Source organism: Coenobita brevimanus, chromosome 73, assembly GCF_032717465.1.
Source record: "Coenobita brevimanus isolate Jiangsu-jjx chromosome 73, ASM3271746v2, whole genome shotgun sequence".
Taxonomy (NCBI): Eukaryota; Metazoa; Arthropoda; class Malacostraca; order Decapoda; family Coenobitidae; genus Coenobita; species Coenobita brevimanus.
The window spans coordinates 6,732,411-6,804,499 of record NC_137026.1 but is presented as its reverse complement, the minus strand read 5'-3'; positions in this window follow the sequence as shown (position 1 = coordinate 6,804,499).

The window sequence follows — 72,089 nt, the reverse complement described above, 5'->3', positions numbered from 1 at the left end:
TTACACACTCCCAAACTCATCCACCAAGCCTTGCAGCTCCCCTTCGTCTTTACTTAACAACACAGTATTATCTGCAAACAACAGTACAGGGAGTTTCCAAACACTGCCCTCTCTCACCAGGGCCACTCCAACATCCACTGCCCACTCTCTCTCTCTCTCTCTCTCTCTCTCTCTCTCTCTCTCTCTCTCTCTATATATATATATATATATATATATATATATATATATATATATATGAGTGTGTGTGTGTGTGTATTACCCAAACATCATGGCATCGGGACAGTGATCAGAAGCTTCAAAAAAAAAGTCTTTCGCTGAAATTATCTTTTATCTTACTTACTTTGAAGTCTTGGTTTTTGATGGTGGCGAATGGAAGGCTGGCTGGAGGTGGGATGACAGTTGACAGACTTGAGAGAGAAGAGTAACTGGGAACCTTCTGCACAATATAAAATACAGAATCCACGAAGTTCAGGAACTGAAAATTTAAGAGTACTGTATGTAAGTATAATTGCCAACAAACGTTGTTTTTCATAACCAATAATGGGAATCATACCTTCTCTGTGTGTAAAAAACAGACACATTGAATTGTAAACAATGAGTTTGCTGTATCCAATCATTCATTTTGCAAAAGCCTAACTAGTTAGCTCAAATCCGACTTTATTACACAATATAAACAGACATGGTGAAAAAGGAATGAACTCTTGCAGGAGTATGCAGATTACATTTCATTATGGTCCATGGAACACAATTCTGGAAAGATGCAGGTATGCGATCGACTATTCCGGAAAATTTCTAGGTCCTTAGCACACTCCCGATTGTCTTTGAAGATTAGTTTTTTTTTTTTTTTTTTTTTTTTTTTTTTATGTCTGTCGGTGACGGTCCGTGCAACTGCTGTTCTGGCTCGACGCAGGCACGTGGTATTACTTTTTTTTCTTCTTCTACACCACACTTTCACTCAGCTCTGATGTCTGCAGACTTCCTTTCTCCACACCATTCACGAATCACATTGTTCCTGATCCTATCCACACTCCCCACTAAACACACATTCCTCAACAATCCTATTTCCATTGCTCTTTAATCTTGAATTTTCATTTTCATGCCACATCATAGTCTGACATCCATATATATAGGTAGACTCTGAAATTCCTTCATGCAAGCCTTTTGAAGCAGTCACACACTGACCTCTGCTTCTTATCATAGGCCTTCATAGCACAAGCCACTTTCTTTCCCTGTGCCACTCTTCTTTCAAATATCCGGTAACTTAATGTCCGGTGACCATCTGTCTGCACACCGACAAGGAGATGGGATGGACAGGTATGAGGGAGGTCGTGCGAGCTGGACAGAGGTCAGACCAATGACTGTTGACAGGGTGATACGTCTGGATTCTCTCATGCCTCATGGTATCCTTCTTCGTGGTCAGTGACTGAACAACACAACGTCCTCTTACATGTAGCCGTACAAGACATTTGTTCAGGAAAGGGATTTTCTGATTTCCATACCTAAAGTGCCTCTTTATATAGTCTTGAGGTCTACAGTTTTTAATTAATGCATTGTTCGGAAAATATTAGGTCACTTTTGATTACTACACCTTGATGGGAATGAGAAAAATAGCGAACAATAATAAGACTATAAGTAACACGCTAATGTTGTGCACAGTACTGTGTAGATAATACATATATAAATTAATACAGTGCAATATAAGAGATCTGAATACATTTGACAGCTAACTGTATATCTTCGAGAGAAAAGAACAACAGAATCAAACTAATGAAAAACTAAAACAAGAACAACTGCTACTCTGGTTTATGTAACTCTTGCACACAAAGGATGAACTCGATAACTGGTCAAAATCAAGGTGGATGCACTATTTACTGAACAGACGATTTGACAATCTGACCCTTTCACTCTGTGCCCAGGAAGCAACTTCCCCCTCTGTATGCTGTATACAACTTACCTATGATAGCAGCTGGTTCACCCTTTAATATAAAACACAGATGCTGACCTGTGTGCTCGCATGGTTATGTAGATCTCCATTTGTAAACCTACCTAGTGATCTAGGGATGCAGCATGTCTATGACGTCTTCCTGTGATATGAAGTGAATTCCACGTTGTTCTGGTTCCTTAATACAGACTAACAGTCTATCCTACGTCAGTGACCCACATCTGGTGCGCCACGGCACGCTACTGTGCTTCGGTAACGTAGCTGATGGGCTGCGGTACATTACCAACAAACGATAATACTTGTATAAAGGCTGACTCAAGTTAAGTAATATTCAATCCATGATCCATTAGTCATCCTAGTCTGTAGGCCAATGCTCCATGTAGTAGATAAATTAACATTCTATCCGTCATTCATCAGTCATCCAGGTCTGTAGGCTACTTCCCTCAAGGGCTTGAGATTAGGCTATGTAGCCCAGACGTTTAAAGCAAAAGGCACAGGTCACATGTCTTATCTAGCACAAATGTCTCTTCTCTCCGTGAAAACAGGCAGAAAAGCTGCTTTGAGAGGTTAGCAGATGTCTCAGCGTGTATGAGGAGGGGAGGGTGGGCAATGGGAGCCTGTGGGGGAATAAAATGAGAGGAAGATTGTGCGGGTGGTGAATTAAGTCGTAACTTGATAACATTCTTACGCATCTAGAAATTTCAATAATAGTAATCGTAAAGAAGTCCAGATAAAATAAACAACTAAAAAGTAGCAGTTGTATAAAACGCGAAATTATTGCTAACAGAAACAATTTCTAATAATTATTAATGGTGGTCCAGTGCTAATAAATAAAATGCACAACTTATGTACTGTATTGGCTGCCTTTATTCCAGTGAAAACATGCCTAGTGATAGAAATAAAACATTCATAATTCTCTTTTAAACAGATGTGATATGACTATGAAATGTGGTATTGTGTGGTTTCATATAATGCTTGCAATATAAGATGCATGATATAAGCTGTAGATGTGTAAAATACTAAGGTTTGGCAGTGAAAGATGCCGTAGAAGGTGTGGCAGTGAAAGACGCAGTAAAATAGGGTGTGGTTGTGTAATCTGTTATATGGTAACGTATGGTAGTGTAATATGTGGTAGTATAATGACAGCAAACAGTGCTATAGTGTAAGCTGTGTGAACTGTGATAATATCAGGTATGGTAATGAAAGGTGTGTTAGTGTAAGGTATTGTAGTGTAAAGTGTTGTAGTCTAAGATGCGGTAGTGTAAGTTGTGGTATTGTAATGTATGAGTGTGTAAGTTGTGGTATTGTATGATTGTGTATGTTGTGGTATTGTAATGTATGACTGTGTAAGTTGTGGTATTGTAGTGTATGATTGTGTGTGTTGTGGTACTGTAGTGTATGACTGTGTAAGTCGTGGTATGTAATGTATGATTGTGTATGTTGTGGTATTGTAATGTATAACTGTGTAAGTTGTGGTATGTAATGTATGATTATGTAAGTTGTGGTATGCAATGTAATGTATGATTGTGTATGTTGTGGTATTGTATGATTGTGTATGTTCTGGTATAGTAATGTATGACTGTGTAAGTTGTGGTATGATTATGTAAGGTATGGTAGAGTAATATGTCAGCATATGGTATTGTAATGTAATATGTGGTAGTATTGGGTGGGGCAGTGTAATGTATAGTACTGTAAGGTTTGCTAGTGTTAAGTGTGGTAGTATACACTGTGGTAGGCTCGCTTGCTGCCCTGTGCATGTATAAACAAACAGTATTAACTGCTGATTTGTACCTCCTGTTTTAATAATAATAATAATAATAATAATAATAATAATAATAATAACAACAATAATAATAATAATAACAATTAGAACGCTCTAAGAGAGCGCATACCTCCGCCAATGCCATTTCCATTGATAGGATAAGGATCCGGATCCGTATCCGCCCCCAAATTTAATAAACCATTGGTATTTCTTGGTCCATGGCCCACGTTTCCGCAAAATTTCATTGAAATGCATTAAGAACTTTTGGAGATATTGTGCTGGACACTCTAGACCTGAATCTTCCCCAGAATTCATATGTTTCTTCTTTGGCTCATGGCCCACCACTCCACAAAATTTCATCAAAATCCGTTCATAGCTTTTTGAATAATTCTGCTCACAGATCCGTGGATATCGGATCCGAATCCGGATCCGCCCCCAAATTCATTTTTTTCCTTAACCCATGGCCCACCTTTCTACAAAATTTCACCAAAATCTGTTCATAAATTTATGAGTAATCGAGTTAACAGACAGACAGGGAGACAGACAAACAAACCAACGCGTGGTAAACATGACCTCCTTGGCAGAGGTAATAATAACTAGAGGGGCACTCAGTGGAGCGCATCTCTCCGACAAGGGTAAAGTAATTTCTAAACCACTCTTCATAATGGGTTAGGTTTTCCTACCACTGATTAGGGTTTCACAAAAGGTGTTTTCCGGATCCAGAATCTATAATACGATCCGGATCGGTCCCAAAAGTTACTCAATTGTTCCCTTGGGCATGAGCTATCAACCCACCAAATTTGGTCCAAATGTCTCTTTTAGTTTTGAGTAATCCTGCTAACAGTTAAACTAACAAATAAACAAATAAGGGAAAAAACATACTCTCCTTGTTGGAAAGGGTAATATTAATGATAACTAGAAAGCGCTCAGAGACCGCATACCTCCGCAAGTGCCATTGCCATTAAAAAGGATCCAGATCCGCGATTACAGGATCCGATTCCGGATCCGCCCCATAATATAATCAATTCTTTCTTTGTCATTGGCCCACCGATCCACAAAATTAAATTGAAATTCATTGAGAACTTTTCGAGATATTGAGCGGGTTATTCCGGATCCGGATCAGCCCCCAATTTTAATAATTTCTTCCTTGTTTCATGGATCACGCTTCCACAAAGTTTCATCAAAATCCGTTCAAAATTTTTTTTTAATAATCCCAGATCTGGATCCACCCTCAAATTTAATCAATTCTTTCTTGGTCGATGGCCCACCTTTCCATACAATTTCACTGAAATTCATTGGAAACTTTTGGAGATACTGTGAGGACACTCCTGATCCGGATCCACATCTGCCCCAAAATTGAGTATTTTTTTTTTTTTCCTCGGCCTATGACCCACCCTTACACAAAATTTCATCAAAATCCGTTCAAAACTTTTTGGGTAATTCTGCTAACAGACAGGGGGACAAACAGACAGACAAACCAAAGCAGGGTAAAACATAACCTCCTTGAAGTAATAATAATAATAATAATTAGAAAGCTCTCTGTGAATGCATACCTCCTCCACTGACATTGCCATTAAAAGCGATCTGGATCCGTGGATATAGGATCCAGATCCTGATCCGGATCCGCACGCAAATATAAAATATTCTTTTTTGGTCCAGGCCCACCTTTCCACAAAATTTCGTTGAAATTTATTTTGAAAGTTTGGAGATATTGTGCGGGATACTCCAGATCCGGATCCGCCCCAAAATTTAATAATTTCTTCCTTGGCCCGTGGCCCACCCTTCCACAACATTTCATAAAAACCCGTTCATAACTTTTTGAATCATCCCGGATTTGGATCCGTGGATGTGTAATCCAGATCAGGATCTGTATCCTCCACAAAACTTCATAAATTCTTTCTTGGTCCATGGGGCACATTTCCACAAAATTTCATACAGCTTCATGGAGATCTTTTGGAGATATTGTGCGGGATACTCCGGATCCGGAGCTGGATCTAGCCGAAAATTTAATAGTTTATTCCTTGGTCCATGGCCCACCTTTCCACAGAATTTCATCAAAATCCTTTGATAAAATTTTTAGTAACCCTGTTAACAGACAAACAGACAAATAATCAAACAGACAAACCAGTGCAGGGTAAAACATAACTTACTAAGAGGAGGAAATAAATAATATTAATAACAATACTAATACTAATATTACTACTACTACTACTACTATTACTAATTATTATTATTATTATTATTATTATTATTATTATTATATATTATTATTCTTATTATTTTTATAACAACTAAAGCAATGATACTACTACTACTACTACTACTACTACTACTAATTATTATTATTATTATTATTATTATTATTATTATTATTATAACAACTAGAGCAGCACTCAGACAGCGCATACCTCTGCCAATGCTGGATACGGATCTGCCCCCAAAGTAAATCAATACTTTCTTGGCCCATGGCCCATCCTTCTACAGAATTTCATTAAAATTCACTGAGAACTTTTGGAGATACTGTGCAGTAGGATCCGGATCCATATCCACCTCAAAATTTAAAGAATTCTTTTTTGGCCTTTGGCCCACCATTGCACAAAATATCATTGAAATTCACTGAGGACTTGAAGATTCTGGGTGGTAGGATCCGGATTCTCCCCCAGATTTAATCAATTCTTCTTGGCCCATGGCCTATCCTTCTGCAAAATTTTATTGAATTTCATTGAAAACTTTTGGACATATGGTGTGAACAAACAAATAATTTCTGATCACAACCAAAATCTAATCAGTTGTCCATTGGCCCATACCCTACCACCATGAAAATTTTCATGAAAGTCTATTTTTAACTTTTTGAGTAATCCTTCTAACAGACAGATAGACAAACATACAAACAAATAAACAAACAAACGCTGAGTAAAACATATACCTCCTGGCGGAGGTAAATAATGGTAAAGTAATTGGGCAAAAGATACTCTGTTGATGAACCTAAATAGGTCTATCCGTTTGACAATAATGAAGGTGTATGTCATTATTGTTTCATTTCATAGGATGGTCCACATAGCCTACCTGTAAAATAACAATTATATTCCTGCAACTAGTGAATTATAATATGAAATTTACTGTACGAGAAGACAAATTTGTCGGCATAAACATAAACTGGCTTTACACATTACAAACATAGCTGTTATTGAAGATTATAAGAAATATATTAAATGAGGCACAGACAATTATCACTGTCCATACCTTCATCATTAGCCACTAACTAGTACACGTATAAAGCTGGCTCATACCACAGACACTCTCATGCAAGAGTTAACCATCACTCCCACTTTCATGTATGCAACAGGTCAACTCTGGAACCGTCTTCCTCTGTATTTCCAACTCCCTATGATCTCCAGTCTTTTAAACGCAGTTTGTCCAGGCATCTCGAAATGAATCGATCTTGAATTTGGCTTTCTGTTATCTTTCTTTTTTTCTTTTCTTTTCTTCTTGGAGAGGAACAAATTGCAGGCTCCTGGGCTTTGGTCCCTCCCTTCTTGCATTTAAAAAAAAAATCAGAATAAACATCATTTCTTTTGGGTGAGACAGGAGCCATTATTATATGTTACTGGGATTGTGGTTCATGTCACCTAATAAGTGGTTCAGCCTCCCGCTGAGTTTATGACGTCGTGGAGACGTCTAAAAATAATGGTAAGCAGATTCAGACACACATCCCTTAGTCAACGGATACCAAACCTTACCCTCTAACACCTTACACTGCTACACATCATACATCCACATTTTACACTATGGTCCACACATTACACCGCTGTACTTTACGCTGCCACGCTTACCATTCCTTACACTGTCAAACCTGACAGAACCATGCGTTATACTGCCACAACTTAAGACATCACACCTTACTTCACTGCATCTTTCACTACTATTTCACTACTACAACCTACACTACCACATCTTGTGCTAACACACCTTCCATCCAACAGTTTCCACTACTAAACCTAACTGGGTTTCACATGTCACTACAGCTCTGATTTTACACCTCACTCCGCAAAACTTACACGAAGGCACATAGTGCCACATCTCATAAAGTCAGAACTCATCCCCTATTTAACAAACATGGTGGCACATATGCTCGTCTCTTGTGCCACCTCCTTGGGGGTATCCCATCCCCTTATTTTCCTCCTGAACCAATTCTCACATTGACCAACTTCAACTCGAGGACATATTTTTCCCAATGGACCTATTTTCAGTATTGGCTTAATTTCATAACTTAGACCTGTTTTTGGCATGGACCTATTCTTCCCTTTAGACCTATTTTCCCCTATAAACCCTTTTTTGTCTATGGACCTATATTCTGCCATACCTATTTTTCCCAAGGAGCCTATTCGCCTTCCATAGACCGATTATTCTTCATCGACCAATTACTCCCATGGACGTATTTCAAACAGAATAGGTCGTACCACCATTCAAACAAGGCGGTATTCCCAAGACGGATGGAAAGTTGGTGGCAGGGAGAGCTGGAGAACCTGTTTCCTCATCCCTCGGAACTAGCTTCAGACAATCCTCGTTTGCTGAAACTTCAGTGTTTCAGTGACACAGAGAGTAGGCCAGCATAGTGTTTTACACATATACCTCTAACTGTGAACATCAAACTACGTGGAAATTGCACACCACAGCTCCCATTCCAAAATTTGCAAAAATAGCATCTGAACACCCAGACAAAGGAGTAGCTGGGGGGGAGGGGCATAAAAGCTCCCTCCAACTACCCACCTCCCAGTGACGAACAAGTAACATGCATGGAATAATTGTCTGACTAACTTTCAGTTCATTTCTACAACATTTACCGTATATCCTCTAATTTTCTCTCCATTGAACACCATATTTTTTTAAACCCTACATTCTTTTCCTTACTGGGGCCCAACTCTCTGAGGGGACTGATAGCAAAACCTTTCACTGTATCCTCCTTTAATTTCAAAGCCAATGGTGGCTGTTGTGTGTATGTACACAAAAACATACCTTGCTCTTGTGTTCCTGAACTAGAATACCCTGAATTCTCAACACTATGGCTTCAACTATCCTGTCATTTTCTGACGAAATGTATTTGTGCTGTATAATCTTCTCCTAATTCTACTATGAAAAATTCTTTGACTATCTTACTTCTAAGACTGAACACGTTCTATCAGTTTCTCTTTTCTCTGAAATATCAATTCTATGAGATTTCAATGATCACAATCACATTTGACTCTCCTCTCAAATCTGGTGAACAGTCCTGCATGTTTTCTATCTTTAATGACCTAGAGCAGCTAGTGCAACACTCTACCCGTATCTCTGACTGCCTTGGAGAGAGTTCTAACATACTTGACCTCTTTCTTACAACTAATCCTCCTGCTTACTCTGTAAGTTTTTCTCTACACTGGGCTCCTTCCATCACAATATCGCCTAAACCTGACCTATCGTCCCAGCAAGGTTTGTGGATCATCCAAAGAAGCACCAGCTGTGGCACTTTGGAGCTGTTGATGGCAGGCCTTTCAGACTCATGATCATCGTCCTTTCGGGACTTTAGCCAAAGTTTTGTCATTGCACTTGACATCTGAAAGCCCTTTGAGTCTGGCATAAATATTGAATTTCCAAGCTGCACTTTATTTTGTCCATCCTTCAATCTATGCCCACATCTCTAGCTTCGTTTGTGGTCGTTCTATAGTTGCTGTTGCTGGCGGCCGCCATTTATCTCCTAGAGCTATAAACAGTGGTGTTCTTCAGGGTACTGACCTATCACCAACTCTCTTCCTTCTGTTCATTTATGGCCTTCTAAGGTATACATCTAACCTTATCCACTCTTGCACTGATGACCACCCTTCAACTTACCATTCATTTTCCACAGCTTCCATCTGAGCAGTTATTTCAACAATATGGGGATGAGGCTATGGCATACCTTACTTCTGGCTTGGCTCATATCTCTGATTGGGATAAAAGAATTCTTGTTTGTAATGAATCAAAAACTAATTTCTTATAACTTTTAACCCATGAAGATTTCTGAAGGAGTATCCCTTAATTATCTACAATATCCAGCTCAATATTGCATCATCTTTGAACATTTCCCTCCGGAATTATCTTGGAAACATTATATTACCTCGCTTGCAAAATCTGCCTCTACGAGATCAGGTGTGCAAAGCCGACACCGTTCTTCTTTACCCCCACACAGTTGCTGAATTTATTTATTTATTTATTTAGCTTCTGTGTAGAACTGTAAAACTCTCATGTGTGAGAAGGCTCTCCACATACAGCTTTTCCCAACAATGTGGCATCAAGGGCTTTTTGTATCATTAACTCTCCTCCTCTAAAGGCTTCCCTTCAATCTCTGTCTTTTGCTGCACCACTGCATCGTTATCTTTTTTCTATTTCTACTTCAACAACTCCTCTGAATTCTCTGCTTGCATCCCTTCATTAGGATGGTAGGCACGTAACACCCCTTTGGCAGCAAAGTCTTGTCACTTTTTCGTCCAACTCTCTACAAGGGTTAACCGATACTTCCACTCCTTCTGTATGCAACAGGTGAACTCTGGATCTGTCTGTCTGTCTGCACTTCGTACTGCCTATGCCCTCGACTCTTTTAAACGCAGTGTCCAGGCATCTTGAAATGAACAGAATGGATCTTGAATCTGGCTGTAAGTCTCTTTTTTTCTTGGAGGGAACAATCTTCCATGATTCTAGCATATGGTTCCTTCTTCCTTGCATAAACAAGGATGTAATTTCCTTTGTGACCCTATTTGTCCTCATGCTATTTTCATCCAATGGGAAATCACCGAATACCGATAGGGACCTATTTTTTCTTATCAACCTTGTTTCCTCCAATGACCTATTTTGACCCAGTGCAATAAACGTACATTTCCACTTGGGTCAATGTCCTCAAGAGGGTCATGCTGCTGCTGGAGGGGATTGATGGGCGAGTGAGTGGGTGGACACGTGGGATGAGTGGGATAGGTGGGCACGGTGGTTGGAGAGGGTTGAGGATGAATTGGGAGTGGACAGACTGGGTGGATGGAGTGGATGGGTGAGTAGGCAGGGTGGTTAGGGAGACTAGGTAGGTGGCTTTCATGGTGAGAGGGAAGGTGGGAATGGGCAGGGTAGGTTGAGCAGAATGGATTGGTGGGTAGGTGAGGTGGATAAGAACGTGCATGGCAAGGTAAGTTGGTGGGTGGCTGGGGAAAAATAAGTTCTGGGGGAATAGTTTCATGGGCTGAGAAGCTTCAAGGATGGAATACATTCATGTAGGTAAACAGGTCCACAAGAAGAGGAGGCTAAAAAATAGAAAAGAGAGTGAGAAAAGAGTGGATTAGAAGTTTTGAAGAACTCTAAGTGTAAAGCTGAGAGAACATAAGGAATTGTTATGGAAGCAGGTAAGTAAAATTGAAGAATAAGGAAAACACTAGAGGAGAGGATGGTACTAGTGAGAGAATGTTAGTGGACAGGGAAGAAAAAAAATGAACAGAGTGAGAGAACGCTTTAACGAACTAATGGATGTAGAGAACGGAAGTAGGCTGGGGAATGGCTGTGAGAAGAGACGCGAACAGGGAAGAAGAGATCAGTAGGATGAAAGTATTTGAAGCAATGAAGACATTTAAAAAAAAATGGAAAGAGCCCTTAGAATAGATGGAATGTGTGGCGAAATGGTGAAATACGGAGAGAAAAAGGAACAGAATGGATACTGAAGACGTGCAGATTGGAAGAGGAGGAAGGAAGGGTTCTGGAGGACTGAATACAAATGTTTCTATATGCAGAAGAAATGGAGTAAGTGGTGTGCGGCGGTCACCTAAGCATTTGTCTTCTTAGTGTAATAGGAAAAATCATGATCGAATAATTATTGCGATTGATGGAAATGTACTTTTTTTTTTTTTTAAAGCAACGCAAGTGGTTGCCTATATCAGATTTTTATTCTTGTATGTTCAGTGGAAATGTAACAGGAGAATGAAAGTTGTGTCCTGCTTTCATTAACCTGAAGAAACATATTACAGAATAGACAGACAAGATAAGTGGAAATTATTTAAAGTATATGGAGTAGAGGGGAAGCTGATGAAGGCAGTAAAGAGTATGCATGAGGCCGCTAAGGCTGCAGCACATGTAGATAGCGAATTTAACGAGTTTTTCGATCTTTTTGTGCGAGGAAGAAGGAACCAAAGGCTGAGACTGCAAAACGTTCCTTCCAAGAAAAAACAAAAACAATACAAAAGAGACCCAAATTCAAGATCCAATCATTTCAAGATGCCTGGACACACTGCGTTTGAAATACTGGAGATCATAGGAAGTAGGAAATACAGACAGAGGGAGACAGTTCCAGAGCTGACCTGTTGCATAAATGAAGGACTGAGAGTAACAGTTAACTCTTGCATTAGAGAGTTGGACGGAAAAGGGATGAGAGTGTGTTGCTAGGCTGGTGCTATGCGCCCGTCGTAGAGGTGGAGAGATGCAAGCAGACAGTTCAGAGGAGCGGTGACTATTGAAGTAGCGATAGAAAAGAGATAAAGAGGCAACAGTGTGGCGAAAAGACAGAGGTTGAAGGGAGTCAGTAAGAGGAGGAGAGTTGATGAGACAAACAGCCTTTGACTCCACCCTATTGAGAAGAGCTGTATGTGGGGAGCCTCCCCACACATGAGAGTTGTACTCCAAACAGGGGCGAATAAAACCCATGTATAAAGTCAACAACTGTACAGGGGTAAAGAAGGTACAGAGTCGGCTTAGCACACCAAATCTCTTGGAAGCAGATTTCACAAGAGATGCATTATGATCTTTTCAAGATAAGTTCCGTGTGAATCAAACCCAAAGCATTTTCAAAGATGATGCAGGATTGAGCTGGGTATTATTATACATTAGTGGGTACTCCTGTGGAAGATTCTGATGGGTTGATAGATGTAACAACTGAGTCTTTGGTACATTAAAAACAAGATTATTTTCACCCCAATCAGCGATATGAGCCAAGTCAGACATTAGGTATGCCATAGTCTCATCCCTTGTTTGTTGAAGTAACTGCTGAGATGGATGCTGCAGAAACCAAATGGAAAGGTGAAGGGTGGAATCATCAGCATACGAGTGGATAGGGTTAGATGTACAGCTTAGAAGATCACTGATGAATAAAAGGAAGTGATAGGAAAGAGCCCTGAGGAACACCACTATCGATCGATCTAGGAGAAGAACGATGGCCGTCTACAAAAGCAGCTATAGAACGGCCAGAAAGGAAGCTAGAGATGAAGGCACAGATAGAAGGATAGAAACCGTAAGAGGGCAGTTTGGAAATTAAAGATTTATGCCAGGCTCGATCGAAAGCCTTTGAGATGTCAAGTGCAATGGCAAAGCTTTCCCCAAGGTCCCGAAAGGAGGATGACCAGGAGTCTGAAAGGTAGGTGAGAAGATGGCCAGTGGAGCGTCTCTGACGGAACCCATACTAACGATCAGAAAAAAGTTTGTGATAGGAAAGATGCTTTAAAATGTTGCTGTTATGAATAGACTCAAAAACTTTTGAGACACAGGATGTTTAAGCAGTTGGACGATAGTTAGAGGGCTGGGAATGGTCACCCTTCTTTGGGACCGGCTGAATGAGAGCAAACTTCCAGCAAAGAAGGAAAGGTACAAGTTGAAAGACAAAGGCGAAAGAGTTTACCTAAGCAGGGTTTAAGCACAGAAGCACAGTTCCTGAGGACAACAGGAGGGACTCCATCAGGCCCATATGCCTTGTTAGTACTGAGGCCAGTGATGGCAGAAAATACATCAGCTGAAGAAATATTAATGTCAGCCATGAGGAGATCAAAGGGAGGAAGTGATGGAGGAACAGCACAGGAATCATCTTAGGTGGAATTGGAGGAGAAAGTCTAAGCGAAGAGATCTGCTTTCTCAGTAGAAGAAATAGCTACAGAACCATCAGAGCAGAAAAGAGGAGGGAAGGATGATGAGGCAGAGTTGTTAGAAAAGTTTTTGGCAAGGTGCCAGAAGCAGCAGGAAGATTTCGAGTTGGAGAGTTGAGAGCATTTAGTACGGATGAAATTATTTTTAGCAGAGCCAAGAACAGACTTAGCACGATTCTGGGCAGAAAAGTTTTCGTTTTCGTTTTTGAAGGCTCCAACATGCTTGCATGCATCGGCCTTGGTCACCTAATGGCGGCTTTCCATGCTGAATGATCTATTGCAGCTTCCCTGTTCAGTCCCTTAACCCTTAATGACCTCGCCCCACGTCTTTCTCGGTCTACCCCTCACAACCCCACTCCCAGTATTAACACTTCTCACCTTCTGCACCCAATTATCATCCCCCATCCTCTCCACATGCCCAAACCATCTCAATCTACCTCTCCTCATCACAACACCAATACACTTCAGTCCCATCCTACCTCTCAACTCTTCCATCGTAAACCCAGCCCCCCCAGGCTTTGGACGCAGGGACGCACCGCACATCCACCTAATCATTGTCATTTCAGTAAGTCTGAGCCTGCAAATATCCTCCTCCTTTACTGCCCAGGTTTCACTACCATACAGCATTACACTCCTAACACATGCTCCATACAAAGACCCCTTAGCACGTAGGGAGAGTCCTCTCAATGTCAGGAGAGGCATCAGCTCCCTGAACTTTTCCAACCACTTCTCACCCTAGCCACAGAGCTTGCTCCAGCCCCACCTCCAGCACACAACATGTCTCCCAAATGATAAAACTCTTCCACACACTCAAGAGATTCACCAGCTAGTTCAATCACTTCACGCCTGACTATCCACCTGCTCTTCCCGACACGCCACACACATAAAATCAGCATCATCTCGCAGTCTACCTCTGATACCACTACATCTCTTGTGCACCCATTTATCACAAACACTACACAAGATGGAATTACTTCCCACGACCTTGTGGCAAACTGCACATGGCCACTCTCCCTTGTCTTTGACAGTACCACCACCAACCCTAGATACCATCACTTTTGTTTTATCTGGATTTACCCTTAAGCCCTTATGCCCCATACCATCTCTCCACTTTCCAAATCTTTCCTCCACCTCCCTTTCGTTCTCTGCAATCAACACCAATCATCAGCATATAACATCCCCCACGGCAGTTCGTTTCTGAAGTCCCGTGAAAGGGCTTCAAGTACCATGATAAACAACAAGAGGCTCATAACTGACCCCCGATGCACACCAACATTCACGGAAAACTCATCACTCAAATTTCCATTCACTCTTACCTGGGTGTGAGCACCCACATACACGGCCATAACCACCCTAACCAGCCACTCCTCCAAGCCAAGCTTTCTCATTGCCCACTTCACCACCTCTCTAGGGACTCTGTCAAAGGCCTTTTCCAAATCAACAGAAACAAAATACAGATCCCTTTTCTTCCCAATATATTTTTCCTGAAGCTGTCGAACAATGAATATGGCATCAGTGGTCCCCCTGCCTGGCATAAAAATGAAACATAAAAAAGATGTGATTCAGGGGTCGGTTGGCCCTGGTACCTTTTATAGGCCCTCTCCTTGTTGCGGGCAGCATTAGAACAAGCGTGATTAAACCAAGGCTTTCTTGCATTAGTCAAAGGATTTGAGAAAGCAATATATGCTTCCATGCCCGAGAGAATAACCTCCGTAATGCATACTTAGATGGCTCCCGGCCATGGAAGCAATAATCATTCCAGGGAAAATCAAAGAAGTACAGCCTGAGGGCCTCCCAATCTGCAGCTCCAAAGTGCCATGTTTGACATTTCTTTGGATGGTCCACAGGCCGCACTGGAGCGATAGGACAGGTTAAAGTAATAAGGTTATGATCGGAGTAGCCCAACGGAGAGAAAAGATTAACAGTGTAAGCAGAAGGATTAGTTGTAAGGAAGAGGTCAAGTATGTTGGAGCTCTCTTCAAGGCAGTCAGGGATATGGGTAGGGTGCTGTACAAGCTGCTCTAGGTCATTAAGGATAGAAAAGATGTAGGCTTGTTCACCAGGTGGATCAGCGAAGGGAGAGGAGAGCCAAAGGTGGTGGTGAACATTGATATCTCCTAGAATGAAGATTTCAGAGAAAGAAGACATGGATAGAATGTGTTCCATTGCAGAAGTAAGACAGTCAAAGAATTTTCAACAGTCAGTAGAATTAGGAGATAAGTAAACAGCGCAGATATATTTAGTCAGAGAATGACAGGAGATCCAAAGCTAGAGTGTAGAGAATTCAGAAGAATCAAGTTCAGGAACACGAAAGCAAGATAGGTCGTTGCATACACATACACACCAGCCACCTTCAGCTTTGAAATGAGTATAGAGAAAATAGGAGGATACAGAAAAGGGTTTGCTGTCAGTTGCCTGAGCCAGCTGACTCTCAGTAAGGAAAAGAAGGTGAGGTTTAGAGGAGAAGAAGTGGTATTCGACAGACAGAAAGCTAGAGGAAAAGCCGCAAATGTTGCAGAAATGAAGAAGAAGTGAGTCACACAGCAGATCCAGGCAGCTCAAAGAGTCGTCACCGGGAGAGGGGTGGATGGTGGAGGAATTTATGGTTCCCCTTCCACCCGGGGACTCCGAGGCATTGTATGGGTGCACCATTTTCCTTTTTTCTTTTAAATTTTGAAAAGGAAGTGTAGTGTGTACTGTGCATGTAGATTGATGTTGACAGTTTGAGAAACTTGTACTGGAGAGCATGCTGGCCTACTCTTCGTGTTGCTGAAACACTGAAAAAGTTCAGCAAAGGAGAATGGTCAGGAACTTGTCCCAAGGGCTGATGAAACGGGAGTTCCAGCTCTCCCTGTCATGAGCTTTCCATTCATCTTGGGAGTACTACCCTGCTCGACTGGTGCTACAGTCTACACCTCAAGGTGTGCAGATTTTTTCTGTGAATGTCTTATTCATGTCTTCCTCCTCCTCACTTTGCTCCAAGTCATATTTATCCAGCACTTCCTCCACATTTCCCTTGTATTCTCCTTTTTTTATTATCTTCCTGCAAGTGTCTACTCTCACTACAGCATCTGTTTCGTCCCGTCTTTCTCTTTGTTCACCCAAAGTTTTTTTTTTTTTTTTTTTTTTTTCACGTTAACTTAGACATGAGTATGTAATGATCAGATAATCCACTCCCCCAACCTCAGTGCACTCTCATCTCCATCTTGTATATTCTCATTCACACATAATAGCTCACTGACTTCCGTTCATCGAACTCGTCACCCATCCTCCTTATCAGTCGCCATGTATACCTTTGGATCATTTTATGTTTAAAGAAGGTAAAGTTATTTCTAAGCATTTCCCCAAACCATTGACCACGAGAGGACGACCATTCCCATCCACTTCAGTGGGTACAACCCACTCACCGACCACCTCATCAAAGCTGACATTCCCCACTTTTCCATTCATCTTTCCAATCCAAAGCTATCTCTGACCCTTTCCAAACTTTTCCAAGCTTGCTTCCACGTCTGTGCAAAGCTCATCTTTCACTCTGGTTGCTTGGTCCTCCATTGAGATATACACACAACCAATCTTCCCACTTTTAGCCATACAGTCTGAGATCCATTTGATCCATACTCCCATATATTCTCCTTGCATCCCCAGTATATAGCAATATTTACACCCTCTTTTTCCCTCTCATTCACATATACTCCTGCATACAATCATTTCTCGCTAAGCAGTAGGATTGTGCTAAGTGAAAACCTATTGCATATTGATTTATTGCATCGTGAGGTCGTTGTAATATAGGTTCAATAGGGTTAATGAGGGTGACCTCGATCACGGAACCTAAAATGCTCCCAAAAAACTCAGCCACCCACCTGAAGCTTGTCCTAGGCAGGTCTGAGTTGTTCCCATAGGTCCCCCTCCGCAAATTGGGGAACAGCTGGAGGGCTTGGACTATCACTTCAGGTTCTTCAGAGGAGGTGAAGAGAGATGGGGAGAGCAATGTGGTAATGCAAACGGAGAATGATGCGGTGAGACCAATGGAGAGTGATGCAGTGAGGCCATTGGAAAGTGATGCAGTGATGCCAAAGAAGAGTGGATCAGTGAGGTTGAGGGAGTGTGGTGACATGGCGTACGGGTGTGTCAGGGGGTGATGAAGACGAGACACATGATGGAGGCAGATGATGCAGAACATTGCATTAGCACACAACCTGTTGATGGTATTGGTTCTTCCTCGGAGCTCTGGCAGGGAAGATGATAATGGTTCATACCTGCCAGGAGGTCCCTGTGTACACCCTCCCTGCAGGTGTTGCTCAGTGCCATGCACTGATGTGTTAATTCTCGCCAGGTTTGGGCCCTTATTCTTGATGAATGCAATGCCCTTGTCCATTATCGCAAGCAACTCCTTCAATGTAACGAACACAAAAGTGCCTATCCTCACCACCATTCTCGCGTCTTTCCTGTGCTTCTGCCGTTCATATCCTGAGCTCAGAGAATTCCTCTGTGGACAACTGCTTGGTGTGGGTGTCCAGGATGTCTTGCACATCCTCTTGCTCAACTCTCTCAAAGCCACCCGCGTGCGAGAGGTTGATGGTATCTTGACGGATGTTTTCAACTGCCGGGAACCCCGTAAAGGAGTACACACACTTCAACCACACCTTGTGTCACACTGTGTTCAGTGTGCTTCTCTGCACCTCCTTCCATGCCACCCTAATACTGTCAATGGCATGTTTGACATTACATTTCTTCCAAGGGCACTGCATCACATTGCTCTCTCAAGAGTCACATGCCCTCACCATCTGCTCCATGGTGCGATGGATGAAATAAGTTTGAGGTCGCAATGACACCTTGGTCCATAGGTTGCTGCAGTGATGTTGTGTTTGGGGACAGGTGCACCACTTTGATTTTAGCAACCCAGTCCTCCATGCACTCGGGGTGGCTTGGGGTGTTGTTCACTAACAGAAGGAAATGGGTTGCAAGGTTGTTCCTGCTGGCATAGTCACACAGTCGGGGGACAGGTACGATCTGCAGAGTGTGGTGGTCAGCCAGGTCCTGGGATACTTCTCCACATAACCCCAAGATTCTCCTTTAGAAACCCTGCTAGCACTCAGAGGTTCTCCTAGCGCTACACAAGAAGTGGCTTAAGCTTCAAGTCTCCCTCTGCATTGACACCAAGGAGGAGGGTGAGACAGTCCTTTGCGGCCTTGAACCCAGGCTCACGTCATTCATCCTGGCTGAAAAAAAAAAAAAAAAAAAAACTGGCATTGAACTCCTTCTTGTCTTCCAAACCTTCCTTTTCCATAAGATATTGCACAGGACGAGAGGCTTGGTGCAGATGAAGGAGCTATGAAGAGGCTGCTTTGCTTGGTTCAGGGTATTAACATACAGAGCCAGGATATGCTCCACTTCCCCAACGATAGTTCCCTTGCTCTAATTAGACGTTTTGCAGTCAGGGATGGCATGTTCTGTGACGCCATAATTATAGCCTCAGATTTCTTTATGATTGTTGAAACCACTGACTTGGGCACTTTTAGGGCATCAGTGATTTTGTTTAGTCCCTGCCCCTCCTTATGTTGCTTAATAATGTCTAATTTCACGTCAAGGGATAGGCAATGTCTTGCCCTTTTAACCTTGTCATTGGCAGCATTAGTAGCATCACACTTTCCACTGGGGGTAGCACCAGACATGGTTGCCAGGGCCAAAGTTTTATGTATTTCACATTCAAAGTTCCCCCTCCACATCTGATTGCACGAAGCACTATTTAAAACATACTTGCACTGTCAGTTCGTGTTACCAATTGCTTTGTGAGTGTCTTACACAACCAAGAAGTTTAGGTAACTCGAAGAGCGTGAGGGAAACAATCGCTGGCACAGAACACATGAGTGAGTGGGCGAACAAGACTTAAATGGTTCATGTGAAGGCTGCTGTCTTCACACACCCGAGATGGGGGTTCTGCTCATTTAAACGATGGGCGGCCATCTTGGCTTTGACAGTTGACCGTCGACTTGTGTGTGTGTCACTGAAACACGTGAGATTCCTGGAGACGGCTTTCGAAATGATCGTTTTAGAGATATCGCAACCAATATTTGTTATTCCCCAAAAGATATAACTTCTGAATTACCAGTCTTGCAATTTATCACATAGCAAACAGTCGTATACAGAGACCAGACTGATGTGTGACTGATATGTTCACTCCATACTCTCACACATTCACCTCGCCATCTATTCTGGGTTAGCTAATATCTGTCCACTTTTCCTTCCTCAAGCACTAAAATACCTCATTCATCTCATCGTTTGTATCTATAATATTCCAATTTGCCATCCTTATGTCCTTTGTCTACTTCATGATGTCAATTATAGATCTGTCTAGGTCTGAGCTTTGATGTATTTTTAGTTAGCTTGTCAATATCCCTCACCCACCCAGTTTACTGACACGTCAGGAAGATGAGTGAGGAATGTATAAATAATATATGACGCTGATTTGTTTAAAAGAGAAGATTATCAGGGGAAGGAAAAACAAATTTTAAAAATCCTTAAACAGACTACAGCTGTCCTTCATTCAACAGAAGCCTGTGGCAGTTCGACTTGAAAGGCTCTAGGTTGAGGTATGGGGGAAAATTATTCTGGGGTAGCGAGTTCCAAAGAGAAGTAGTTTGGGGAATAAAGGAATTCTAATTGGTTAGATGTTCTGCAATATGGCAGTGTTATAGTCCAGTCATGAACACTACCATTTGCCTGTGTAGCACGGGCATAGGTGGGGAGAGATGCCACATTGGATGCAACTTCGTCTGAGCTTTTGCCATTAAAGTATCAGCAAAAAATTCCAAGGGCGGCAACATTCAGTCTGACTTGTAACAGAGGTAGTTCAATTGTAGTTGCTGGGTTATTATGTATTTTTACAGCTTTGTTCTGAAGTGTGATCCTGTTATTATAGTGCAACCTCTCCCCATCCACTCCATAAGGGTAAGCAATATTCGAGCTGAGAGTGCACAAGACTTGGAAATTATAGTTAACTGGTCATCAGTAAAGAAGTTATGGATTCTGTTTCTTTGAGGTGGTTTTAGCAAACGATCGAAAATGAGAGTTCCAAGTAAGGGTATTCTTAAGTAAATCACCGAGAATTTAAATACTTTTAGAGATGTTAATATTGCTTGCACTAAAGGTAAAGGAATTAGTCTGTTAGTAAAAATGGATTTATTTGGCTTTCCAACCATTGAATGGACAATATTATATTGTTACCCATCAGCAATCTTAGCTAAGTCTTTGTTTACAGAGATTACTCCACTGAGTTTGGAGTCAGAGATGTCATACTTTGTGAGAAGATGTAAATGTGTGAAAGAACTGTGAGCGTTGTCATCGGCATGTGAGTGAATTGGTTATGTTTGACAGACTAGGGATCATTAATATGAATTAGGAACAGGGTTGGAGCCACAACTGATCCTTGTGGTACGCTGGCATCAGTGGAGTGGATATTGAAATATACATCATCTACCTTTACTCTTATCATTCTGATATTGAGATATGAGGAAATCAGTGGGTGAAAAGGTGATAGGCCGTAGCAAGGGAGTTTAGGGAGCAGGGAATGGTGCCCCACACTGTCAGAAGTTTTCGATATCTCAAAGGCTACTGTATGGGTTTCTCCATGTAGGTCAGTTGACTGATGGATGGTATGAGTAAAAAGATTGAGTATATCATCAACGGATCTTTCGTGGTGAAAACCATACTGTTTGTCACTAATCATGCTGTAAGATTCCATATTTCTTACTCTGCTCAGTAATGACAGTTTCAAATACTTTACGAAATGATCATGCAATAGCTAGTGGTTTGTAATAAAAGATCAGAGCAGCTTCCTCTCGTTGGAATTGGATGGTTGTTGGCTTCTGTTCAAGAAATAGGGAATGAAAGAGGACGTGCACATAGTCTGAATAATTTAGCTAGAAGAGGAGCAAGTTCTGAGGAAGACCATTTCAAAACTGTTGAAGGAATTTCATCTGGAGTGGAGCTTTGTTGGTTGGAAAATTGTACAGAACACATATTAAGCATCTAGTATGCGTCTTTAGTGGAGCAATTTCAGAAGAGTTGAGTGCCAGTACAAGAACATTCTGACTGACATAATCTAAAGTAGACTTTCTGGCAAATGTACAGGCAAGAAAGTTAGCTTTTCCACGAGGGTCATTTACAATGTTTCGTTCTGAAGATTTTAGTGGAGGAATGGATGATGTCTTGCTAAAGTTACTATTAAAAGAACTGACAGGTGACCAGAATATTCTACTCGGATTGCTTAACAGTTTCGTTGCTGGGTTGTGAAGAATGATTGATTTGGAGGGACTTATTACTGGTTTTACGTGGGTTTTAGCAAATTTAGGGGACTGAGGGATTCGGTGCTTTATTACTTTAAGTCTTAATTATATGCTAAAAACTTTTGGCTAAATGCTCTGGCACAATTGCAGTCGAACCAGTTTAGTAAGTCTGATCTGTTAGTAAATTGTAGACGGATATAATTCCATACCACCTTGTATTAAGTCATTTATGAAGGACTGGATAGAACCGATGTCAGTCTGCACTATCAAAGTGCCATCTGGTTGCCCTGACTGGTTTAGAATGGGGAGGTTTGAGAAGCTGTTAAGGGCTGTCAAGAGTATGTATGAGGGAGGTATAGCTGTGGTGCATGTGGACAGTAAATTCAATGAGTTCTTTTATACGAATGTTGGACTGAAACATGGATGTGTTATGTCACCATGGTTGCTCAATTTATGTATGTATGGAGTTATAGAAGTCATAATGACGTAGGACACTGGACGTTGCAGTGCTGCTAATGGGAGTGGGTACGGTTTCAAAGTTCCTGTAATACTGTTTGCTGACGATACTCTGTTAGGTAAAAATGAATGGGAGCTTGAAGGGTTGGTGGACGAGCTCGGGAGTGTAACAAACGAAATCTAAAAGTTAATGTAGATAAGAGTAAAGTTATGGTCTTTGAGGGGAATTCAGTTTCCTAATGCACAGTGGAGCTGGATAATGAGGAACTGAAGAATATGATGGCATTCAAGCACTTAGGTAGGCATGGAAGTTTAGAGGATGATGTACTTGAAAGGGCACAGCTGGGAAAAAAGGTTGCTGGTTCACTGAAACAGTGAAAATTAATAGGGAAGTAAGCATGGACGTATAAAACTGTGGAAGCGAAGTTTGAATCACGTTGGAAGAACTCAAGTCAATAGTGACAGCAGTGGAAATGAGTTATTTATAGGAGCATGTGGCCTTGCACAGAGAGGCAGACAGACCAATTTGAATGTAGAGGAGTGAAATGAAATTGATGTAGATGTGATGAAAAGTGTTAAAAGAAATTAATCATCTTTGGTGTTTTAGCCATGTGTAGAGAATGGAGAGTGAGGAAGTAGTAAGAAAGTGTATGTGACTGGGGTGTTGAGGGAGACCAAGGATGAGAAGGAGGGGGGAGATATATGACAATGTGAGTTGTGAGTTGGAAAAAGGGCAGGCAAATGGCAGACGACATGGCGACATGGAAAAGAAATTTGCTGCTGGCCATCCCTTAAGGAAGTAAGGGCTAAGGATATGGATACATAGGCAGCAAAGTTCCATGACAGAAAATGATGCGTTTAATTGTACACGACCAGGAATTAAGTGCCTTTGGTGTGTCCCACTTGTTCCGTAGGAAAGCTTTTTTTTTTATTTCAGCAATTTACAAAGGAAAAATTTATTTGGTACCCATGTAAATTATGCTATTCCTGTTAAAGACAGTAACATATTCCGTGATATACTATGGAATAAAGTGTTGTGGAGCTGTCTTTTTCGCAGTGATAAGAAGTTCCAGGAAAATTTTAGTATGATAGGGGAAAAGGTAGTATGCAAAGCGACTGTTACAGGGCACAGTTATGTACCAATTGGTGGTGGAGGAACATCGACTTTGATGTGTTCAGTGAGGGTGGGGGACACAGAGCGTGATGTATTTAATGTGGTGGAGGACACTGAGAGTGATGTGCACTGAGGGTGTTGTGTTCAGTGAGGTGGGGGACACTGACCACAATGTATTCAGAGGGGTTGTGGAAACTGACCGTGATGTAGGCCAGACTAGAGCGGCAGCGAGTGATGGTGAGGGTGTAGCCATTCCGTGTGACGCCCTTCACCAGCTGGTCGAACACCAGAGGAGAACGCAGGATGCTTGGGAGCTTGGGATCTGAAATTTCTGTTGAAAAAAAAAAAAGTCAAGATCTGTGGCTTATTGTTACGGAAAATTATTGATCTCCATCTATTACCATATGTGGAGATCTTTGTATCCATCATTAATAAAAACTGCACATTCTGAGGAGTTTTAATTAATACTGTAGATGTTGTTTCTTTTCTGGGGGTCAGATTATCTATAAGGCTGGCATTCCAGCACCGAGATAGAGACGAAATTTTTAGGAATGCTGTATCTTGGTTGCAGGCTTCTTTTGGCAGAACATTTTTTTCCCCTAGCACTAGCACCCTCAGTGTTATTTTTTTTTTTTCAAATTTTGCTCTCCTGCAGGGAAAAACTACCGAATCGATTGCTTTGCAAATGTTCCAGTACGTAGTAGTTAACATATTCTAGTGCAAATACTTTCTGAGATGTTGAGGAAAATCAGAATGGCCACCCCATGCCTGAAAGCGCTAAATAGGGAAGAATTTGCCCGATTTTGACCAAAAGTGGTAGAATTGAAATGGGTCAAGAGTGAAAATGATTTGCCGAGTATGAATGACTTGACCTTGATCTTAGGGTCACAGGTCAAAATCCGTAAAAAAGAAAAAAAAACGAATCATACCAAAAGAGTTAGGTCACAATGATAAAAGTATTTCCAGAATCTTAAGATTGTCCACTTTTTAAGATTTCATAACAGCAATTATGGCAAAAACAGTATTTTTTTTGACACTTTTGACGATTTATGGATTGTAGAGTTCGCTGAATACTACTTCAGAAATGTCAGAATTTTAGTTGTTATTACTATTGATCTCCACTTAGTACCCTTGGTGGAGATCTTTGTATCCGTCATTATTATTGTTACGTCCCCGTCCCACATTGCCACAGGCTCCAACAGCAGTAGCTCAGTATAGGAAGGACGTTGTCCAGTGGGTTGTTCTTCCTATGGTTAGCCTTTCAGTGTACAGCACACATGATCAGCTGAGACGAAAATAAATACTGGCCTCATAAGTTCACTGTCTTTATTTTCCAAATAACTACACTTAATGCTTTCCAACTTCACTATTTTCTCAAGCACCGAAGATACACAAGTTGCAATAACATTTCGCTGTTTGCCAACAACACTGCACTATTTTCACAAGGTTCAAAAATATACAAATTGCACTGACACTGAACTACACACAAACTGAGCTGAAAACTGACTGAACTGCTCTTGTCTCTTCTTCATCTTTATATAAGCATGCATTGTTCTAGAATTATCTACATTGTAGGAGACGCAACAGTTGCCAACTCGGAGATATCCAAAACATACTAGAGCTTTTTCTTACATTACAAAACACTGTACATTACGTAGCACACAAACTTAAATTACATAACAAACAATCACATAAATAAGACATTATTGAGAAAAAGAGCATCAAAATTAATGTACAACTTACAAAATAACTATGCTCACAATAGCAGGCTAACTGGCAACTCTGACTCGTAATGGATCTATGGTATGAGTAACATTGGGAAACAGTGAGAAACTTCTGGATTACCTAACTACCAAATCCCTCTTCTCAACACTATCGCCTTTCTAGTCCTTTGTCGTCCTGACAAAACTACTAAATATACACAAACATAAATCTTAATCCTAACGAAACGTCTAACTCTACACAAAATAATACTTCAACTTATTAGGTCTTCTTCTATGCCGCTTCTGACGACGTCCTTGCTCCTCCGCAGAGTCCACTCCTCCTGGAAGGTCTTGGTTCTCTTCCTGATTCACTTTTTCTCTTGGGAAACTGTCATTATCCTCTTGCACTTCAGCTCCTTGGTCCTCCTCAACATCCTCGGCTGCGGGAGAGCACGATTCCTTGGAGACATCCCAGCCGTACTGTCCTGGCCCATGGTGCTGCTACAGACGATTCACGTGTACCACCTTTGGATGAGACTCCCTGCCTCCCTGAATCTGATATGTTATGTCTGATAGGCGATCCAACACAGTGTAAGGTCCATCACATGGGCTCTGCAGCTTCGGTGTGTGTCCCTTCTACTAAGGATTGCACAACCAAACTTGATCACCATCCTTGAAGCTTACCTCACTTGCCTTGGCATCATACTTGCACTTCATCACCTCTCTTGAAAACTTAAGGGATTCTCGCACCTGATGATGTACCTCAGCCAGCCTTTCCTGAAGATGCTTCACATAGCTGGAGGTGTCTGTAGGCAGCTCTTCACCAGGTGGTCTTTCCATTAACAAGTCAACGGGTATGCATAACTCATGGCCCCACATAAGTTTTCCAGGGGTGTAGCCGGTAGACTCATGGGATGCAGGCCAATATGCCGTCAACAACGCAGGTAATTTCTGGCCCCATTCCATTTGTCCATCTATGCAGTACTTGGCCAGTTCTTGTCCTAGGGTCCAGTTGAATTTCTCCACCATCCCATCTGACTGTGGCCTTTGTGGGGTTGTTCTGGTCTTCTTGATCCCCAGTAAATTGCAGCATTCATGGAACACAGCAGCCTTGAAGTTTCTACCCTGGTCTGAATGTAGCTCTTGTGGCATCCCAAAATGACAGAAAAACTGGTCAACCAACACCTGAGCAACAGTCACAGCCTCTTGATCAAAGATGGCATAGGATTCTGGCCACTTTGTAAAGAATCCATGGTGACACATATATACCAGTTTCCTCTTTCAGTGAGTGGCAGAGGTCCAGCAATGTCCACTGCGACTTTTTTCATTGGTGCACTCACTTGGTACAGCTGGAGAGGAGTGCAACCACGTTTCTTGGGTCCCTTCTTGGCGCAACATACATCACAGGCCTGGCACCACTCTTCAACATCCTGACGCATGCCAATCCAGCAGAACCTCTGTTGCAGCCATCTTAGAGTTTTCCTCTCTCCCAGGTGCCCACTAGTGATCTGGTTATGAGACTCATCCAAGATCCCGGACTTCATTTTCTTCGGAATCACCAGTTGCCAATTCTTGCTGAGCCCATCGGGTGTCTCCCTCTGATGCTCCAGTAGTCTGTTGTTCAAACGAAGAAGGTCCCACTGACTCCAGTAGCTCTTAGTCACAGGGCTGAACCTGGAAACTTCTTCCCAAGATAGTCACACTGTACTCTGCTGCAGCCACTCTAGCACTGGTTGTAAATCTGCATCCTTGATCTGCATTCTCTTCCGGTCTTCTGCATCTTTTGCTGGCCCTGTCATTGCGGTACAGCTGCATTTCTTGCAATGATCTTTTTTACCACACTGCCAGCCATCTGTTCTTCTGTCTTCTCGCACATCATTCATCAAAGTTCTTCTGCATTTCTTCAGTGGTGGGGCATCCTTTGATAAACTGGCTGGTTGTTGCCTCTCGTCACTAGCCTTCAGTAATTTACCCTCATACTTCTTATCTGGCCAATCATAGCTGAAGTGTCTCACCTCATCACATGTCCAAATGCTGCTTGTTGCAACCGGGGATTTCCTTGCACTGCTCTCTTCCTGCTCCTTCCTTCATTTGTAACAATCCACCTTCTTGTGTCCCAGCTTCTGCAGAACCAGGAAGTTCTTCCTGTCTTCTCCTGTTCTCTCTTCCACTTGTTGCAATCCACTTTCCGATATCCTGGCTTTTCACAGTACCAGCACTTTCCTTCAAAATTTTCCACTTCACGTACCTGCACCTTTCTCACCTTGAATCCTGCACTAAGACCGGTCTTAACCCCTTAACCGTGGAGCGTCACTTTCGCGATCCTCGGGACCAAGGGATCATACCGCGGGGCGTCACATTTGTGATTCTGTGTTATTTTGAACTCGCCCGGGCTTTCAAGTGGTGGCTTGTATCATCTATCAGTACTACCAGTGTCCAACTATACTCAGTTCTGCTAATGTCACCTGTACTCCCATCCACTGTTGACAATTTAGCCATTTTTCTCCTGTCCTTGACTCCCCCCCTCCTTACCACCCCTCCATTACCCTCTCCTCCCACCTGACCGGCAGCTCTGCACTACACAAATGCTGGTCGGATTTTTCTACTCATTTTGTCCATTGAAATGTGCCCTTTGTCCTATTCTTATACAAAATAATATATAAAAGAAAGAGAAAAGGTAACTGATATTGCCATACATCTGGAAGTGGTTAATTATCACCTGGCAACACTTCACGTGCACTCGTTTGCTAATTTTCCCTGTTTACTTCCCCTTGAAATATGCCATATGACCTGTTCTCATAATAAAAATATATATAAGAAAGGAAAGGAGAAGCCAAAGTGATACTTACATTCACCTGGAACTACCTAATTTATTATGTATTGTCTAGATTTCCTGCCAATCATTTCATAATGAATATATTAGCAGCTGTCACCATGCTGACATTGGCAGCCCTTCACTGCCCCTAGGCAACAGCATTCAGTTTACTGTCGTTTTTCAAGGTAAAACCACGTCGGATTCATGCCTGTCCAATTCCGCCGCTTTTTAGCCCCATGCAAAGGGCCCTGTGACCTCTATCCCTACTAAACCTCGTGTGGAAAGGGGTAAAGGGCTAAGTGACTGCTGTGGAACGTGAACTGGCTAATCTATCAATGATGATGATGGACAGTGGCTACGATCTTTCTGGTGACTCTAAAACAGTGCAAGTGGAAATGTACATAATGTGTAAATTATGTGTAAACAGCAAGTGAAAGCAATGAACGTAAATGTAACTGAACAGTGGAAAATAGTTTTATAAGTTACTGCAAGTGACAGTACATAATATAGTGTAAATAAAATAGAAATGTAAATAATGTAAATAAAATAGAGAATGTAAATAGAAATGTTAATAAGTAGTAATATAAAAATACGAGTATATATACTAGGAGTAATGGAAGTGAAAGTTTCACTCTAGCATGTATGAATACTGGGAGTTATGAAAGTGAAAGTGACAGATTCGTTCTCCACGCTAGTATATAGGACGAGAAAGTGAATGCTACGTATTTTACTGAAAGAGAAATTGAATGCCTACAGTGACAATAAACTAGTATTACTGAAGGAAACTTATGGATAAAGACTGTAGATATATATAAGTGTTATATAGTAAAAGGAATATAAAGTATGAGTAGGCAATGATAGACTACGTGTGTGTGGATGAGCGAATGAGAAGACAAGTGTTGGATGCAAGGGTGTGGAGAGGGTGGGGGAATGGAGTCTCGGACCATCACTTAGTGATGGCCAAGGTAGAGCTGCAAAGAAAGTGGTTGAGGAGACGAAGGGGAAGACAGGAGGAAGCAGCTCCTGTGAGAAGAGTGGAGAAATTGCAAGATAGTGAGAAAAGGACAGAGTATAAGAGCATAGTGGAAGAAAGATTGGGAAGGTATGAGCTAGAGCAGATGGAAGGGGTGGAAGACGTATGTAAGATATTCACGGAAGAGATAAGCGCAGCATGTGAGGCGGTTTGTGGAGTGAGGAGGAGATGCAAGGGTGTGCAAGGGACAGCATGGTGGAATGATGAGGTGAAACGAGCTGTGGAACAAAAGAAGAAGGCATATGGTGAATGGTTGGCGAGTAGAGGTAGGGGAGAAGATGAGAGAGAGAAGAGAGAGGTATATGTGAGCAGGAGAAGGGAGGTTAAGAGACTGGTGAAGGAGAGTAAGAAGAAAGTGGATGAAGAGTTTGGGAGGAATCTGAGTGTGAAATGGAGGGAGAGTAAGAAATTGTTTTGGAAGGAGGTAAAGAAAGTAAGGCAGTGTGAAAGGGGAAATAGTAGGGGAGTGAAAGATAGGAATAATAGATTGTTGGTGGAGAAGAGAGAGAAATTGAGGAGATGCAAGGAGCACTTTGAGGATTTGTTGAATGTAGAGAGTGAGAGCAGTGTGAGTATAAGTGGTTGGGGAATGGCTGGGAGAAGAAGAGATGAGAGGAGGGAGGAAGAGATCAGTAGGTCGGAAGTAGTGGAAGCGATGAAGAAGATTAAGCTGGGAAAGGCCCCAGGAATTGATGGAGTGTGTGGTGAAATGCTTAGGTATGGGGGTGAGATTGTTGTGGAGTGGATATGGAAGTTGTGTAGATTGGCTTGGGAAGAGGGAAGGGTTCCAGAGGACTGGAAATCAGGTATAATTGTTCCTCTGTACAAAGGAAAAGGGGAGAGAGAAGTATGTGGTAACCATAGGGGTATTTGCCTTCTTAGTGTGACTGGTAAAATATATGGTAGAATACTCATTGATAGGGTTAGGCATATGACAGAGGAGCTAGTTGGAGAAGAACAAGGGGGATTTAGGAAGGGAAAAGGGTGTGTAGATCAGATATTTGTTCTAAGATGTTTAGTGGAGAAGTATCTAGAGAAGGGAAGGAAAGTGTACGCTGCCTTCATGAACTTGGAGAAAGCTTATGACAGAATAGATAGGCAAGGTATGTGGAAGGTATTAAGAATATATGGAGTGGAGGGGAAATTGTTGAGTGCTGTGAAGAGTATGTACGAGGGAGCTAGGGCTACGGTGCGAGTGGATGGTGAGCTGAGTGAGTTCTGTGATCTCAATGTGGGACTGAAACAGGGGTGTGTAATGTCTCCATGGCTGTTTAATATATATATGGATGGGGTTGTAAAGGAGGTGCAAGGTAGGGGAGTGGATGTGGGGGTGGCCCTAATGAATGAGGGTGAGATTTGGAAGCTTCCGGTGTTGCTGTTTGCTGATGATACAGTATTGTTGAGTGAAGATGAATGGGAGTTGCAAGGTTTGGTGAATGAATTTGGGACAGTGTGTAGGAGGAGGAAGCTGAAAGTTAATGTAAACAAAAGTAAAGTTATGGTGTTTGAGAGGAATGAAGTCACAGAGTGTGCAGTGAGGTTGGATGGTGAGGATATGGAGAATGTGAGTGCATTCAAGTACTTGGTTAGTGTGATGAGTAAGGATGGAACTTTGGGTGATGAAGTACGTGAAAGGGTACAGCAGGGAAGAAAGGTTGTTGGTACACTGAAAGCAGTGATGAGAAATAGGGAGGTGAGTATGGAAGTTAAGAAGTCACTGCATGATGGTACTGTGATCCCTACCCTGACGTATGGAAGCGAGGCGTGGACCTTGCAAGAGGGGAACAAGTCAAGAGTGAGAGCAGTGGAAATGAGTTACTTGAGAGGAGCATGTGGAGTGACGTGGAGGGACAGGTTGACGAATGAAGAAGTGAAGGAACGTTGTGGGGTAGATGTGGATGTGGTTGAAAAGATTAGGAGAAATACACTGAAGTGGTTTGGACATGTGGAGAGAATGGAGAATGAAAGACTGACTAAGAGGGTGTATGTAGGTGAGGTGGAGGGAGGGAGAGGGAGGGGTAGACCGAGGATGAGGTGGAGGGATGGAGTTGAGAGGTATATGAGGGAAGGGGGGGTGAGTTGGGGGGAGGGGAGTCAAATGGTGGGTGACAGAGTGACTTGGAGGCGTTTTGTCTGCAGCCACCCTTTGCGGGATTAGGGCGTCGGGCTATAGATAGATAGATAGATAGTATTTTTATGAATAATAAAGGACAGAATACCAGCAGGGAACGAGCACAAGTGGGAAACTCTTATGCGCTCATAATATTCATTGCTTTCACAGTGTTTTTTTTTTGGAGTATGGATTCCAAACTATTTGAAAATCATAGAATAGTGTTTCTAGTGATAATATGAGGCTGTGGAAATCATATTACGGGGTGTCGGGAAGTGTAAATTGGAGACTTCGTTACCCAACTTCAGAAGTCTCCACAAGTCGTACGGTGCTCGACGAAGGCTCATCAAACATCCCAGGAGAAAGCTGAATGTATGTGCCAAATGCATATGTAATTATAATATTCTAAGACTAATAACTGATTTTTGGCAAATATTTTTACAAAGTCTGTTGGAGCATGAATATCCTAGCGGGACACGCAAGGAGCGCCAAAACAACCCCGCAGTTTAGGGGTTAAAGGTGGATGCACTGGACCTGTTGTATGACTCAATTCTAGAGCACTGGCTAGTGCTTCTAATATTCTAGGACTAATAACTGATTTTTGGCAAATATTTTTACGAAGTCTGTCGGAGCATGAATATCCTAGTGGGACATGCAAGGAGCGCCAAAACAACCCCGCGGTTTAGGGGTGAAAGGTGGATGCACTGGACCTGATGTAGGCCTCAATTCTAGAGCACTGGCTAGTGCTTCTTGCATGCTTCTGGGTTGTACCTGCTTCACAGCATCGATGAACTGATCCCTCAAAAGAATATCCAACAGGTTAGGTGCTGCTCCAGGGTACACCTTGTATGCCATACTCTCCAGGTCATGAACAAGCTGATGTAGAGATTCGCCTCGAGCCCATACACGGCTCTGGAATCTTGCTCTATAACCTTCAGTCTGGTACATGGTCCCATATCTGCGCTCCAGCACTTCTACTAAGGACTGATAACTGTTCCTTTCCTCTACTGATATCTGGCCCAGAATTTCCATCGCAGCACCCTTGAGGCTAGTAGCAAACTGCACAGCCTTCTGCCTATCATCCCAACCATTCTGATCAGTAAGTAAATCAAACTGTGCACGGTAAGCTTCCCAAGACCCTCTACCATCAAATTCCTGAGGTTTCATTTTAATTGGACTCCATTATAGCCATGCACTTCACTGGTTTGGGGCCTAAAAACTGGGGCATCACAGTTAAGTCAAAGACTTAAAACTTCTGCATTCTGTTTATTCAATCTTGTAATGGTACCTTGATGCATGGCATCCACCAATACACTGTCCATTTCTTTCATATGCTCCCTGTACACTAATCTGAGGCTCAGCCACAATTTTCTCACTAATTTTCTCACTAATTATCTTCACATGGTTGACTACATGCTTCAGCTGGTTATGTACATGCAGAAATGCTGTCTACACTCCATTGCTATTCTCTCACTAATCTTCAGCTGGTTGTCCACATGCTGTTTGCACTCCGTCGCTATTTCCTCACTAAGTGACTTCAACTGGTCGTTAATATGCTGTTTGCACTCAGTCACATCACTGCTTGCCTCATACTTCTGCTGCCCTAGCTCAGCTTATACCTCGTTCATCAGTTGTTCCTGTTCTTCCTTTATTTCCCCCATGAAGGCATCTAGCTGTCTTTGCATCCTCAGCTGTAATTCCCTCTGTTGCTCCTGTAATGTATCTTGAAGCTGTTCATATCATTCTTTCTGTTCTTCACATTGTGCCTGTAATTGTTCTTTGATTTCTTCATTTTGTGCCTGTAATTGTTCTTTGATTTCTTCATTTTGTGCCTGTAATTGTTCTTTGATTTTTCATTTTGTGCCTGTAATTGTTCTTTGATTTCTTCATTTTGTGCCTGTAATTGTTCTTTGATTTCTTCATTTTGTGCCTGTAATTGTTCTTTGATTTCTTCATTTTGTGCCTGTAATTGTTCTTTGATTTCTTCATTTTGTGCCTGTAATTATCCTTTAAGTTCTTTCTGTCCCCCATTCTGTGCCTTTAATTGTTCTTTGAGTTCTTTCTGTCCTTCATTCTGTGCTTGTAATAGCCTGGTGATTGCAGCCAATGACACCTCGTCCTCCTGCCCAGCTCGGGATCTTGTCTGCACACCCGCTTGCTCCATGTTGCAGCTTAGACTCACTGCAGTACTTAGTCCACACTCCTGACACCAGTGTTACGTCCCCGTCCCACACTGCCACAGGCTCCAACAGCAGTAGTTCAGTATAGGAAGGACATTGCCCAGTGAGTTGTTCTTCCTATGGTCAGCCTTTCGGTGTACAGCACACAAGATCAGCTCAGACGTTGTAAATAAACACTGGCTTCTTATGTTCGCGGTCTTTAATCACCAAACAATTACATTTAATGTTTGCCAACTACACGTCGCTGTTTCACTAATACCGGAGCTATACAATCTTCACAAACTGCAGTGACACACAACTGACACTGATCTAAACTCAAACTGAACTGAAACTGGTCTAGTCTCTTGCCCAACCTTTTATTAGCTTCCTGTAATCTAGAATAATCTACTATATTCTCGGGGAAGCAAAAGTTACCAACTCGGAGACATCCAAAATATCCCAGAGTTTTCTTAAACTGCGTTACACTCTAAATTACTTAGCATACAAACTGAGATAAAATTACATAATTTAACAAGCACATAAATAAAACATTACAAAGAAAAGAAGCACAAAAATTAATGTACAACTTACAGACTACCTCTGCTCACATATGCCAAAGACTCAGTTTTTACACCTATCAACCCGTCAAAATCTTCCTCAAGGGTACCCACTAATGTTTATTAATATTCAGCTCAATCCTGCATCATCCTTGAACATGTTTGGGGATTCATTCACACGGGACTTATCATGGAAAGATCAAATTGCATCTCTTGTAAAATCTGATTCGAAGAGATTAGGTGTGCTAAGCCGACTTCATGCCTTCTTTACTCCTGCACAGTTGTTGATTTTATACGCGGGTTTTGTTCGCCCCTGTTTAAAGTACAACTCTCATGTGTGGGGAGGCTCCCCACATACAGTTCTTCACAATAGGGTGGAGTCAAAGGCTATTTGTCTCATCAACTCTCCTCCTCTTACTGGCTCCCTTCAACCTTTGTCTCTTTGCCGCACTGTTGCCTCTTATCTCTTGTCTATTGCTACTTCCATCGTCACTGCCCCTCTGAACTGTCTGCTTGCATCCCTCCACCTGTATGACAGGCGCATAGCACCCGTCTGGCAACAAACTCTCATCCCTTTTCTGTCCAGCTCTCTAATGCAAGAGTTAACCGTTACTCCCAGTCCTTCATTTATGCAACAGGTCAACTCTGGAACTGTCTCCCTCTGTCTGTATTTTCTACTTCCTATGATCTCCAGTCTTTCAAACACAGTGTGGCCAGGCATCTCGAAATGAACAGATCTTGAATTTGGCTCACTTCTGTATTTTGTCTTTACTTGGAAGAAATTGTTTATGGGCTCCTGGCCTTTGGTTCATTCTTATAAGTATTAAAAAAAAAATACTTTTTGCCCTCAAACTTCTCTATCTCATCTCTCCCCCTCCTGTCCGGTCTTTCTCTGCTATGTTTAAAATCCCCTGGAGTCCAATCAGTCAGTCTCTTCTCCATAAGTTATCCCTTATTCTTGATACATGGCCTGTCCACCTACATTTCTGTTCTTTTGCAAATTCTCTGATGTATTTGATTTTAGTCTGCTCTCTCACCCAAGTTGATCTTTTCCTGTTTTTCAAAGATATCCCCAACACCGACCTTTCCATTGCTCTTTGAGAATGGATTAGTTGATTTTCCATGGATTTTTGTTAGTTTCCAGGTCTCAGAACCGTACATCTTAGCTGGGATTACATATTCATTATATACTTTTTGTTCCATACATTTTGACATGCTACTTTTCACGATGTCTCTATGTTTAGCGAAAGCTTACCATCCAATTGCAATGAGTTTTTTGTTTCTGTATCATGGTCTGTCCTCAGTTGTAATATTTGCCCTAAGTAGTTATTCTCCTCGACTTCTTCAAGAATTTCTTCTTTTATTCAGATGACGTCTTTGGTGTATTTGTATTAAACATTAGTTTTACTCCAGTTCATCTTTTGCCCTAATTTGAGACGTCCTCTGTTTAGGTCGTTTAACATCTCTTGCAATGTCTCTGCTGTTTCTGAGATTAGGACACTGTCATCTGCAAATCTTAATTGGTTTAGGTTTCCTCCATCTATGATTACTTTCGTTTTCCTAGTTTTCTTAAAATACTTTCGAGTCATGCTGTGAATAATTTTGGAGAAACTGTATCTCCCTGATGCATGCCCTTCTCAGTCTTATTTTTTTTCATAGTCTTTGTGTAAATTGATTGTAACAGTTCCCATTTTATGTATGCTTTCAAGCAGTTTTGCAATGCTCTCATTTATGCCTTGTTCCCACATTGAATTTATAACTGCCATTTGCTCCAGTGAGTCAAAAGCCTTTTCGTAATCAACAGAACCTAAGCACAATGGTTTATTATAATCTGAAGTCTTCTCAGTTAGCTGATTCATTGTGTGTAGATGATCAGCAGCTGAATACTTGCTTCGGATTCCTGTCCGTTCACGAGACTGCTTTTCTTCAAAATTTGTTATTCTGCTGCTAGGGACTTTAGTGCAGAGTTTGTAAATAACTGGTAGTAAGCTATTAGGTCGGTAGTTACTAAGATCTTTTAAGTTGCTTTTACTGTAAAGCAAAATAACTTTTGCATCACTCCAAGTTTTAGGAATTTCCTTCCGCATACACTGAGTAAATAAGTGGGAAAGCCTGTTTTGCACCCCACTCTTGCATCAGACAATAAATCTGCTACTATTCCATCTTCTCCTGGGGCCTTCCCTCTTATCAAACTTTTAAGAGAAATGTTTACATCGTCTGGTGTTAGCTCAGTTATTTCACTCGTCATCTGAAAAATTAGCTATTGGTACTATTGTCATTGATGCATACAATTCCTTGTAAAATTCCTCAACTCTCTTCACCATCTTATCTCTGCATTTAATGACTTCACCTTTCTTTGTCTTTTAGTGATATATATTGTTGCTTTCCTAGTGCTATTTTGGTTAGGACCTGTTTGAAACTTTTTCCTTTGTTGATGGTTTCTTTGATCTGATCCATGTTTCTTTTTTCTTTGCCTCTTGTTGATAGGCTTATTTACTTCCGCTCTTTCTGTTTCATCTTTCTTTGTTTTTACTTTTATCTCCTTACTTTTCTTAATGAGCTGGAGAGTCTTCTTTGATATACTTGTTGGTTTCGGTTGTACTAACTTCCCCTACATCCTTCACTGATTCTCTAAGTACTTTTGTTAGTGTATCAATCAATTCATCAATGTCATACTCAGCATAACTTAAAGCCTGAAAGCCGTTCCTTATTTCTAACTGAGAAGCAGCTTTGTTTTTGCTTACTTTTATTGGGCATATCTTTTTCTTTTTAACCCTAGAGTGCTAACATCAGCTTTGAAACGTTACTGCAGATCATGGGAGAATTTTACCCAGTATAGGAAATTAATTAGAAATACTTACACTCAACCTTTTTTAAATCCGAAAACACGGTATGATAACACAACGCTCACACTTCCTTTACATGCAAAAAAGAACACAGTCTCAAAAAATATACTGACATGTGATTTTACAAATAAAGTAAAAAAAGGACCATTATTTTACCTTCAAATCTATAACACAGTAAATATTGCCTCAAAGGACATTAGCTTTGGTCAATATTATTATTGGTCCCTGGAGATTCAAGCTGAGTGCGTCACTTCTCTTACAAATCACCCTGGCTTGAAAATGTCATGGAAGAAAAATATTGCCTGCATTGCTAACGTTGGGTAAAAATCCCTTCAATCCCCCAAAACGAGGGGTAATATGGAAGAGAGAAAAGCCGCACTACCTATCACAGCAAGAGGTTAGGATGACCCAAGCACCTGCTGGAAGGACAGCTGCGTATCCTTCCTTATCATGCAGTAAACACAGAAAGATAAGACGCTGGAGGAAAGTTACCCAGCGTTAGGATATTAGGGTTAACTATCTTTCACTTCTAAAACTGAATCTAGCTGTGCAACCCACCATTCTCGTTTCACTTCCTATATTTACTTTGTTGATAACTGTGGCATTTATGATTATGTTATTTTTATCTATTATAATGAAGTCATTTTTTAACTCTTTGTTTCACCATTTGTACTTCTCCGGATCCATTTTCTCCCTGTTCTTTTGTAAACGAAGGAGTTCATTATCCTCATACTACGCTTTCCATCAAAATTTACTATTTCACCTCTGTCATTCCTTTCTCTCATTCCGAATTTTCCTATAGCTACATGCTTCTCCATTTTTCGATTTGCCAACTTTTGTATTGAGTCTCCCATTAGTATAGTGTATATGGTATAATCTTCTTCCAAAATCTTGAAGATGTCGTCATAAAATGTTTATATTTCTTCATCTGAGCTTTGAGAATTAGGTGCTTATACTTATAGTACTTTCAGGGTGTATCCTTTGCATAGTCTAATTACACTCCATGGTATTCTGTCAGACTGCTGAATTTAGCAATGTTCTCTACAAGATTACTGTTAATTAGAATTCCTACATCATTATCTCTTTCACTTTGCCTTCCTCTGTAGTGAAATAGGTGGTTGCTGGCTTGGAACTGAATTAATTTCTCTTTTTTGTGGATCTCTCAAATCTACAATATCGCAACAAATGATTTCTAGTTTAGTCAATAAGTTGTGAAGTTCGTAATCTTCTGCAAGGCTTCTTATACTGTATGTGTAGATCTTCATGGAAATGAGTACCGGTATGTTTAATGTCCCAGTCTCTGATTTGCCGAGACACTGCTTACTTTCGGTGGCACACTGTCCGTAAGCACAGGAGGAAGTGCAGCTGGACTTCAGTAAACGACGAACCACCAGGAACGTCCGACAAATCATTAACAGTAGATTATTCATGTTTATTGGGACGATTGTGGCAAATATTCTCACCTGCCTGCCACATGCAGTATTTTCTGGTGAGATGTAATTTTTGTGCCACCTTATTCAGCATAATCAGTGGAGCCCTTATGCTCGTACATCTATAGGGAGTCCCATGGTTCACGCCTTCTAAGATGGTACCTTGTATACCTGCAAGGCCTTCCCCTATCCGTTGCTGTACATACATACATACATACATATATATATATATATATATATATATATATATATATATATATATATATATATATATATATATATATATTCATCCATCATCCAATCCTGTGTTGCCCCATGAGGAGCGTAGGAGCCCGGGGCCAGGCAGTTGGTCTCGATATTTAAGATAAGAGTAACCAGCCTCAATCATCCCTGAGTGGCATTACATGAGCAATCAACCCCAACCATTCCTTGGATATAAACCTTCACTAGCTCAATCCGACTGGAGCGCAATATTTACCCACTAAACCACCAGGTGCCAAAATATGGCTATATGGTTAGCACTCAGCGTAGTAAATGGTATCCTGGTGAACAGGAAACTATTTGACTTGTCACTCAGTGTAGAGTCACCCACAGGCAGAAGGAAAAGGAAAGAATGAAGGAAAGAAAGACAGAGGAGGGGTGTAAAGTCACCCGTAGGCAGAAGGACAAGGAAAGAATGAAGGAACGAAAGACAGAAGAGGATGGAAGGAAAGAAGGATGGAGGAGAGGAAATGGCAGACACCTGAGAGCAGACGTATACAGTGTATATATATATATATATATATATATATATATATATATATATATATATATATATATATATATATATAAGGAAGTGAGAGCTCTGTTGCATAATATGCAACAGTGCTATGTAGTAGGATGGTGGAGCAAAACACCAAAACTCCATTATCTTGTTAACCTTTAAAGCTACAGCCGACCTACAAAAATTGTCAGAAAGCTCAAAGAGAAATAATAAATGTTACTTAAGTCACTTTTCTCAAACATGGCCACCATCTTGATTGAGGAAACAGAAGAGCTAAAACTGTGAAAACATTATTCTCCTCTGACTTCATCAGGTGGAGGGGAAAAAGAAAACTCACCTTGGAACTCACGATTACTGCTACAGTTCACTTGGTCATATCGTTGAAAAGCTTGTGAAGAAAGCAATAAGTGCTAGTTTAAGTGGACTTATTATATTTACACCATATTGCTGAAAAAAAAAAAAAACTAAGCAAAAAAGCACAATCTTCAGCTTCAAAACTAGGTTACCTTAGAATTTAATGATGCCTAAAAGGGCCTATGCCCACTGTGGAAAGCTTGTGGAAATGTAATATATATAGTTAAGTGGCTTCTCTCTAAATTAGGCAATATATTGCTGAGAAGAGGAAAAAAAAGCTCCAGACTGAAACCATGACAGGGTTATTCCGGAAATTTCTGAAGTCACAGCATTCCTACATACATTATGATAGTGCTATGGTACAGTACATCCCCCTAGTATGCGCCTATAAGGGCGACAGAGGACGTCGCATACTAGGAATTCGCGTACTGTGAATACATAATCTTATGGGAAAAATTACACGTGGGCAGCACCCCCCTTCATGAGCAACCCTTGAGATGCCTTTCAGACCTAAGTATTGTACTATACAGGGAAACTATCTAAGACATATTACCTAAGATAAAGTAAACCTACAAGATCATGGCTTTACTAGGTAAATCATTGGTGGTAGGTGGTGGCGACCATCATCCACTCACTTGATGTAGTGCTGCCTACTTCTTCATTAACCTTTATCATTCCTTTTCTGTGCCTGCTCTCCTCTCTTCCTATATCTCCCATCTTTCCTGTCACTTCTTATTGCTCTTCTTTCCATTACAGGTGGCTTTATATTGAGTGACAAGCCAAATGGTTTCCTGTAAGCCAAGATACCATTTACAATGCTGGGTGGTAACCATATAACCAACCCATATGTGCTCCCTACGTGTCAACAAGTGGGTTGGTGGAGGGTTAGTGCCCCTTCCCATAAAACCAATAACTCAAAGTCAAATGGCCACCCCTTACGGGATTATGGCGTCTGGCAATAGATAGACAGATAGATAGATAGACCTTTACCTATTATCGCTTCTTGGGGGGGCAATGTCCGGTACTTGGGGTAACCCCGGATTTGGGCCACTCTTCGCTGCCCGTCTCGCTTACAAGGAGTTCAATTCGCGTACTAATAAAAAATACACACACACACACACACACAAAAATAGGCCCTCGTGTAAGAGGGGGATCGCGTACTCGGAACTCGCGTACTGTGGGGATGTACTGTATATACATAAGTAAGCCTGCTTGCCCAAACACACTCCACACTTTCAGGTGTAGATGATGCCTATAGCATTACTGTTTATCATGTACAGCATTTTGTATGCACTGAATGCAAGAACATATTTCAAATGAGCGTGTTGAAATAAATCTGGATAATAAAAAAGAAAGGTGACCAGGAAATGGTAATGACTGGACGTAATTTCAATATTCACTGTCACATATTTCGCGTGCTAGTGTCTGTTTATAGTTTAAGAAGAATACATTAATGATAATGTGATCAAGACAGTGGCTATGGAAACACTCACTATGATAAGGACCTGGCTCGTTGACGATAAAGTGGCCTCCAGGCCGTAACCAGTCCAACACTTGCTCGGTCATCACTGCAGCTTCACGATGACTTAAGTTGCAGTACATGCAGCTAGCGAACACCATGTCAAAGCTCTCTTTGGGAAACTCCACCCTGTAGACAGCCAAACATGAAATGTAAGTACGTATATTTTGGCTCATAATATACACACAGAATTTTATGCACATATACACACACACACACACATATATATATATATATATATATATATATATATATATATATATATATATATATATATATATATATATGCTGTACATGCAGAAATATTCATAGATATATTACACACACACACACACACACATATTTACATTAACGTCATCATCATTATCCGCACTCCAGGGCATTATAAGGAAACGAAATTAGAACAGAGAGTGATACTGTCCCATAGTTCAAGATTTGTAAATAAGATGGTACACAAAGTGGAAAAGAGTAAAGCAGGGGATCTAAAAGGGACAATAAAAGGGCAGTTAACAACGTGACAGGATGATGAGTTGGCATGGTAGCATTTAAGAATTTGCAGGACTTGTCGGTGGCTGCTCGTCTAGTGACTTCCCCCAGGGAGTGATACCTCACGTGAATGCATGCAACAGCCACACCACGGGGGCAGGTGAGAGTGAGGGCTTGCAGTAGGTGTGTTTCAACCAACTGTAGTGCTGGATGGTGATGTTGGTGGGCCAGAGCATCAATACACAAATATCGGTGCTCCCCGATCACATCTTGAAGGATTCCTTGGATACAAGGAGGAGAATTGCCTGGAATGGAAGGTTGCAGGCAGCTCAGGCCAGGAGATCCACCTGGTCATGTTGGGTGTGACCAACATGAACTGTAATCCTGATGACAGAGTCGGAGATGGAAGGCATGAGCCTGATGAAGTGGGGTCTAGGGTGAGGAGAGAAGAGGATAGGAGAGGTGATTTGAGTTGCAGAAAATGGCGAGAACTGGTCAGGAATCACTGATGAGTAGGCCTGGAGATTTTTGAGAAGGAAGGAAGTCAAGGACAGAGATAAGAGCAGACATATCACACTTTGTACTACTGGCCCAGTTGGGGAGACAATGGGAGGTAGAGAAAATGGAAGAAGCAGATTTAGTAAAGGCATGGCAAGCAGTCCTCGCCTGGTCATTAGCTAGGAGAGAACCTTCAGTATTAATGTGAAGAGAATTTGTAGGGTTGGTACAGGCCACTGAATGAAGGGTTTTAGAGATGGAGGACTAAGGAGGGATAGATGGTCTATCAATAGCCGGGTAGAATATGTGTAATGAATAGATGGAGCTGTACTTGTCCAGCAAGGGAGGGTTAGAGTGTGACATGTTCAGCTCCGATACTGGCAGGATCTCTGCCAGAGGGCTTGAGAGAAGAAAAAAATGGTGAAAGAATTCTTTGGAGCCAGGAAGCCACACCGGGGACATTAATGCACTGCAAGTGGTCGATGTGTGTAGTAATAGAAAGAACATTAACCAGTCAGGTGGTGTTTGGTTTCATGTTTGAAAATCTTCACCCTATGATATTCATACATGAACTCCCAGTTGTAGGGTTATGTATTTGTCTGAAGGCACAGACATACACTTCTCAAAAATAAAGGTAAAGACATGTAAATTCAAGATACAATCCCAACATTTGGAACAAAGCAACAATAACAATAATTATATATTTACAATTCTTCCTGTGGTCCTTAATGGTGGTGATGGTGGTGGTGACTGTGGCAGGTGAGGTACTGACTCCTGCCAGTGACTGCCAACTGGGCATTTCAGCCAAGGTTTACAATGAGCATGCGCAGCCCTACATTGTCGGTAGTTCCCTGCACCTCACCAGAAGGCGACTTAATTGTGCTTACAACCCGACAACCTCAAGCGGTTACACGTGAATTGGCAGTTCACAGAACATTCTCCCCACCCAAAATCCACATATGGATTTCGCACAATTCTGTCCTGTAGCTAAAGTATACAGTATTTACGTATCTAAAAATTTCAACAGACAAATAGGACAGATTTGACAGCCCTATATCGTCATTATAAGAGACAGAGCCACAGGGATCAATGAAGCAGCACCCATATCCTCTCGAGAACCAGCATCCAGCCTGCATTCCCTCACTTGAGTCAACACTGGCATCCACAGAAGGTTTGGTGTCTTCCGTATCCGAGGCATTTTCATAATGGATGGAGTCTAACAACGCCTCCATATGATAAAGTTTGTCAAGTAGACAATGAGTAATATGACCTCGCAGAGAAATCGTGGCGGTGCGGGGATGAGCATCCCGTTCTGGGATCAGGGATATCTTTCTCAACTTTGGCCACTGACCCCTGGTTGAGTCTCCATGTACAAGGATGACCTCTCCAACATGAGGTGTCCAGACAGGACTGGTGTCCCACATCCTCAGAGTCTGTAAGCACTCTTCAGTCCATCTGCTGATGAGGTGGTCTGAAATTCATCTCTTGTTTTCCCACACATGGTCCAGAGTGGCTGATGGGTCGACAGACAGCGAAACGACTCCTCAAATGGATGTGATTCAAAGGGGAAGTGTGCAGGAGTCAGAACACCGTCTCTGTTGTCAATTGTCAGGGGGCGAAGGTTCAAGTGGAGGACGAGCTCACAGAAGGTGGTAATGAGTCTGTCAAAGGAGAGGTGACACTGGTGCAGAGTGATCCTGAACGAACCCTTCACACAGGCTACCAATATTTCCTAGAATCCTTCCCACCATGGTGAAGCTTCCAGGATGTTGCACCTGAGTGGAGCGAGGTAAGAGGCCAGACAAATTCTTTAATGACTTCCCATTGTCACTGACAATAAGGGACGCGGTCCCTCTAAGTGCAAAGAAGAGTCTGTGGGCCAGCTGAAGGCAATCTATGCTTTGTGTCCTCACAACTTCTAGGAGTCCATGTCCATCCATTATAGAATCTTTTTGTGATGTAGATTTAGCACTTGGCAGAGATTATGCATTTGCTTTACTTCGATCACAGCTGCCATAAGCACAAGTCGAGGGATACTCAGTGTCCAGGAGAGTGGTGCTGGTCTCCCTTTGACTAACAGAATGTGTGATTCCCCACATAAAACAGCGTAGACAGCAGTACACTACGCCTTCTGAGATGCATCTCAGAACACACAAAAGACAGTATCCATTGCCGCCAATGCACCAGCGTACCAGGGTGGCGACACCTCTCGGATGTCAAGGCATCTTTCCACCATTTTCATATATCTGCTTGGACAGTTTCAGAAAGTTCTGCCACCCATGACAGCTTTCCAGGAACCTGCCAGGTACCTTGGAAGAGCATTTTACTCCAGATCAGTCAAGGAGTCAGGACCGAAGGGCTTCAATAACAGAGAGAAAAGTGCACTCTTCATGTCAGGTAGTGACTCTTGTTGTGGTATGACTACAGCTAGTGGATTTGTCGTAGTATTCCATCTCATGCTGAGGGCCTTTGAATTCTCGGAAGCTGTTGCTTTCCTACGCATCTTCTGGAGCTCCCTGCTAGCAGTAGCAAAAATGCCTCTTATCTCTTCCAGTCTGGCTGCTGTTTCGTTGGCTGATGGAAAGTTAAGACACAGGTCATCCATGTAGATCCCATGCTCATTCAACTCGTGAAGATCTGGTTCTATGCTGGTGTGTTGATGGAGATGGGTGGTGATGGCTTGGAGCAGCACGAAGGGAGAACAGGGGAGACCAAACAGGACTTGCTGGTACCTGAGAACTTTATCTGCCCAACGAAACTGCACATACTGGCAATGGGACAAGTAACATGAGACACTGCCTTTATGTCACCCTGGCAACCTACAAGATCAGCAAAGAAGTTCAGGATGACCAACAGAAGCTTGACACCAGGGTCAAGGTAGAAGTTCAGACTTCTTCCCATGCCATCCTTGGCTGAGCCATCGAACACCACTCATAGCTTCCTGTTTCGATGTATGCCTCGGTGGGGCAGGAAGAATACAGAATGGACCAGGCAACTGGGTGAATATTCAGTGTTGAAGTTTCGGTAGACTTGCAAGGTGGTCATCATACTCCTGAAAGTCCTCTACGTCTAGATGATTCATCATTCACTGAGTCCTTTCCCTTGTAGATCTCAAACTGGATGCTGTTCGATCTTCAGAGTTCCAAACAAGGTTCATTTCGTAGCACTTCTCATCCTCATTCCACTTCTGTTCTGGGTAGTTCCTTATGTCTGTAAATCCTCTGAGACATTCTGGATCCCAGAGAGCTTTACACCTGTTTCGGTAGTAGGAGTGGCGATGCAGTGGTGCTTCTTTGGAACCTCCATGCACGACATATCCAAAGATCGTCCCAACAGCTAGAAGCCACTTTGAGATAGGGATCTGGTTCCAGAGGATAATGTCATACATCCAATGTGTCCCAGTCAGTTGTTTACGGATCCTTCACCGAAGTTGTCAGCTGGCTCGATCCCTTCGAAAGCAGTACAAGAAGGAGGTCTTCTTGGTGGTATGGGAGCAGAGGTGTTTCATTTTCCATTAACAGAACTCTAATGAAACATCACCGTTTCATCCCCTCAGAGTGACCCTAACATGGTCATATTTTTGAACCTACACTTTCTCCTGAAAGCCGACACAAGCAAAGGTATCAGAATCTATCACTGGAAGTCTCATCAGCAACCAGAGAATATATGTAGGACGAGTCTGATCCACCGCTGATGAGGAGGCGGACCAAACGGGTGTACTAATCATTCACTACAACCACCAATGTGGCTTGGTTTAGCAACATACCTGGGTGGTGACACTGTACCATTGAAGCTGCTGCTCATTATCGCGTGGTTGTCCTTACAAAGGATTTTCCTTAGTTTCTCACCAAAAGCAGATGTTTGAGCCAAAAAAAAAAAAGTCTAAAATTGTCGGGACTGGGGCTTACCACTGCCCAGAAAACGTTGGGATGGGGGGGTTAATCAGGGATGTCATACTTATCCAGCTCATCCTGAAGACCTTGCATGAAGGTGAAGCAATTCTCAGCTAGTTAATAACATCAGCCAGGTAATCCGAATCCACTTGTTCCTGCTGGTTCCAAATCGCCTTCAGGTTAATTACTAGTTTGGTGGCCCTTGTCCGTGCAGCAGTTTTTCGATCTTTCAAAGGTTCGAGAATATCCTTACCCATGGTGATGGGCTGTAGTAACAGGGCATTGTACACTGCGCACTGTACAGCACACACCGTATCATGGGTGACTTGCCTTTTATGGTGCATGGCCAGGTGGTTGTTCACTAGTTAGAATCTGTAGCTTCAGGTTCACAGCTGTAGGATCCAGTTTGAAGGACTGTGTTTGGTTTCAGGGTTGAGAATCTTCATCTTGGGATATTATTACATGAACTCCCGAATGTAGGGTTATGTATTTGAAAGCACAGAAATACACTTCTCAGAAATAAAGATAAATACATGTAAGTTCAAGATACAATCCCAGCATTTTAAACAAAGCAATAATAACAATAACTAAATATTTACAATTTTTTGCTGTGGTATTTAGTGGTGGTGCTGACAGTGGTGACTGCAGCAGGCGAGGTACTGATGACCTGCCAGCGACAGCCAACTGGGCATTCTAGCTGGGGTTTACAATGAGTATATGCAACCCTATGTCATTGGTAGCTTCCCGTTCCCCACTGGAAGGCAACTCAATTGTGCTTATGACCCAACACCCTCAAGCAGTTGTATGTGAATTGGCAGTTCACAGAACAGGTGCAAAAGGACAAGGCAAGGGTTGAAATGCGGTCCAGCATTGTGTGGAGAAGCAGGCACCGAGTATATGAATGCAGTCAGTAACAGGTCACAAGTGAATTCACTCAGCATCTTGACTAATCTCGTAGACCAGGGACAGCAAAGAATGCTATGCATGGCGTGATTTTATACCACTTCAAGAGGTTGGACTTGCTTGGGGGAGACAAGGGAGTAAAATGTACAAGCAATGGGAATGCTAATCCACAAAGAACCACTAGAAATGGCAAAGGAGGTCAAGTCTGTTCAGGTAAAGGGTGCAGATGATGAAGACAGAGGGATTACCCCTAGGCGCAGGGCTTGGGTTTACCTATCCACATCCCAGAACCGGGTTATTTTCAGGATAATAAATTTTCCACCAGATATTTTTTTTTTTTATTACAAATCAATCACAAATGACAAAAAACACATAAAAAGTGCATTCTTATTCTCTGTTGGCAATTTGGAGGTGGTGGTGTGGTGTGAGGGAGCCGGTGTGTGGCAGCTGGGCTGAGCATGTTCAAGATAGCGATGGTGTGTTGTCGGTATTAGTGTAGGGAAGAGGGATGATTACCTCATGCCAAAATAAGTGTTGAGTGTGTATTTGTTTCTCTCACTAATTCACAATGCTGTATGAACACAATATTACAACTAAAATAGCAAAAAAATGCAAGAAAGTAATTAATAAAGATTGGCTTATTTTTTGTTTTCCATGATACTTATTTTCTAACAAACTTATGTCTATTTATTTATTCACTATTATTCACACACTATTTACACATTACTTGACTGTTTTTAGTAACTCTTGACAGCATGATACTCCCTAAAGTCTGGCTGTGGTCAGTACAAGTGTTCTCAAGCACCCATACACTCTCCCCCCACACCCCTCAGGGCTCCCTAGTAACCCTCCCCATCACCCCACCCCACCTCACCCAACCCCTCCCGACCCCTACCCAACCCTGAACCAGTATCAGTTGGTTCCAAGGCCACACTCTCCGTACGCCGGCCTTCCACCACCCTCCATCACCCTCCACCACAGCCCTCCTCACTGCTGGGCTGCCCTCCCACCTTCCCACTCACACCCCCGCCCCCTCCCCCGGCCAGCCAGCATTACCCCCCGCACCAGCCATGCCAGGACAATATTCTGAGGCCATATGACACGGTACTAAGTTCAAACATGCCTACAAAAAATTAAAACGTCATATGACGTGGACTGCAGGCCTCTACCAACACGTCATCTGACGTGGACCGGCGCCTAAGGGTTAAATAGGGAAGAAAGAGGAATGCTGAGATAAGTATAGTCCTGTACAATTTCAAGATGACAGTTGAGGAGGGTGACGATTGTACAGGCAAACCTGTGAGTGGGGGAGTGAGCAAACACTTTAGTTTTGCAATGTTGATGATTTACCCACAAGCAGAGATAGCATGGCCAAACTTAACTAGAAGATAATGAAGCATAGCAAGTAAAGGGAGTGGATGCAGACATCATCAGCAAAGTTTAGGATCAGACAGGAACTGGGGAAAGGACCAAGTCGGTGGAAAAGGTTGTTCATGAGAAGGTTATAGAGGAATGGCTGAGAACCCTACCCTGGAGTGTACCAATGTTGTTGGATCGGTAGTCACTGACCACCCCACAGAACAAAACCCAAGAGTGGCGATGTGACAGGTAGCTTTCAAGCCAGTGGAACAAGCGATCTGAGACACCTAGGTAGGCAAGATCATCAAAGATGATGTCCCTGTTTGTGACATCGAAGGCCGCTCTGAGGTCAATAAAGGAAGTGTATAAGGATATGAGGTGAGAGAGTAATTGTAAAATGCAACATTGTGTGTTACAACCTGGGAGGAAACCAAAGAGATGAGGATGGAGTTGATTCCAAACAAGATCACGGAACCTAGTCAAAAGAAAACTCTCGATGACTTTGCACACACGAGAAGTGAGAGAAATAGGACAGAAGTCAGAGTATTTAGTCCTGGGGATTGCAAAGATTGTGCTGCGGATTGAGAGAGGAAGGTGTGGTATGGTCATTGCAAGCTAGCCTGTTTTTGCAAAACAGCCAAGAGGTTAGCCATGATGGGAAGAGGCAGGAAAGCCAGCTGGGAATGTATGGATCATTTATAAGAAAGGTCGTTAGCATAATTCTCAAGACAGTGATGGAGAGGGTGGGAGTGGGACTCATGTGACTGAACAACTCTGTAACAAGCCGCCAAGTTCAAGATCGAGGAGTGTGAGCATTAAAATGCTGGAGAAAGTCATGCCAATACTCCTGTTTAGCACTGTGTTTATGGTTGCATAAGGACCTGGCAGCAGTGATATAAGCTTGGAGGTTGTCAGCCATGTGCTCAGCGCGTTGCTGCCGCTTGTTGCACCTCCCAATCACTGTCACGCTGGAGGCGATCCCGCACTCATTCATCCAACTGACGTACTGAGGATCTCGTACTGTTGACTTGCAGCACACAATTAACAGCGAATTCCTGTACTACGGCAACTAGGGAGGTATAGAATGTAGTTGTTGTAAATGAGTGACTGGCGAGCTGGTAGTTACTTTGTCCTTAACAGAAGACTGCAGCAGGGAGGGATATTAACTTTTTTTTTTCCAGACATGACATTGCTGAGAATGCGGGATGGGAGTGGAATATGTGACAAGGATGGCACTGTGGTTGGAGACTGAGAGTGTTTACTGTTTTGACAGGGTCAGTGTGTTGTACCAAGTTTTGACAAGATCGAGATAACCACCTCCACCGTGACTGGGATGAGTGGGGAAAGGATGCAGATGACGTAAAGTGACAAAGTCATGTAGGCAATTATCTGCAGGAGAGACACGGGAAGCATCAGTGTTCAATGAGAGGTACTAAAGTCGCCAAATCCTCAGCTCATTCAGAGAGTATCCAGTTACTCACTGAAATTTGTGTGATATTCTCTTAAATACAGGAATCTGAGGGGGGTAGATGTACAGAGTTTGCATTTTTGTAGCGTACGTCCAGCGTCTTTAGGCATACGTAAGTTTAAATAGTATATAATCATCTCTTAGGAAAAAAAAACAGACTAAGCACTAGGTTATTTATAATCTCTTGCGTTTACATATATACAGTATGTATACACACACACACACACACACACACACACACACACACACACACACATATATATATATATATATATATATATATATATATATATATATATATATATATATATATATATATATATATATTAGTATATTTAGGCAGAATGTTTTCTTTTATACAAAAATCATTAAAGACCAAGGCGTAGCCATTGTTCACTATTTTTCTGTTGATCTTTTCGAGTTTTCTTACACATTGTTTTACACTATGATTCAGGTTGTAGATAATATGTCCAAGATCCATGTCGTAACTATATTTTATTAATTATTTATTTTCATTTTTCGTAGGACGTTTCGTGTATCTTTACACATCATCAGCGACTGTAACATAGATACAATACACTATAAAACATGACATATACAACATAAACCTATACAATATATATACTGAAATGTACAACAACGACTAATAAAAGTGTAGAGTTACAAGAGTATGGATAAAAGAGACAAACCCTTTAGGTGAAGTCAAGTATGAGCTACAGTTAAAAGTGTATGGATAAAAGAGACAAACCTTATAGGTGTAGTCAGCTATGAGCTACGTGGTTGACTGCGAAGGTTGTATGGGTGAGTGGGTGTTTGTGGCTGTGTAGTGTTGCCAGTTGTGTTATTGTGTGTGTAATGTTCATTTGTAATTGTCGCTGCTTGTGGTCGGGCCTTTGTGTATTTAAACAGTTCGAGGGTACGATCTAGTCCGGTAGTTTGGTTGTTTATGGCCGGCGTGTTTTCACGTATGAGAAGTGCTTCTGCCAGTTGTAGTCTAATGTGGTCATGACATTTTTTTATTATATTAGTATTTTCTATTAGAACTTGTCTGTTTATTGATGTGTGATGTTGAGTCATATGATCTTTTATAGAACCGGATTATAGGTGCATGGTTAAACGCCTGCTTAGTGTGGTTGTGGTCATACCAATATATTTCATGTGACGAAGTTTACAACCTTCGTGTGGGCAAGTGAATTCATAAACTACATTGGTATGTTGAAGTTTGTTGGTTTATTGAGCTGTGTTGTTTTTCATAATCATGTTGCTAACTTTCCTGTTTTTATAGTATATAATTAAACTGAGCTTGTCTAAAGGGATAACACATGATGTGTTACGTGTCACAATCTCTCTAAGTACACGTTCATCCGTTTTATAAGCAGGGGACATCTGATTATCATAATACACATTGTGGGTAACAGTATGGGGAAGCGGTTGGACATTTGTGGTTGAGACTTGTTTTGAAATAAATTGACATATTTCTCTGTCAACTATTTGATTGGAATAACCATTGTTAATTAAGATCTGCTTTAATTTAGTTACTTCTGAGTGGAAGAGTTCCCACGATGAGCAGTTCCTATGAGCACGACGTAAGTATGACCTGATAACTGACAATTGGTACCGCTGCGGACACTCACTCACAGCATTAAGGCATCTACCCAAGTCCGTAGCTTTACGATATACGGAGGTTTTATAGTTACCATTCCCCTCTTCTATTAATAAATCAAGAAAAGGGATTTTGTTGTTTGCACTTATCTCATAAGTAAATTTTAATATTGAGTTATGTTCCATGGCAGTTCTTATTATCTACAACCATATCATAGTGTAAAACAATGTGTAAGAAAACTCGAAAAGATCAACAGAAAAATAGTGAACAATGGCTACGCCTTGGTCTTTAATGATTTTTGTATACATATATATATATATATATATATATATATATATATATATATATATATATATATATATGTGTGTGTGTGTGTGTGTGTGTGTGTGTGTGTGTGTGTGTGTGTGTGTGTGCTTGTTGGAGAATCACATTACATGTGTGTACCTATGTGGGCAATTTTTAACGCTTTAGTCAGGAATAAAACCCGAGGCTCCTAGACAGGAGCCAGGTATCGTGTAGCTATACCATGGCGTGATGCAAGTTGAGCTGTGTGAAATTTATGAAGAGTCAGGTAAATCGTTTTTCAGCGCAAACCCAGATGATTACACATATTTCGGAGTCATCTTTATTTTTGGCTTTGCCCCACGCAACGTGGCAAGCGACATAGCAGTTTTAATCTCACCCAGCCAGTACATGCGCCTTCCTATATGTTGGAGAAACACACATTACATGTGTCATCGCCAGGGTTCATGCTGAAATAAACCTCCCCATAATGGATTCACCTTATTCTTCATTGAGTTCAGGCGGCAAAGCATTTTACATGCCGTGACATAGTTGCTTGGTGCCTTTCTCCTATCTAGGAGTCCCAGGTTAGATTCCTAACTGAAGCATTCAAAATGTTCAATATATATCCATCCCTCTGTCTATTTATTTATTTATGTGTGTGTTACGGTGAATTTGCGAAAACAGTGATTTGGCAAAATCTCCGGTTGGTTTGCAGACTCACAAAGAACCATGTGATTACGCGAAATTAATGTCAATGTCCGGTTATTTTGCAAGATCTCCAGAAAATCGGCGATTTTGCCAAACTGACCTTGTAGAATCACGGAAAATAACTGGGACTTTGCAAAATAACGGATCACCTTCTTGATTAGTTTGCAAAACCTTCAAACAGCCTCTGATATTTTGCTAAATCACTCTTATTCTAGTCATTTACTTCCAGTAAACTCCGAGCAGGCTCTTTATTTCTTTATTTTCTTTTTTCCTTGCGAGACTGCCGCTCTTCTACTCAGTAAGTTTGAGGAAGCACCGACCAGACTCCGACACGCGTTCGGGAAGTGTACAAATATCACCTTGGCTCCTGCAAATTTGTACCCCTAGGTCCGTAAAGAAAGACAGTTGAAGAGGCAATGCGTCAACAAGTCTTCATGGTCAAGTCATGACTTTCGAAAAACAAACTCACAGTATGTAATATACTACAGCACTTTTCTTACTTATGCCATGCTTTCATAATAAGTATATATACATAGAGAGAGAGAGAGAGAGAGAGAGAGAGAGAGAGAGAGAGAGATTATTTTTAGATTAAAAACTACCAAACGTGAATGATCAAAAACGTTTTATATATACTCTATCTATCTATCTATCTATCTATATACATACATATATATATATATATATATATATATATATATATATATATATATATATATATATATGCACACACACACACACACACACACACACACACATATATATATATATATATATATATATATATATATATATATATATCTATATATATATATATATATCTATATATCTAGGCTGCTTCCCCCAAGGAAAGGGAGGTAGCCGAGACAGGACGACACACTCCCCATTTACTCATCCATTCAAACACATTCATTCGCATCTTAGCTCCAAAGGGGAGAACGGACAGATCCTCACCGCACCACACCACACAAGGGTCAACTGCGCAATGCAATCAGTGACATCCGCAGCAGGGCCCGACAGCAGAGCTGGTTTACCCCTGCCACATCATAACAGACTCATCCCCTTACCCGCACCTGACCTGAAATAGCTGATCAGACCAAATGCGGAAGAATATCCCCTCAGGGCTGCGTCATCACTTATTCATTCACAATTTCTCTCCATTTATTTCTGTCACGCAAAGCCACTCTTCCTTGCTCAACAGACATCCCTCTCGCATCCAGCGCTCTCTTCACACTGTCCATCCATCCTATTTGTGGTCTTCCTCTCAGCCTTACACCTCTCACATCAGATCTAGTTATCTTTTTCACCAGTCGCTCATTATCCATTCTCTCCATATGCCCAAACCATCGCAACACCCTCTCCTCCACTCTACCAGCCATCTCCCAAACAACTCCAGTTCTCCTTCGCACTTCATCATTCCGCACTCGATCCATATGCGTCACTCCACACATAGTCCTCAGACACCTCATCTCCATTACATTCAAACTTTTCCTCTCTACTACACCCATATTCCATGTTTCAGCCCCATATAATGCAGTCGGTACCACAACACCCTCATGCAGCCTTCTCTTTACATCCATTCTAAGCGAATGACATCTAAACACTTTTTTCATTCCTCCCAGCACCTTTCCTACTTCATTTATTCTAAACTTCACTTCTGCATCTATTCTTCCATCCAAAGCAACATGTGACCCTAGATATTTAAAACACTCTACCTCCTCAAGCAACTCACCATTCAAAACTATATTCATCCCCCTACCATCTACCAACCTCGTACACTTCATCACTTTACTCTTATTCTCATTTACTTTCAATTTCCTCCTTTCACACACCCTTCCAAACTCCTCTACCAACTGTCTCAATCTCTCCTCTGAATCAGCCACCAGTGCAGTATCATCTGCAAACAGCAGCTGCTTCAGATTCCACTCTCCACCATCAACATTCACCAGACTCAGACCTCCACCTCAAACTCTTGCATTCACCTCCCTTACAACACCATCCATGTAAATATTAAACAACCAAGGCGACATCACACATCCATGTCGCAGCCCCACTCTCACAGGAAACCAATCACTCACAGCATTTCCCACTCTTACACACGCTCTACTATTTGGATAAAAACTTTTCACCTCTTTTAGTAACCTACCATCAAGTCCATACAATCTTAAAACAGTCCACAAAGCCTTCCTATCAATTCTATCATATGCTTTCTCTAAATCCATAAATGCCCAAAACACATCCTTGCCTTTCGCTAAATACTTTTCACACACTTGTCTCACCGCAAACACCTGATCCACGCATCCCCTCCCTCTCCTAAAGCCAAACTGCTCATCACCAATCACTCCCTCTGTACCCTCTCTAAGTCTCATAATTAACACTCTTCCATACACCTTACCTACAACACTCAACGGACTTATACCCCTAAAGCTAGTATATTCATACTTATCACCCTTGCCTTTATACAACGGGACCACACAAGCACTTGCCCAGTCAACTGGCACCATACCTTTCACAAAGCACACATTCAACGGTCTTACTAACCAGTCAACAATAGTCACTCCACCACCCTTCAGGCATTCCACAGCACACCCATCCATACCTGCAGCTTTCCCTGTTTTCATCTCCTTTACTGCCTTCTCCACTTCCTCCTTCGTGATCAAAGAATCATTCAACTCTCCCAACACATTTATTCCTTGCCCCCTTCCATCCTCCACAATCTCAGCCACCCTTTCCTCCTCTACATTTAACAATCTTTCAAAATACTCTGCCCATCTCTTCCTTACTGCATCCATCTCAATTAACATCCTTCCATCCTCTGCTTTTACTCGTTCTTCCTTCCCAGACTCTCCCTTTCGCAGCCTTTTCACGTCCTTCCAAAACATTTTCTTATTCTGTTGAAAATTCTCTGTCAGCCGCCTACCCCATCGCTCATCTGCTGCCACTTTAGCATCACGCACAGCCCTTCTCGCTCTATTCCTCTTTTCCTTATACCTCTCATATGACATCTCATCCTTCCTCTGCAGCCACACTTCATATGCACGTCTCTTCTCAGCCACAGCCATACTTACTTCCTCGCACCACCATTCACTTCCTTTTCTTACACCACCACCCACACGTCTCACACCACACACCTCATCTGTATGCCCCACCACGCACTCTTAGATAACTGCCATTCCTCCTCCACGCTGCCATTTTCCCGATCATTCACTGCGTTCCACTCATCTTTCAATTTCTCCTGATATTCTATCTTTTTCTCTCTTTTATCCAACTCACTCACTTTCAAAACCTCCCTACCACACCTAACCCTCCTAGCTCTCACCCATCTCTTACCTACTCTTAACTTTCCCTCCACCAGGTAGTGGTTAGACATACCTCCACTCTCCCCTCTCAGAACTCTCACATCCAACAATCTTCCTATTACATTCCTAGACACAACCACATAGTCCATCAAAGCTCTATCAACAACCCTTCCACCCTCCTGTCTCACCCATGTATACTTATAAATTTCTTTCTTCTGAAACAGCGTATTTCCAATCACCATCTCTCGCTCAACACACATCGCTATCATTCGCTCCCCATTTTCATTTATTCCAGGCACACCATGCATACCAACTACACCTTCAACTGCTACATTTCCCACTCTAGCATTCAGATCTCACATCATTACCACATTCACATTCGCTCCAAAACTCTGCAGACACTCATCAACATCATTCCAGAAAGACTACCTCTCTTCTTCATCCCTTTCACTACCAGGCCCATATGCACTCACAAACACCCACAACTCACGTTCAAATTTCACTTTCACCCACATCAGTCTCGATGACACCTCCTTCCATTCAATCACACACTGCTGTACTTCCGGACTCACTAACAAGGCCACGCCTTCTCTTGCCCTTCCTCTATCAACACCTGACAATCTTCCATTCACACTTCCAAACATAGACTCACCCTTCCCTTTCATCTTCGTTTCACTCAAAGCTAACACATCCAACTTTCTTCTCACAAACATTCTCCCAATCTCCTCCCTTTTAGCATCAATCGTACTACATCCACGCACATTCATAGACCCAATCTATATATATATATATATATATATATATATATATATATATATATATATATATATATATATATATATATATATATATATATTCTCCTGGTGGAGTGTTTTTACACTTTTTTCGGTTATTTGATGTGGTTAGTGTGGAAAAGTTGTCATTTCATGAGAAAAAAATTGTTAAAATAATTTTGGTCTAGAATGATATCTTTTACCGCCTCAAGCTGATTGAAGTGTGAAAATTCACCCTCAAAAAAGGCAACAGATGTGATATACCCTAATTTGATATTTTAATGTATTTTCGTTTTGGGTACTGCTGAAAACTATTGTTATACCTTGTAAATGACACATGCAAACACGGATCGATATATGATAATATCTTCTACTGCCCCAAGTCGTCTGAAAAATTGAAAAAAAAATGATCTTTTTCAGTAGTTTTTAAAAAATTCCTAAAATTCTACCATGATGTCTATAATTTAGGGGTTGCTATAATGTGAACTCCCTACGTGTCAGCAAGTGGGTTGGTGGAGGGTTAGTGCCCCTCCCCGTAAAACAAATAACTCAAAGTCAAATGGCCACCCCTTACGGGATTATGGCGTCTGGCAATAGATACATAGATATAATATGAAAACTAAAACGAAATGCATACTATGGGCACCATGAAAACATTCTATTAAATATGATTTACGACGAGGAAGGTCGCATAAGAGAGCTGGGTTGGAGGAGGATCTTGAAGGCACGAAGCTCCGCACCAGATTGTGTGAGAGCTTTTAAACTGTCCACTCTAAATTTCAACGCTGAATCATATTATGACATAGCTGACTGGCATTCCTTGGAGCTGACAGAACCTCCTCTTACAAGGAACATGGACACAGAAAATATCATGGAAATCATTCATACAGGTGATGTTCCACGTTCTCACGTAAAGGATATTCCGTGTCATTCTCAAGCAGTGGAACGTTACATTAAGCTTGTTACCGAGGCTTCTGAGAAAGTTTGTGGGAGATGCAACTGGGATGGATTTATTCAGTGAATTCTGTAGTCTCGCCAACAAACGTCTCGATTTGAAACTAAAAAGCAATTTAAAGTTCCAGTAATGGTAGCGTGGTCGGGCTGCAGTAGGGCGGAACTCGAAATACAGCCACCTCCTCGCGGTGAGTTCTGGGTTATTTTTTCCTCAATATATGAGAAAAAATAAGCAAAGAGCTGTATATGAAATTCTATTCAACAAAATAATAGCTTAAAAACAGAAAATATATATTCTGAACTCTGGCAAGCAGTCACAGATGTAGTGATTTTGATCAAGTTCCTCAAAATAAGTAATATTGATTTTAATTGGGGCAATGGCAGATATTATTGTATATTGCTGTACCTTTGCACGAATGATTTATAGGCTTTTAGGTTTCATATTATAGCTACCCCTAAATTATAGACATCATGGTAGAATTTTAGAATTTTTTTAAAAACTACTAAAAAAAATCAATTTTTTCCCAATTTTTCAGATGAATTGGGGCAGTAGAAGATATTATCATATATCGATCCGTGTTTGCATGTGTCATTTACAAGGTATAACAATAGTTTTCAGCAGTACCCAAAAGGAAAATACATCAAAATATCTAATCAGGGTATATTACATCTGTTGCCTTTTTTTGAGGGTGAATTTTCAAACTTCAATCAGCCTTGGGCGGTAAACGATATCATTCTAGAGCAAAATTATTTTAAATTTTTTTTTCTCATGAAATGACAACTTTTCCACACTGACCACATCAAATAACCGAAAAAAGTGTAAAATCACTCCACCACGAGAATATATATATATATATATATATATATATATATATATATATATATATATATATATATATATATATAGCTAATGGTGGTTATTTTTGGATTAAAAACTACCGAAGGTGAATGATCAAAAACGTTTTACATATATATATATATATATATATATATATATATATATATATATATATATATATATATATATATATATATAAAATATATATTGTTACGGAACAGAGAAAACTGTCCCGCAAAGTTCCAGGTTCAAAACAAAAGAGTTAGGTAAAATTACAAGTTAAAGTTTAATGCTAAAACTAACAACTAAACATTCAGGACTCATAAGGATAATGTAATGGCAAAAAACAGGTTAAATATGTGGCTGCAATAGCCTCTATTAACACGAAATTAGCAAGAGTAAATTTATCTAAGTCAGCCCTGATAAAATAAGAAAACCAGATAATGCTCAGTTAATGCAAGATATATTATTACAGATATAAAATATTATCAAAAATGACTGACATAAAAACACATGAATCACAAAAACCTCACCAGGCCTACGAATTAACACCTTATCCTATGCAGTACAAAAAAAAATGTAATAACACTTATACTCAAATTACACAGCAGCCAGATGGTTGGAGACTTCCTGAGCACTTACACTAATAATAACAACTGTACAGGGGAGGACAGAGATGTGAATAAAATGAGGAGTAGATCTAAGTGGCAATTAATGCAGAGATGAGCTCATTATATAGGGGCCGGCGGAGCTTGATACAACTTGTAAGAAGGACGCGCAAATGAAGCCATAGGGGACAAAGAGTTGACACTCCTGCTCTGAACAACAGAAAGAACGACTTACTCTACTATATGGGGGAGAAGGGGAGAGTGAGGTAAAACTCGCTAGCCTGGTCACTATGGAAGCCACCAGGCGAATTGTGATCAAACATGCAGCATACTGTACGTTAGAATCACACAAAGGATGATGAAATCATAGGCTATGTAACACCTCCCCACCAAAAAAAAAAAAAAGAAATTTACAAAGGAAATTTCTTATTACTCTAAAACAATCCGTCTAAAGTCTAGATAAGCAATCTGCAATAACATTTTCTTTCCCCTTGACATGTTGTATGTCTAATGAATACTCCTGAAGAAGTAGACTCCATCTTGTCAATCTCTGATTTTTATCTTTAAACTTACTAAGGAATTTCAGTGGGCTATGATCGGTATAAATGACTATGGGGTCAAAACCAGAACACAAATAAAATGAAAAATGCTGTAAACCCAAAATCAAAGCCAAAAGCTCTTTCTCAATAGTTGAGTAGTTCTTTTGAGGTGGAGTGAACTTCTTACTGTAATAAGATACAGGGTGTTCAATACCCTGATCATCCTCTTGCAGCAAAACAGCCCCAGCTCCTGTATCACTTGCATCAACAGCCATCTTAAAAGGCTTAGCAAAATTTGGAGTAGCGAGCACTGGCTGACTTAATAGGATAGCTTTAAGCTTGCTGAAAGAGGATTCACAGTTATCGGTCCAGACAAATTTAACTCCCTTTTTCAGTAGGTCTGTAAGTGGTGATACAAGAATTGAAAAGTTAAGAACAAATCTCCTGTAATAACATACCATTCCCAAAAATCTTTGTAGCTCTTTCCTACTTTTAGGTCTGGGAAGATCACTTATAACCTGAACCTTAGCTCCTGGTGGTGCAACGTGTCCATCACCAATTACGTACCCAAGGTACTGAACTTTAGCTTGACCAAACTCACACTTTGATAAATTAGCTACAAGATTAGCCTGAACTAAACGTTCAAGAAATTTACTGACATGGCATAGATGATCTTTCCAGTTGTCACTGAAGATTAATACATCATCAATATAAACAACACACCCTGCCAAACCCTCTGTTACAACATTCATGAGCTTCTGAAATGTGGCTGGTGCATTCTTCATACCATATGGCATTACAGAACATGCAAAAGTCTTTCCTAGTGTTACAAAACATGAGATCTCCCTAGCACGTTCAGTCATATGTACTTGCCAGTATCCCTCTAACAAATCAAACTTACTTATGTACCTAGCCTTTCCAATCTTGTCTATGCAATCTTCCACGCAAGGGAGAGGGTAAGTGTCTGTTTTGGTTATCTGATTAACACGTCTGTAGTCAATGCAAAGCCGCTGTGACCCACCTGGCTTAGGGAGTAGAGTGACAGGAGAACTCCACTCGCTCTGACAGGGCTCAATCATCTTGTGGTCCAACAGGTAGCCAAGCTCCTTCTCGATGAGAGGAACTTTCACTGGGTTCACACGGTAAGGAGGCAATTTAATTGGCTTTGCGTCTCCAACATCGACATCATGCATCAACACAGTGGTTCTTCCTGGAGTGGCACGGAACACTTGCGGGTACTCCTGCAGTAATGCTGAAAACTCCTGCCTTTCCTCGGGAGGTAGATGAGAAAGCTTAGTCTGGAGATCATTCATGATATCAGGATTCTTCCCCAAACTATCACTTAGGCTCATGCTGCATGGGAGAATTTCACTTGCAGACTCGGGTGGAACAGCTACAGTTGGGTTATTTTCGTCCCGCCTGTGATAAAACTTTAGCATGTTGATGTGACAAAGTTGCTTGTTCTTTCTACGATCTGGTGTGGCGATGACATAGTTGACATCACTGAGTTTCTTCTCCACGAAATAAGGACCACTAAACTTGGCTTGAAGAGGTTGCCCATGCACCGGTAGCAGAATCAAAACCTGATCTCCTGGCTGAAAGTGGCGTAACCTGGACTTCTTATCATACCAAGTCTTCATCTTCTCCTGAGCAGCTCCTAAATTCTCTCTCGCCAGCTGTAAAGCAGTTGACAGCCGTTCTTTGAACTTCGTCACATACTCCAGCAGGTTGACGTCATCTTCCTCCGACAGCCAGCATTCCTTGAGTAGCTTAAGGGATCCTCTTACTTCATGGCCAAACAGTACTTCAAAAGGTGAGAAGCCCAGTGATTCATTTGGAGATTCTCTTGCGGCAAATACAACGAATGGAAGACCTTTATCCCAGTCTTTCTGATGTTCCAAACAGTATTTCTTGAGCATCGATTTGAGTGTTTGATGATATCTCTCCAACGCTCCTTGGGTCTGAGGATGGTAAGCTGAAGACATGATCTGGGTGATGCCCAACTCTTTCAGAGACTGCTTGAAAACATTTGACATGAAATTACTTCCCCGGTCTGACTGTACCTCCTTGGGCAGACCAAACTTTGTGAAGAACCCTAGCATTTCCTTAACCACGTTCTTTACTGGGATATTTCTAAGTGGAATGGCTTCAGATAACGAGTAGCCATATCAATCAGGGTCAACACATAAGAAAATCCTGAAGAAGTCTTAGGAAGAGGGCCCACAATATCCACCAACACACGGGTGAATGGCGCCTCAAAAGGAGGAATGGGAACTAGAGGTGCAACCTTTTCGGTCTGATTACACTTCCCCACAACTTGACAGGTGTGACAAGACTTACAGTACCAGAAAACATCCCTGAAAATACCTGGCCAGTAGAAGTGTTTCAAAATGCGTGCCACAGTCTTCCTCACTCCAAGGTGTCCTGCCAAACTGGAATCATGAGCCACTCTAATGATATCCTGCCTACAAACACGAGGGATGACAACTTGATGTACAACCTCCCATTCACAGTCGGCTGATGCTGTTGGGGGTCTCCACTTCCTCATAAGTACTCCTGACTTTATATAATAACAAGTAGAAGCACCGGCTGACTCTTCCTCACTGCAAGCAGAGTTAGCTAGACCTTTCAACTCAGGGTCAGCAACCTGCAACTCAACCAACTCTTGACGAGACAAATTTTCAACACTACGGGGTACTGCCTCATCTGGTGAGAGGTCCAAATTAGCAAGAAAAGTGTCAGCTAGGATAACATCATCATCATTATTATCCTCTAAGTCACCAGTAACTTTAGACTTAGCCCTAGTGACAGCACATGCAGAGAACACATCAGGGACATCACAATCCTGGGCCGCAGCCACTGGCTCACTAGACAGCTGAGGAGCTGGACACACTTGACTTCCACCAATATCATTTCCAAGTAAGAAAGTTACACCTGACATTGGGAGTGTCTCAACCAACCCAACCATAACGGAACCATTAACAAAACCAGACTCTAAATTCACTCTGCACAGAGGGACAGAGAAGTAATTATTCCCTACACCTTGTAAGATTACAGTTTCATCAGAGGAATTAACATTAGATCCTAGAACACTGGTCAGCATAAGGGATTGGCAAGCATCTGTATCACGATATATTTTAACTGATTTCCTGTCATTACTGTCCAGAGGACTGACAAAACCATCAGACAGGAAATTAGCACATGAACTCTTGAGAGTGTCACCCACGTTACTGCTCAAAAGAGGAGCTTCATCATGAGAATTTAATTTACCCCTCAAAGCAGGTTCAGTTAACTCGGTTAAAGAATTCTGGGAACTCTCAAGGGTGGACACTAGACCAATTGACTGAATATTTAAAGACTCCTTTTTGTTCACATCACGCTGTCTCCTGAAACATTTCTCCGTAGTATGACCAAGCTTACTACAATAAGTACATTTACTTTTCTGAAACCTAGAGGTGAAGCTGGTATTTGCTTCCTGAGAAACATCATCTTTATTCTCTTTCCTGTTACCTGTACTCTGAGTAGAGGCAACGTACTTACTCTCAGCTTTCCTTTTTTCTTTAGAATATCTCTTGTGAGTGAGAACATATTCATCAGCTAAAACTGCAGCATCAGACAAATTATTTATTCTTTTCTCATCAAGATATAGGCTTACATCATTATTAATACACCTTTTGAAGTCCTCCAGCAAAATCATTTGCTTAAATTTGTCAAAATCAGAATCCACATTCTTAGAATTTAACCACTGCTCTAACAGATCTTCTTTGATTTTTGCATACTCAACATGGGATTCCTTATCTTGCTTGTAAGTTGTCCTAAATTTTACTCTATGGGCTTCAGGAACAAGCTCATAGGCCTTAAGAATGAAGCTCTTAACTACGTCATAATTATCAGATTGATCCTGAGGCAAAGATGCATAAGTTACTTGAGCTTTACCGGTGAGAACAGTTTGAAGGAGTACTGGCCAGTACTTTTTGGGCCAATTAAAACCTGTAGCTACCCTCTCAAACAACTGAAAATACTTTGTTAAATCAGATTCATTAAAAGGAGGGACAAGTTTAACAGTTTTAACCACATCAAAATCATCAGAGCTAGATGATCCAGTTCCACCTTGTTTCATGCGATACTCATGGTATGCCTGAATCCTAGCAAGTTCAACTTGTGCCTGAAACTTAGCCTCCTTAGCACGAGCCTGAAACTCAGCCTCCTTAGCATTTGCCTGAAACTCAGCCTCCTTAGCACGAGCCTCCTGCAGGGCTAGCTGTAACTTAGCTATTTCAATCTGCGTTTGCTCATCTGGAGGAGTTACATTAAACAAGCTTTCATTAATCATGTCAACAATTTGATATTTAGAATGATGAGAGCGAACAGCAATTTCCAGTTGTTGAGCAACAAGCTTAAGTTCATTCTTTGTTCTGTTTTCTACATCACACACTGTTTGCACATTTGACAAAAAATCTTTGGCTTCATCAAGCGTAGTAATAGTAGACATCATGAATAAATCAGTCACAAAATATCAAGCAATATTCTTATGATAATATCCTGAATATCCTGATAAGAGGTCGCCAAATTTATGTTACGGAACAGAGAAAACTGTCCCGCAAAGTTCCAGGTTCAAAACAAAAGAGTTAGGTAAAATTACAAGTTAAAGTTTAATGCTCAAACTAACAACTAAACATTCAGGACTCATAAGGATAATGTAATGGCAAAAAACAGGTTAAATATATGGTTAACTGCAATAGCCTTTATTAACACGAAATTAGCAAGAGTAAATTTATCTAAGTCAGCCCTGATAAAATAAGAAAACCAGATAATGCTCAGTTAATGCAAGATATAGTATTATAGATACAAAATATTATCAAAAATTACTGACATAAAAACACATGAATCACAAAAACCTCACCAGGCCTACGAATTAACACCTTATGCTATACAGTACAAGAAAAAATGTAATAACACTTATACTCAAATTACACAGCAGCCAGATGGTTGGAGACTTCCTGAGCACTCATAAAAATAATAACAACTGTTCAGGGGAGGACAGAGATGTGAACAAAATGAGGAGTAGATCTAAGTGGCAATTAATGCAGAGACTGAGCTCATTATATAGGGGCCGGCAGAGCTTGATACAACTTGTAAGAAGGACGCGCAAATGAAGCCATAGGGGACAAAGAGTTGACACTCCTGCTCTGAACAACAGAAAGAACGACTTACTCTACTATAAGGGGGAGAAGGGGAGAGTGAGGTAAAACTCGCTAGCCTGGTCACTATGGAAGCCACGAGGCGAATTGTGATCAAACATGCAGCATACTGTACGTTAGAATTATACAAAGGATGATGAAATCATAGGCTATGTAACAATATATATACATATACATATATATATATACAGGAGCTTCTGTGGTACAGTGGTAGAGTGTGCTTTTCATACACGGGTGAACCAGAGTTCGCGCCTCGCCAGAGTATTAAACTTTGGGATTGTTCACCCGGCCATGTACTGCATTGGCGGACACAAGGGGTGCTGTGGTTGAAACAGTGTCGCTTACTATAGTGTATGCTTGCACCCAGTCGGCTTGTGCGGGCCGATTACACTTGGTTCACAGACTACACATACATCCAAAGCCACTACAACACTACAATTACACTTACAAGCACTTCTCACCCTACATACAATCTCTACTAGACAGCCTAAGCCATTTGGTAGAGATACATTGGCTGTATTATCCCGACTTCGGTCGGAAATAATACGAACATTATATGGGCAATCCAACTCACTCACTCGCTTGTCATAATGCGCCAGCGTACATAACTATGTTTGGGGACACTTCGTATATCATCTACAGTATAGGCCAATATCCAACAAGAGTGTCCTTGGCTCGAATAGCATTGTTACCGATGAAGAAAATGCAGAGCTTCAGCCTCCCCTCGCTCTGTGGCGGTGGCAGGCGGTGAAGTCTACGGGCATTACTCTGAAGTTTTCAGCTGCCTGCTCGTGGAGAATTGACCTCAAAATCGACTTAACTGGCTTCTATGAAAACATTTATGGTTGTTCTCCATGTTTTCTCATCGTTTCTAACCTATCAAGCAAAATAATAAAAGGTCGATAATTGGCTGGCACCACGGCTCCATGAGGGTTCAAAGTCTGCCGGCACACGGCGGGTTAAGGTCTCTGCTAACCATGACTTTAAGATTCCTCATGCATTTGGAATTGTTAGTTTCTCTGTTACCTATTCCGTACCTAGTATCTCTGTTGGTTTAGCCGACACTGGGCAATTAACATTTGTCCACGTTGAATTCCATTTGCCAATCCTCATACAACTTGTATCGTATAGCGAGGTCATTTTAAAAGCTATCCCAGTCACCAGGCAAGTTTATCATATGTCCTATTTTGGCGTCATCGACGAATTTGCTGATACTGCTAGTGATCCCAAAGTTTAGATAATATTCATTTATAATAGATAAGGGACTTCAGTGCTAATCCCTGAGATTCTCCGGTATGTATTAATCCTTGGTCTGGCCCAGTGGCTTTTATTAAAGCTCTCTGCTTTTGTCTCTTTTGCGAGAATTCTGACCATTTAGTCAAGGTCACGGGAAAAGACTAACATAAGCACATTTTAATTTTATCAAAGCATGATGCCTAAGCTAAACATATGGCAAAGGTATTGGGATTTTATTTTCATATCAAAGTCCAAGGTTCCAAAGATCAGGGTCACATGGCAAGGTCAAAATAAATAGCTCTGAACCTCAAAAGGGAGACAAACAAATAGGGGGACCAAATCTGCTGAAAGTGCAAAGGGTCAGGCAAGAATACACTAGTTCGATTTTAAATGCAATCTATCAAACATCAAAGTCACATGGCAAAGTAATTTTTTCGGCCTCTACACAAATTCTAGGCCACAGATGTTGCGCTTTTGAGTGCTGCATTTTTTTTTTTTTTTTTTTTCATTCATCCCTTCACCAACCCTTCCTGTGTGTTTCATCTTCCCATCGCTCCTACTTCACACACACACACACACACACACACACACACACACACACACACACACACACTTTCATTCACAATCCAACCAATATTGTACTGCATGGTTAAGAATATGTTTCTCGAATGAGCCACACCATGTTTGTCAGTGTCCACCTAACACCCCGACACATCAAAAATATTCTGACCCATACCCTTTGCTGTGAGTGAGTGAATGCTCCCATATTATATAGAATACTTCGTGGTTTAGGTTACCATTCGTTTCCACTCTACACTTGTCCATTACTCCTCATTACTCTTACCTCACACACTCTTGCCTCTCCTCTCAGAACCAGCTACTCATATCTTTGTCTCATCCCATCTCATTGTTTTTGTCTGTAGAAAGCCGTATGCCAGACACCGGGATAAAGAAGCAGATGGGTCATCTTTATTTAGTCCGACTTTATATCTTAACATTCCAAATACCTCCTAATATTGATGAAATTTACTGCACCCCGTCAACTCCGTCCAACAAACATGTCTACGTTCTTCTACCATTACCTTCATTTTGTTCTGACCCTGACAGCAGCGTAAAATGTCTTTTTCTTTATCTCAAAATATCGTTAGTGTAAATATCTGAACTGTACAGTTCCAAGCTCTGGTGTAATTCAGGAATGATCATGCTGCAGGAATTTATCAAACACATAAGCTAATGGGAAATAAAAAGTAGATGTTAAAACCTGTGGCGAAGGAAGAAAAACCTACTTGAGGATATCAGCACAAACGAGGGTGAGATTGTCGAGATGCCCATAGTTGGACTGGACGACGTCAAGGTATTCCTGGATGAAATCGACAGCTGTGACATTCCGTGCTCGGTGACTAAGCTCTCCCGTAAACCTCCTGTCAAGAGCAACACATCATATGTTTTACTGAAAGGCTACAGTGGCTCAATCACATCATTTTCAGACATATTTTAAACTCACTTTGTTATGCTTCACCAAGATCCCTTTCTCTTTGGACAGATTGCACTGTTGTGCTTGTACCTCAAAACATAAATTATAATATCCTAGAATATTTTAAAGTGATAATTATATCAAAACTATTGACTAAGAAGGTGGATGGATGTGATAAATTAGTGTGTGTGGGGGGGGGAGGTGCTGAAAAAAACAGTGAAAGTAAGACAAAATATTGTGAGGACTTTGTAAGGAGTGATAGGGGAATAGGAAAGGGGTCAAAATGGGAAGAACACCAGAGATTCATCTAGTGAATAGTTACAGTAGACGTTGAAATAAAATAACAGTTATTAACTATTTGTGAAGTACGCAGATAGACCATGGAGAATGGGAGCGTGTCAGAGGGCTAAAAGTCATGCATAAAAATTCCCATATATTTTGTGCAATGGGTAAGAAGACTGTGTAGCACTCATGGGGGTAGTTGCTTCTTAGAGTAGTTACGGTATTAATGTGGACAGAGTTACAGACAGGTATGAGCCAATGATAGAAGATGGAAAAGAGAATTTTAGGAAGACTTCCACAAAAGTCCATCTCCGGCTACATCCCACAAGGGACAACCCCTCATCCACCTATTTTCCCCCAGGGATCTGTTCCAACAATAACTAAAATTCTCCCATGGACCGATTTTGCCTTGCCGACCTATTTTCTCCACGGGCCTATTTTCCCTCATGGTCATATTTTCCCACTGGGCCTATTATTACCAATGGACCTATTATTACCAGTGGGCCTTTTATTACTAATGGACCTATTATTACCAATGGACCTATTATTACCAATGGACCTATTATTACCAGTGGACCTATTATTACCAATGGGCATATTATTACCAATGGACCTATTATTACCAATGGACCTATTATTACCAATGGGCCTATTATTACCAGTGGGCCTATTATTACCAGTGGACCTATTATTACCAATGGGCCTATTATTACCAATGGGCCTATTATTACCAGTGGACCTATTATTACCAATGGGCCTATTATTACCAATGGGCCTATTATTACCAATGGACCTATTATTACCAATGGACCTATTATTACCAATGGACCTATTATTACCAATGGACCTATTATTACCAATAGACCTATTTTTACCAGTGGGCCTATTTTCACATGGCCAAACTTACTGCAGGGATCTGTTCTCCAGTGAATCTGTTTTCAACATGAACCTTTTTATCATCATGAATTTATTTTTATCATGGACCTACACTGGCTTCTCCTTGGACCATCTGTCCCTCATGCACCTGTTTTCTCCCCATGCACAATACTGAATCCAGGTGGGCTTATTTTTTCCCATGGACTTATTTGCACCATGGACCTATTTTTTACCCTTTGGACATATGATTCCACTTGACCCGCTTCCCAAAGGATTGCTTCTCCCATGGACCTATTTTACCACAGACCTATTTCACCCATGAACCAATCTAACCCATTGGCCTATTAACCGGTGAACCTGTTTCTCCCATTCACCCACCCACTCACCCAGTGTGGTCTGTCTCATTCATAACACGATGACTCAGCAAGTCCCTCTCCCTCCCAGACAGACACACACAACAGACTTAATGATATGGAAGGAAGGATGTGTTGACCAGATGTACCCTGTAAGTACGATGAATAAAAGAGAAGTATTTACAGAAAGATAAAAGCTGTATGTTTTCTTCATGGTTTTGGATTATGGATAAAGCATAAGTGAGAGTAGTGGGCAAGGAATATGGATGGTGCTTAGAATACATGTGAGTGACTTAGGGTATCTAAGCACCATCCTGTGGTAACACTTTTTTTTTTTTTTTTCTTGAATAGCACACTTTTAACCTTGCCTGTCAAGTGGCTTGGGAAATAAGGTCCTGACGGAACTGGTAGTAAGCTTGAAAACATTCCATTCAATTGTAATGTTTTTACGTATATCTCCAGCATGACAATGATGTTCATCTGTGGCGGGTGTCTTAAGGATCTTAAGGGCATGCCTTCAGTGGCGTGCAAATCTACTTCTCTGTAAGCAAATATACCTCTACAACGAATGTTGAAAAAAAAAATGAACGTGATGAGCCACATGCCATGGCCTAGGGGGTGACAGAGGTAACTTAGTGCTGCTGTTTAGTCACTCAACCACGATTCTATTTTCATAAGGATCTTATAATCCAAATAATGTGAGAGAAAGAGAGTGACAGGAAAGTGCTGCATAACTGGTATGATTTCTGGTGATTTATGTCATTTGATACTAAGGTCCCCTAAGTTATGTGAATTTTAAAGTGAGATGAAAACTGATGACTGTTGTGCAAAAGAATGTATGAAGCGTGAGGACGATAATGTGTCTGGAAAAGTAGCACATACGCCCACATCCATCAACAACCCCTAGGGGCTTCTGCTTGCTCATCTATTTTCCCCATGCACCTGTGTTCACACGATCGACCCATTTTCCTCCATGTAAGTACATTCGTCATGAATCGATTCCCCCATAGATATATTTTCCCCAAAGACCCATATCCCCAGTGAACCTACATTCCCTCATTGACCTATATTTCTATGGACCTTTTCACCTTCTGAGCCTATTTTTCCCTAATGTCTTATATTCCATCACTGACCTGTTGACTGTATGGATTTACCTCCATCAAGGACCTATTTTCCTCAAGGTCCTGTCTGCCTAGGAAGCTATTATTTCCATGGCCATATCTTCCTCTATGGTGGTGTTTTCCCTAGGCCTATATGGACCTATATTTCCTCCAGTGACCTACTTTCCCCATGGATCTCTTTTGCTCATGAACCAATTGTGCTCATGCACCTATTTTCTCCATGGACCTATTCTTTCCTGTCAGCCTTATTTCTTCCCACGGGGAAACACTGAATCCCCACATGATTTTTTTTTTTTAATCAGGGATTATTTTTCCCATGGACATTGATTAAAACGGCCTTCAGAAATTCCAGAAGTCACTACTGCTCTTGCTGAAGTTTTATACTCTTTCAAGGAGGGATACCTTGACACAATATTTTGCTGATCTTGTGCATCTGGAAAGACAGGTTAGTTTTCCAGTAACACGCAGAGGGGAGTCTTACAACACCTTGTTTACTATGAGGAAACAGAGCTGCAGGACATGATGGTATACCATTTATACCATGATTCGTCATCTTGATGAGGAATCCTTGGCTTTTCGGTTGATATTGTTCAATATGGTGTATGAGGAGCCGGTGATGCTAGCTAGCTGACGACTGGCCATAATCCTCCCGATCCCTAAGCAAGTGAAGGACCAAGCCATTGTGTCCAGTTTCCAAGAAATCTCTCTAATGTCTTGCATCTATAAACTGCTTGGGATGACAGTGAATGAACGGCTTATTTAAGTTTTAGAGAATGGTGAGTTTTATCTTTACTCCAATTTTGTTTTAGGAAAACGAGATCCACTATGTAGCCTACAATTTTTTTCGTCCCGAGTCGTCCATTTGCATTCCGTATTATTCCAGGCAGCGTTATGTAACTGTGTTTTTGACATGCAGAATGCGTGCGGCACAACTTGGAGAAGTGAGTTTTAATATAATCTTCATTTTTATGGTCTTTGGGGCCAATTGCCCATTTTTATTTAGAGTTTCCTCTCCAAGTGGAAGCTTTAAGTGTGTGTGGGATGTGAGCTCTCTTCTCTGTTTTAAGTGAAGCGTTAATTGTTTTTACAATAAATGGGATAGCTTTGGTCCTATAGGAGTGAATGAAGAGCTCCCTCTCCTTGGATGACATCTCTATCTCGTTTGCAGCATCTCGCATGTACGTGGCACAGTGCCAAGTGCAGCTTGCAACAGACCAGGTTTTTACATGGATTCAGATGCACGGTTTTAGATTTTTCTTAGTCAAGACTGTTACAACGCAATTCCGCCATTTATGCGGGATGCATCCTGACATGAATATATTCTTACATGGCCAAAGGATTGCATAAATGGTGGAGGTGGGTTTCTGTAGGCCTCATCTTGGCCCAATAACCGTTTAGTAATTCCCATCTGCGATTACCTAACCCTTCAGTAGAAGGGAAAGGAAGTCTTGACTGGCCCCAGTCTCCCAACTACTCCAGTCTAGGATATGAAAACATCTGTAATTCCACTCTGAGTGTTACTAGAGGTCAGATTTTGCAGGTACATCACGACCCCTAAGGCTGTGCCACCTGATGTGATTTGCACCCAGTTGTTAGCTCATGCTGCCCATCTATCTCAGTTATGTGAATGACTGACGTCAGATTTGGAAGTAATCCTTGATTTTAGCCAGAGTGGTTGGATACCCTCCTCATCCTCAGATTTTACTTATGAGTTGTGGGCAATTCTGATGATTTTCCAGCTTATCTTTACCCATGAGACCATTAGTGTTATTATTTTTTGTGATTCCAGGGCAACTTTGTCTGTCCTTGAGCATTTCAATTCTGCCCACCCAATAGTTTAGGATACAAAGTTGAAGCTCCTGGACAGTCAGGACCAGAGGATTTTGTACTACTGGATGCCAGCCTTGTGTTGGAATGCAATGGCATGAATGTGCAGATTAGGTAGCAAGGGCAACAGTCACCTGTGCTGCCTCTGTCAGACCTCTTTCTTACAAGAATTACATCCCTGTAATTAACACTGCCATGTGGACCTTCTGGCAGCGTGTGTGGGGTACACTTCCTGTTCCCATAAAAATCCAAGAGGCGAAGGCATTAGTTAGCCTATCGGCCTATACAGCCACACACCACCATTGTGAATTTGTCCTGATGTCCCTTCTTTCTTCATGCTTGGAGACGAGACTTGTATGATGGGAGGAGCCACCTTCTCGTTTGTTTAGAAATCAGACCTCATTAATAGGCATTACATCTTTTATACATAGTTGTTATCTTTAGTTGTTTTATACAAAGTTTTTTGTGCGTCCTCAGTGCTTTCATGTGGATTTTAATCTTTGACTATTGTTTCCTTAGTTTTATGATACTGGTGTGTAAATGAGTATTTATACATGTATATTTTTTTTATTTTACTCTTGCTGCATGATGACAGTGATAGTTGAAAAGCTGGCAAGATCTTTTATTGTAATCAGTCAATCAATCTATTTTTGGCGGTAGGTGGAGGTGCTCATTATCAACTCAGTGTAGTGCTGCATTTAGGTAACCCTACACTGGCTGACAAGCCAAATGGTTTAATGTAACCCTAGAAGCCATTTACTGTGCTA